General features: G+C 33.6%; 1 protein-coding gene and 3 long non-coding RNA genes across 5 annotated transcripts; all 4 read left to right on the top strand.

Moving 5' to 3' along the window:
• The first annotated feature begins 16,669 nt into the window (after positions 1 to 16,669).
• On the top strand, positions 16,670 to 17,353 carry LOC148270949 (uncharacterized). The gene is made up of 2 exons (XR_015825241.1): positions 16,670 to 16,910; positions 17,236 to 17,353. It is a non-coding gene; the product is annotated as an uncharacterized LOC148270949 (long non-coding RNA).
• A 127-nt stretch (positions 17,354 to 17,480) lies between these two features.
• Positions 17,481 to 19,257, top strand: LOC148270948 (uncharacterized). Its single transcript, XM_088242014.1, has one exon. The coding sequence runs from the start codon at positions 17,573 to 17,575 to the stop codon at positions 19,112 to 19,114; it is 1,542 nt and encodes a 513-aa protein (XP_088098140.1). The 5' UTR covers positions 17,481 to 17,572; the 3' UTR covers positions 19,115 to 19,257.
• A 691-nt stretch (positions 19,258 to 19,948) lies between these two features.
• Positions 19,949 to 39,577, top strand: LOC148270947 (uncharacterized). 2 transcript variants are annotated; one of them, XR_015825240.1, is made up of 3 exons: positions 19,949 to 29,392; positions 29,474 to 29,563; positions 29,648 to 39,577. It is a non-coding gene; the product is annotated as an uncharacterized LOC148270947 (long non-coding RNA). The 2 variants fall into 2 exon arrangements; XR_015825239.1 differs by having other exon boundaries at positions 19,949 to 29,563.
• Positions 39,578 to 47,370: 7,793 nt separating this feature from the next.
• LOC148270946 (uncharacterized) lies at positions 47,371 to 53,338 on the top strand. The gene is made up of 2 exons (XR_015825238.1): positions 47,371 to 50,176; positions 52,507 to 53,338. It is a non-coding gene; the product is annotated as an uncharacterized LOC148270946 (long non-coding RNA).
• The last annotated feature ends 5,109 nt before the right edge of the window (positions 53,339 to 58,447 follow it).

Genomic DNA, 58,447 nt, shown 5'->3' with positions numbered 1-58,447 from the left:
CTACGGTCCGTTGTATTGCTGTAATATGTAGTTAAGTGAGCGAAGTCGTGGGCAATAATCATGAAATTGTTTTTCTCCGTATGGGCGACTCTATTAGGTTATTACTCCGAGGGACTGATAGTTTTATTTTATTTTTTTATTTTTTTAATTTTATTATAAATTTATTGCAAAAAAAATGTACAATAACAGGGAATCTATATAAAACTAATTAATGTAAAATGAAAACGGAGTTTTCTCTGTTTATGATAGTATCCATCTAACATGGCTCAGCTTGTTCTAAGATGGAGATTTTTTATCCTTAGAGCATAAGTAGTCCTATACTAATAAAACAATAACATAATAAAGAAAAACTAAAACTATTTAATAATAGATGCCTAGCTAACCAAATGTAAGAAATTAAAAATCATTATTATACAAATATAAGGTAAAGGTGTGCCAAGGATACATGTTACATAAACATAAATAATATAGTAAAATATATAATAAAAAACTATATGAAGCAATGAAATATATAAAAAATAATATGTTTACTAATTATATAAAGGACTACGTGTTTTGATTTACATATATTTTTCAATAGTGCTTGAACATATTTGTAAAAGAAGAAAACATTTTATAAATGTATGTTTTAGAAGAAATACATGTATTCTCTGAAACGTCGATTTAATATATTCATTTGCATTTGAGATGTGCATAAATTTTATGCTGAAATTTTAGAGAATGGCTTTTATTGAAGTATTTATTTTTTATTTTTTTTCAAAATTAAAAAAAATATTCCCTTACACCTAGGAGTCTCAAGAAGTTTATACCTATATTATGCATGGAATCATTTTTTAGAACTAAAATAATGTTGTTTCGATAATATTTTTACATAAGCAGGTAGTAAATTTCATGAACTGTGCCTCAGAGGATAAATCACGGGAGTCCACAATTTGCCGTTTTGAAGTTAAAAATGCAGAAGTTATAGCAATTAGCTATTTTATACGTGAATAAAAAAACACAAAAGTCCATTTACGTCGCAAAAATGTTTTTTTAAGATGAAATAAAAATCTGAAGTCCAAATTATTACGCAACAAGCATCAGTAGTCCCAGATACGCTATATTAATATTTACAGCTGTTGTAAAATTATAATTATTTTAGATTGAAATTATCTCTTTTGGATCAAAAGTTATGTTGTTTTGGAAATCGCATAATCACAAAATCTAGTTTCCTGAATATTTCGTTCAATGTGACTCCCGTGGTTTAACCTTTAGGTACAAAGGGTACAAAAGTTTAAGATATTTTTGAAAAAAAACTAATAAATTACGCTGAAATTGCAACTCTGCTCACATCATCACATACAAATAAATTCATAGCAAATAATTTTTAACGTGTACATACATGCCTTGAGACCAGAAATAATTTTTAACTTCGTGATTATTGTCACAAGACAACTCGATATGACGGATAGGATTTTTTTTTTTCTCTAGCCTGGGTGTTATGTGGTATAATTCGCCACTGTTATTGGGCCTCCTGACCTGTTGTGGTGCAAAAAAAATAAAAAATAAGACTCTTTGCAGACAATGCCTAAATATTTATGTATGTAGGGAGAAAATTATAAAACATCAATGAACAAATTGAATTACGATCTAAATAATGTGGCTATGGCTTAAAACTAATAAATTAAAACTAAATATATATGAACATAGGAAACAAAAAAATAGAAGTTACGCCGTCAATTAAAGTAAATAATAAAATAAAAAAAGTTAGCAAAATTAAATATTTGGGTGTAATGATTGATTCCAAACTTACATTTCATCAAAATAATGGTAGAAGATGGTAAAAAAAAGATTGCAAAATAAAATAAATTTTGGGAAAAATTAGAAGATTTATTGATAAAGATTTATGCAAAATTATTTATGACACTATTATTGAACCACACATCAACTACTATAGCAGCATATTATTTTTATCAAACCAAGAAAATTGAAACAAACTTACCATTTTACAAAACAAAGCTTTAAATTCTTATGTATATATATTATGATTCCATTTTGAAAAAAAAACTTGTACACGAGTGTAAATTTGATGTTAAAAGTATTAACAAATAATTAGCAAACAATATTTTTAAATACGATGATGTTTGTGTTTAATATTATTATATTTTCCAAAAACCATTGAATTTTGGAAAAATATTATCAAAGCCAACATGAATATGATCACAATACCAAAGGTAAGGTAAAAATCAGACTTCCATCAACAAAAAAGGTGAAGTCGCAAAATTATATTTTATTTAAGGCTGTAAAAAAATATTCTAATATGGAAAAAAAAAAAATATCTAAATTCAAAGAAAATGTTCAAAGAAATATGTGTTTTATATAACTTGTAAATGAAATATATGTAGATTGTTGTTATTATTAGAGCACACGTAAGAATTTGTTTATGTGTGCCCTGTTTCAAGATTCTAAAAAAAATTAACAAAATTATAAAAATTAAAAATTTAATAGAAATAAAAAAGAACGCTAATGCTTTTTGAGTTCTTTTTTATTAAGATGAGAGCTGATGAAAAACGTTTTTATGATGAATTCTAAGTTAATTCATTTTTTCAAATACACAAAGAAAGAGTTGGAATATTTGTCTTTGAAGCTTGAATATTCTAACGTAAATATACAGAAATATTAAACATACATACATTCACGTATGTAGAAGTTCAATTCCATCTAATACCGTATTTTGCGCTAACATGATATGACTCTTTGTACAGCCTGATTATTTGTTTTGATTGTTAAATTTATTAAGCTAATTAATTTGAATTTCTCCTAGTAAAAAACATACGCATCTGATGATGCATAGAGCACAACGTTGTAAAAATAACATGCAAAGTATCTCGATTATGGGTTACAGCAAGATAAGGTGATTAGTCTAACGCTTGACGTCCCAGTTAAGAGACAGTGATATTGCAATGTAAAACCACCTTATAAACAAATATTTCGTATTAACCTTCCCGGGAATCGAACCCAGAACCTCAAGCATCGTAGGCGAACACGTCAACCACTAAACCACGAGTCGTACGTAACTCCGCTCAATTTCCTTGTTCAGGATTTACATCTAAGAGTAGCTATCGAGCCTAAAGCACTAGTCCAGGATTTTCGTTTAAACGACTGCGACTCGGTAAAAATAGGTAAAAAGTACATAACGTTGAACATTTATTTACACAGACAGTATAAACTCTAAAGATGGACGCTGCAACGCGATCCGAAACGTCGGCTAAGAGGACGAATAACACATGGCATAATAACCAAGAAAAACTTATACTTATGTTATACGAATGGTTAGTGGTGTTAAAGCTAAGCGCACCGTTCTCCCTGTTTTTGGCACTCACCGTCCTTTTAGGATCTTTCTCAGTCTCTCTTTCTTTCCATCACTGGTGAACATACTTTCCAGATACTTCCTAAATGTCTCTACCTGATTCGGAATATTTCCTAAAAGAATTGTTAATAATGAAAAATACTAAAAATAAGGAAATAATAACGAAACGTCCTGTATGTTGAAAAATGAGTCCATCACGCGCGACAATCCTAGGGTTATACATTTTTTTCATTAGGTAATTGAACCACGCGCAATATTATTACAAGCCCTTGTATACCCGAGTAGGGGTATTAACAAAATGGTGGAGGAATTAAAACAACGGGTGTGGCAATTTATGCAGGGTAGTAAACATGGGATGGGAATGGGATATTAGGTACACGACATACAGCACACCCCTTATCAATGTTGACCTTAAACAAGCATCAGGTTCATTTTTTACCAGAGTTCTTTAACTTTTGGCACGCGTTCCTATGGCTCACTTCAGGTAAAATTACCTAGGGTGGCTGATTTTTATTGTACTTATTTATTTCAAACAAACCATCGCATCGTTTCTCCGTGATTGTGGGCGGAGAGGGTAGGAAGCCACGTCCCTCTGTCTTTGAATACAGTCGCTTCCTCTTCACTAATACATCTCATACATGTACGATGATTATTCCAACTTCTGGCATGCGCGAAGAGCTCGAATCCTGCCTAGAAATTGCAGGAGCAGCTTTTAACGCGGTGAGTGCTTTTTGAAAATCTAGTTTATACTAGGTCAACACGAAATGAAGATTATTCAACTCTTGTATAATGCCATTACTCCTATATGGCTGCGAATCCTCGGAACATTTATTCATTCATGATGGAAACGATGGTTTGCCACAATTTAAGAACAAAAAGCACCTTTTTATAAAAAATTACATAAAACCATTCAACATTTACGTATTTTTTATTTAGGAACAATGTCAACCTTTTGACACCTGAACATACATTTAGTAAAGTTTTTGAACTTTTATCCATAAAAAAATATATGGTGATACAAAGGAGACTGGGAAAATTTTAATAAAAAGTTGTCTATGAACCAATAGAGATACGGTTTTGATATTTGTTTTGGGTAACCTCAACCAATAGAGATACGGTCCTGATATTTGTTTTACACCTAAAACAAATATCAGGACCGTCACCACAACCACATAAATATATTTTTGTCATATTCTCTGTGCAAAGTGCATCAAAATCTGACCAGTCAATTACATTGTAACTTGTCATATTTTTTGTTTGAAAAAAGTTTTGGTCTTGATAATCATAAAATTATTTGTTCCATTGTGTACTCCACTGCTGGGCAAAGTCCTTCCTACTTTAAAATTTTATTTGTCAATTTGATTATTAAGTCTATTTCTAAGTGTTTTTTTTCCTCTCCCTTCCTCACCCTCCCCTCTCGGAAAATCCCACCATCGCCGTTTTGTATTGATCTACAAGTTAAGATTTAAAAAATATACAGGTAACCGGAGGTCGAGGGCGATAAATGCAGTTCATTGCACAATCACAAAATACATAACATACATGAAAATATCATATTAAACAGTTTCTCACCCTATTTTCACAAAATAAAAATATTGTTGCAAGTAAGCAACTATAATTATTCTGTATTTTTTATTTAAAATATCTCATAATTGTCGTGTCAGATATTGATGACGTCATAACAAAAAATACTTGTGTACTTTCGAAAATATTTACCACTATTGGTTCATAGATCACTTATCGCTCAGTTTCCTTTGTGCTATCAGGGATTTGGGATACAAAAAAAGTTGTTATTTTTTCAGTACGATTTACATATTTACAAAAAAAACAACATTGTAGTAAAACAAAAAAAATATTGCAAAAAACAATTTACCTGCTATCATAATTATAATTTCAACGTGTATAAAGGAATAGTAATTTTAGACATCCAAACGGATGACAGCTTTACTCAAAACTAATCCTCAGAAGTCTTTTTTTAAACTAATTACTTCAAAATTGTCAAAACTACTAAAAAACCTCCAAATACTTACCAACAGTGATAAGTTACATAAAATACATTCTCACATACGAGACAAATGAGTTATTTTTCACCGGGAAAAATTTATACCGTCAGGGAGCAAAGGGTTAAATCAATAAAATAAAATACACAAAAAACAGTACAACTATTTTTAAACTTTTCCGTGTCTTCATCCCTTAGTTATATTTTTTTATAACCTTATAAGAAGTAATGTTGTGTTTCAGATATCCTGAAAATATTCTCTTATTGGTCAACCAAAACTGTTTTAGATCCCTGTGCTAGAAATGACTTTCAGGTCTACGACTTCAATCAATATTGTTTCTAGATACAATTTCAGAGTTCATAACAATATACCTATAATTTTGAATATTACTTTATCCTTTCTCTGTTGGTCATTTTATTTATTAATTAGACTTTTCCACAGTTTTTGGTTTTGTAATTACTTACATCATTTAGGTAAGCTTGCGTCGAGGTACGAATATTTTTTTTTTGTTTTATGATTCAATCCGACATTCATTCAAAAACCTTTAATTTGAAATCAGAAACCTTTTAAAACTATGCCTCAGTATTAAAATCAATTGTATGTACAAACATTAAAATAACACAAAAATTAAAATGTGATTTTTCTCAAGCCTGGGTGTTCTGTAATGTAATTCTCCACTGTAATTGGGCCTCCTGGCCTGTTGTAGTGCAAAAATAAATAAATAAATTAAAGGTTTTTGAGATTCTTAGATCAACCCGGCCTCAAAGACGTTTTTGCGATATATTGCGAAATGAACCTTTGATTTAAACCCGTCAAACCCAGAAAAACAGAATAAACTAGAACAGAACCGATGTGAGACAACAATACAATTATATTTGTTTTTTTTTTTGTTTTTTTTTTTTTAATTGACATAAAAACGTACCCAGTATTGACAACTTTGGAAAAATACCAGTATATTTTACAATACTTAACTTTGCTTTACTTAACTAAAAAGTTTCTACAAACCATATATCCAACGATGAAACTATGATGCCCTTTTATGGAACGCATGGCTCAAAGCAACATTTACATAGAAAACCATTGCAATTTGGTTTTAAGTTAAGTTAAGGTCAGCTGCTACAATATTATGTTACTTGTTTTCTGTTGAGTCCTATCAAGGTGCAAAAACTGCTCCATTGCCAAGACAATAAGAACATGGCTCGGGTGCTCGGTAGTAGAGTTAGCTTCGAAGCTTCCACCAGGTCTTAGACCATACAATTTTTATTTTGGTATTTTTTTTTCGAATCCAAAGCTTTCTACTCTACTCTTTGGAAGCAATCATGCAGGCACTGTAACAATACGTGATACTCGTATGGAGAAATGTCCAGTGGAAGAGTCCAAACAATTCAAAGAAGGTTTTAGTGGATCGATGTCATTCCATAATGCATAGGATATGTCCATTGTCAAAGGGCACAATTATAGCATTGTGTCCGTTACTTCAAATTGTCATGGAATCACACTAGACCGAATCGGCGTAATTGGTGAGAAACAAACCAAAAACCGGATGGACTGTCCTATCCTTTTAAATAGATGTATTTAAAAATATAAAACGTACATGGGAGGCATTGCTAGATTTAGTGAAAATGTCCATTCTCTTCATGTTGTACTTTGAGGAAGCAAGTGGTACTTTTCTTTATTGGCATTCGTGTTGGATGCTGCGTACCACAATGCCCGGATATTAGCGAGGGCTATTGGAGAACTTTATTTACTATGAATTCCGATGAAACATTGTTGGTGAAGAAATCCTTCCAGCGTACCTGGGCTGGTATTCTGACCGGAATTGCGAGCGAAGAGATCACTCTGTTAGCGTGTATTTAGTACGTAAATGCAGGTTAAAAATGCGTTTTCTACGCGCACTTTTACGTTCAGAATACCATCCATGCATCTGCTAGAATTCCAATAGAAGCTCGCCTTGATGCAGACGAACATATTAGAGAAAACTGTTTGCAAAGATGTACAAAATGTCACCAACGCACACGAATCATGTGTTAAAAGTGTAAAATTGGTTTAAACGTGCATTGCTGGTTTGAGTTTCACACTAAAAAATAATAAAAAAATATTGGATTGATTATGAAATAATTTTATTGGTTGTATTTCAATATGCTTATTTTTAAAGTGGGAAATAAATAGACTATGTCTGTTTGAAAGGCTATCTCTGTTTCGAACATTATCACTTTCGGCGTAGATTTTTTTACGTTTCTGAAGGAGCTTTCTACGCATTGTTCTCTTGCTCTTTAAACATTAAAAAAAGTTATTTAAATTTGAGATTCATATGTACGTATTTTTTTTTAAATTATTTTATAAACAAACAAATTTTTATGAAATAAAAAATTAATACTGAATAAAGTGATAAAATTATCATTAATATAATTAAACAAACTACCTATATTTACAAGTCCTATTTCAAATACTTTTATATCGTGTAAATTTTTTGTATCGTTTGATATTCTCCTGTTCCCACCTTCCAATGAGAACCTTTATCCCTACGGGAAATTGGATTCAAAAGATGTTTTCTTACGCGCGGTAAAAATTAGAACATTGAATTGTACGGTAAAATTTCTTAAAAATGTACAAATATATATATATATATATTTTTTTAAAAACGAACTACTTTGAGTTACGTCGCTGGTTTATATGAACCATCCAATAACATGAGAGCATTGAAAGATATCCGGTTTGGTCACCGTAAACGAACCAATCCGAAGAACTGTAATAGAACAACCTTTGACGTCAGAAGCTGAGTTATTTCAGAAATACAAAACTTTAAAAAATCAGCGCTGATAATTCGATATGTAAAAATAATAATAAAAAATATTGGCTTAGTTAAATATTCTATTAACAAATAAAAAAAGGCACTGAACTTCCTCATTAAATTTCAAAATTATTTATATTATTCTAATATTTAACATAAGATGTAACATGTTTTTTTTAAATAAATTTTCATTTTCGAATCAGAGTAATCGGCTCGTTCAATAAGATATCATTGCCGAATCACTGGTTCGGACATTTTGGTCGAGTTATTGAGATAAGTTTCCCAGTTAGTTAGCGCCACATTGTAGGAGTTGGCGGGGCCCGGCCGCGACCGGAGCGGCCCGTGGGGGGCGCGGCGTGAAAGGGCCCGGGCGGTACTTACATATTTTATATACCCGCCAGGACTCGCCCAAACTTATATTTTTACTCCAATAAACAAGTTTAAGCTTTTCTCTCCTTACTTCCGCGAGCAATGCCTCCCAGAGGACCCCAGGAAAGTGAAGTTTGTGAAATACGTGGAGATTTTACATTCTTTGGAAAATGTCTTGAATTCATATCAGTAGTTCAGAACATGCATTATTAATTTTAGAAACTTTATACTCAATAATTGATAATTATTTCCTGAAAATACATGCAGAAAACGCCTTCAACTACTTCAACAAGATTTCCCCATACTTCCATGTCACAGCCTATATAAAGTGTAAAGAACCACACCAGTCTGAAGACGTCGTGAGAGCGATGAAACTGGTTAATGGTCCATCAAAATATAGTGGATAAAAGTGTTAACTTGCTTTTTTTAAAATACTTAGATGCCATTAAAAATTTAAAAGTAATTTTTCAAAGTGCCTTACATCAAAATGTATGAATTTCAAAGTAAGAATGCTATTGTAATCGCAATAAATTAAAAGCTGCATAGCCAGAAAGAAAAATTGTTCACTAACTGTCACTAAATCCGATACTATAAGGCTTTCAATTTTACACTATTTCTCAAAATGTCCTCAAAACCTTATTTTAATAAGAATGTTGATGATGGCATATTACCAAAGAGTACTAAGTGATCTGATTGAATGACAAGAGTCTAAAATTGGTTTGACATGTAATGTACGACTTTTGCTCAGAGACATCTCTCCTTAATCGCACCGAGAGTGTTCAATATTTTGAAAGAGTGTATTAAGCTCTCAAGGACAAAAACTATTTTCAAAAAAGGAGTTAAGGACTGGGTTTTCCTTAGTGGGAGGGAATTGAGTGGGAAACTCCTTGATGATTTTTCGAATGTTTGAGTTTACTGTTAACCGTATTGATGTGCCATATATGTTTTTTTTATTATTTTTTATGTTTGTGATCCTATATTTGCGGTGATATACTCATGTGTCTGTGTCAACTAATTGCTCGTCCCATCTCAACACAGGACTTTTAGTTCCATGGAGTTGGGACTTATGTCTTAAATAATGTACAATAAACTTATGTATGTAAATAAATAAATAAATGTAAAAAAACGCACTTGAGGTGATAAAAATGGACAAGACACAAATAACTGTTTTTCTCTAGACGATATTTTTTGATTTAGGCCACTTTGAAAAGTGACTCTTGAATATCGTGAATTGATTTGATTTGTTTTATTTCCTACAACATAAACCAGAAGTAGCAAGTATTTTTAATTGGTAACTTATATGTAAATATAAGTTATTACATAGTAAACCAGAAAGTTAAGACATAAGTGTAGCTATTAAATTATATGTATAACCATAGTGAATATTTATATTATTTATACTATAATGTGGGTCCTACTAAAATTTCAAAATAAAAAAATATTTATATTAGAATGCAAGTCTTACTAAAATTTAAAAATAAATAAGAAGACAGTGAACTTTGTAAAAATGTTTATTTTTAACAATAACAGATAACCGGTAACTATAACATATACAAAAAAATATTACAGGGCCAGTTATTTTTATAACATAACTATCCACAAGGTGCGAGGAACAAGAATCATCAGAAAAAAAATGAAGCGAAAAACTTATTTTGTAATATTAAAGAAATTTATCAAGAACAATTTTTTTTTTAATAAAATATTTTATTGCCTAAGCAATACTAATAATTCATTCATTTCCTCGGGTTTATTTCACTGTACAATTTTAAACCCTTGCACTAAAAGTTATGATTCTTTGGTTTTTTTTCCAATATTTTATCGTTTTTATCTCTCGTTTCATATGTATGACATTATTTGTATCGTTGAAAAATTTACATTTATTAATATTTTTTACGGTATAAAAATGAAACCGCTAAAATATAAGTACAATCAAACATATATAAAAATCATTATTGAGAAGAAATGAAAAGACTGTTAAGATAAAAAAATAAATTAAATATCTCTCAAGACTTTTTGTATAATGATTTGTTTCAAACTGATTAACAGTTCACATAATATCGACGGACTTATTATGGCTTTTAAGGCTGTGCCTATGTTCAGCCATAGTAATTAACATAGGAAAAAATCATGTAAATTAAAATAAATCATTAAGTATACAATTAAAATATTAAAAATAACGATACAAAAAGGTAACGTTAAATGCATATAAAAAATAATATAATAGAAGTTATACATAGTTACAAACATAATTCAGAAAACATAAATTACATTTAATTACATTAAGATATAAGAAAAAAAAACCTAAACAATAAATCGGGTTGTGGTCCCGTTGGGGTTCAAAAGGTTCAAACCCCACTCTACCCCAACTTGGTTCCAATTTTCTAACAGTGAGTTGTTTACAACTCGTCGAAAACGGCTCCAAAAATTTTAATATTTGGGTAAATCATAAGAACGGAAATATTTCAATAAAAATATATATATTTGAAAAGGAAACTCAATGTTGTATATTTATATACTATTATTATCATTATTGTATTTTTGTATATATAAATACATACCTGTTATTGTCATACAGTTATTGTATTCTTGAAATACGCAAACATAAATTCTTTTTGTGCTCAAAAAATACTAAGAAAATTTATATTATAAAAATATGCATTGTGTAGAAAGTTGTTCAACCGAAACGTTTTAATAAAGGGTATAAAATATTTTCTCCACCAAAAATACGAATTCCAACAAAAATGTAGAAATCTTCACTTAGATTTCAGATGATATGAAAAGTAAAAAGTTTATTTTATTGCTTGTGGGACAGTCGGAAAATCGAACCGCGATTTTAAAAGTTTCTATCAAAAAAGGATGAGCAAAGAGCGGTCTCGGAAGAATAAGAAGGAAATTTCTAATCAAACTTTATTCTGTTGGCTTCATTCAATGGTTTGAGAGTCGTAGAAATATTTTTTACTCTTAATAAAATACTTCAAAAGGAACTCGAGGCGAAGGGAAATGCAGAAAGTTCTAGAGCAAAGAAGAAATTCTAACTGTTGGTAAAAGGAAATCAGGTATACGAGTACAACGGGCCCAGCTGTCAAATATAACATTCAAGCGAGAAATATATTTTAATGTACTTTACAACAATGTTTTAAAAGCTAAATTCATGAACTTGGCATCGCAAATCAAATCGAATCGAGTCGAATCAAAATGCATATTTTTCTATACAAAATGATATGAGCTTTACTTATAAACCTTGCATAAAGTTACGCCTGGACAGAGTGATAAAATAAGGATAAAAATACATCCTTATTATAGTTGTAGAATATAGATGATATTCCCATACTTATTCTTTTATTTATTTATTTGTTTGTTCTTTTACAATCTACGTATAACTTTTTTAACGTTAAATAAATTGATTATAATGTTCCCTCACAATATTTATTAATGCCTAGGCGTGAATTTGGTTGGATTAAATGGATGGATTAAACGGATAGATCAAATGGATTAGAGCGAGAACAAAGATCGCCGATGTGGTCCCCAGGGCTGCCAACCAGAAATGGAGCTGGGCTGGTTATGTAGCCAGAACCACAAACTCTAGATGGACCAAAAAGTCCTGGAATGGCGATTCAGAACGGATATAAGTGTCGGCGGGCCTCAGACAAGGTGGTCTGATGACATAAGACGAATTGCAGGAAGTGGATGGATGCGGTTGGCTCAGGAAAGGGAGATATGGAGACTAAAGGGGAAGGCATATGTTCACCACTAAAGAGACGGCTGATAATGATGAGGCGTAAATTCATACCAGGTTTATAAGTAAGGCCCTAACCATTTTTCAGTGTGAATCTAGACGTTAATCATTACAAAGTCCAGACAAACAGTTTTTACAATAATCGCTTGAACATTCGTTGCATATTTGCACCAACGTGTATAGTGGTGGTCTACGGTATTATAATTGACTTATAAGTCAGTTTGTTTTTAGATGATGAAACCCTTGTCTGAGGAAGAACTGCAGCAAATTTTTGATGATTTTGATGCCGGCGAAGACGAATATGAGGACTTTTCAGATGATGCTTGTATCTTTGACGCAGAATATGTCCAAGAAGATGTCTCGGAAGCTGACATTGAAAAACAAAACAGGGAGTGCTGCTAATTTTAATAATATTGAAACTGAAATTGTGGAAACAGAGCATAAAATTATACAAACTTCAATATCTACAGAAGTTTCTGCACGTACCACGTGCATTAAAGATAAATTGACAAACCGCATTGTTTGGAAAAAAAACAAGATTTTATGCCGGATATGAAATGTTATTTCAAGATGAATCAGACCTAACAAATGAATGATTTAACTTGTACACCCCATATGCACTCTTGAAACACTTCCTCTTGATGATTTGGTTGCTAATGTACATAAATCTCATTCATAGTTGTGCGGCCCGCAGTGATACCTCACATTGTCCTATGTGGCCCTTGACCAGAAAAGTGTGACGACCGCTGATCTAGACTCCAAAAACGACTGCAAAATATGCGAAGAGAACTACTACAAAACTGAAAAGACCGAAGACTGGATACTGTGCAAGTTGGGCTCCAATTGGTTGCATGAACGCTGAATATTCTGACATGTGCTATTTATGTGCTCGGAAGGATTTGGAGTTTTTAAAAAAAGAAAAAATCTAAGGAAAGAAACATTATCACTGACTATTTCGTATCTTGATTTTGCCCCTTATTATGTAACGGACTGACCAAATCCAAACGAAACCAATGATGAGAATGACCACCAAATTATTTCTCCAAACTTGTAATAAAGTGACAGAACGCAGTCATGAGGTGGAGGCAAGTAATGTTAAAGCAGAAGAACTATATGCTGAATCCAATCAGTCTATCAGCCTGTTAACTATCGAATCTCAAGCACGTGAAACGTATGAAAATGTTCAACCATTCACAAGCAATGAAAATCCATTTTTACCTCAAGTGGTAAGACCTTACTCTAAATCTCCACCAAGAAAAACGCTTAACGCCTTACCGCATAATGGACCCATATATGGCCCAAACTCTTAAATATGTTTAGTAATTATTTCCAAATATTTTTGGTCAAACTGCATACAATCCCATATTTGGTAATACTATATGCGTCTACTAGTGCCATCTTACGGCAAATATCTAAACTAACAACTTGGCGAGTGTTTGTCGGTGACAGTCGCGTCTTCCAAATTGTTGAGTGTTTAATTTAATAAAAACTGACGGTTCAAGTAAAATTAAAATTGTACACTAAGATAGGATATAAGTGAATACATTTAATAATAATTTAGTAAGTTTTATATGATTTATCATCACAATTACGTGTTTTATTTTTACGGCCAAATGTGACTATGTATGCGTTTAGGGTTACATCTATGTTGCCAGATATGTCCTTCTTTGCAGTCAACGTTGTATTTACATTGGCTACATTTGGCTCTGTATACACTCAAAGATAAATCACATATTATTGTTTGTTAAAAACATTAAATTTTTCCAGAAAAATGGATCCAAGCTCATTTTATGGCTCGAAACCATGTTTTGAAATTCCCGATAAGAGTGATTGTGAATACTTATCCGATGATTTTGACTACATGAATGAAAATACAAATAATTAAAATATTGTCGGGCGCCTACAAATTTACAAGATCCGCTGGATATTGATGAATCTGCCGGAAATAGGCCATCTTCAACCGAGAAGGGCAAAGGGAAAGGAAAAAATTCTAGTAAGAAGACAGGGACGGAAGATTTCATTGATTGGACAGACGAAAATATATTTTTTTTAATTTATTCTCAGACCAATTCAACTTTTTGGGATCTGAAACACCACCTGAAGAAATAAGAAACCTGGAAATACCATCCACTTTCTTTAAATATTTGTTTACGCAAGAAATGGTCAATTGGATTACATTTCAATCAAATTTATACGCATTACAAATTCGTCCCGAGAAATCAAGTGATATATAATATATCTGAGATAGAAATTATCCAGTTCATTGGGATTCTTATATACATGTCAATTGTGCATTTGCCATCAACAAGGCATTGCTGGTCTACTTCAATCAATTTTACGCCTGTCTCGAGTATTATGTTATGTAACCGATTTAAAGAAATAAAAGGTTTCTTTATTTCATAGATAATTCAGAAACAATTCCTTTAGGAGCACCCGGATACGACAAGCTTCAACGCATAAAACCTCTTTTAACTATCTTTAATTAACGGCTTCACATGGTCTCAAGAGAAGAGTAGCTTGCTGTAGATGAGCAAATAATTCCAACTAAATCTAAATCAAGCTTAAAACAGTATAACCCGAAAAAGCCTCATAAATGGGGCTAAAAAGCTTTTGTATTGAGTGAAATTAATAGTTTTAGCTATGATTTCGATCTGTATGCAGGAAAACAGTAATGTTGTTCCCGAAAATGCTTCCGACCTCGGAGTTAGTAGTAATGTTGTTCTGAAATTGATGAGAACTGTACCCCATAATTTAAATCACAAAATCTTTTTTGACAATTGGTTTACAAATTTACCTTTAATGTGTCATCTAGAAAAAAATGGAATTCTCCTTTTGGGTACAGTTAAAAAAAATTGTCTTCCAAATCCCAATCTTCCCACCGAAGCAGAAATGAAAAAAAAGGAAGAGGATATGCTGTAGAGAAAATTGCAAAGGTATCTTGGTTAGACAACAAGATTGTTGACTTATTGTCAACTTACGTGGGAAAAGAGCCAATGGGAACGACCAAAAGATTGATTAAGACAATATTTTTAAAACTATTCCTTGTCCCAAAATAGTACTGGAGTACAATAAATATATGGGAAGCGTAGATCTTTTGGATTCAATGTTAGGCTAATATCGAATAAAAATACAAAGCAAAAAATGGTACCACAGATTTTTTTTTCACGTAATGGATTTAGTAAGTGTCAAAGTTGGATACTGAGGAGAAATTTTCATACGGATGCCATTGTTAGATTTTAAATTACTAGTTGCTGAATCATTGAAAGTAGGAGCATTAGCATCTACTCCGTCGACTCGTAAACGTGGAAACTTTGCATTCCTTCGAAATAAGTTGCGCAGGATGGTGTTGACCATCTTCCTGAATGGACCAGCCTAAGAAAAAAATGCGTACAAGCAGATTGCAAAGGAAAATCGTACATTAAATGCATTCAATGTGAATCTTTTTTGTGCATAAATAAAGATAGAAACTGTTTTTTCGATTTCCATAAATTGTAAAATATATTTTTTTTAAACTTGATTACGCTGTTTTACTTTTATTGTTCTTACGCTGTTCTACTTTTATTGTTTTTTTTTTTAAACTTTATATTATTTTACAACAGTGTGACTTTTTAAAATAAAGAGCTTTTTAGATTAACTAAAAGGGTATAGTGTAGGTTACAACTGCATGAACAAATGTGGTGCAAAATGTTCTTATGTATTTATTTTTGGATTTTTCGATTGATATTTTTTGTTGACAATAATTCTTGATGGAATTCCATAATTAATTGATTTGACAGTACGAATACAAGTTATTTATGAAAATACTTGGTACACTTCCACTAAATAGTTTTATTGACCAATTAGCGCTTTCGCCCTGTTACGGGCAGCTTCAGATTGTTCTTTGGTGAAAGCAGCTAATTGTAGAGGCGCGTGAAATACTGACGCCGCGCCGCGTCACTTATAAAAAAGCTTTCCTATTATTTTATTGTGAATGTGCTTATTTTATTGGTTCTTTCAATTATTTTAAAATTTGAAAATCGTTCATTTTTTTGTGACTGAATTTTGTTTTCTTCATACTGTAATGTTTTTCGTATTTATTTAAAATAATTGAGTACACGATTATTTACAGCACACACAAGTTTTTATTTATTTAAAAAATATTTATTTTAGACACAATTATTTATGTAGACAACACAATACTTTTCTTGACTGACTGCTACTTTTACTTGTGTAGTCTTCATGTGTACTGCGGACCGTGCTACCTTTTATACAAAAAGGCACCATTCTTCTAGAACATTGTTGACGCGGCAATGTAGGCCCTTTTTAGGTGGGCAGGCAATTCGCTAGAATATTAACGCGGGAAAGATTCTCGATATCTCCAGATCTTTCTAGACCGAATTCGACAGTTCGCTCCTTTAAAAATAAACCGAATTAACTCAAAAAATAGGTAAAACGAGATTTTACAATAAAGCGAATTAAACGCGTGAAAAGAATAAGTACAGTTCAACAGGCTCCTTATTTAAAGCTATACAAGCGAGATAGAAGATCGTCCATCTCTTTTTGATTTACTCGGCCGCTTCCTTCGGGATTCACATCACGCGACGAATCAGTGTTACGCCGACAGTGTTCAAAGTGAATCCTTGTTCCCGTGGACGAATATCTATTATTTCATTTTATGATTAAAAGGTAAGGAAATAATTCATAATTATTTTAATTATAAATCGTGTTTTTGAGACTTGTTCCTCTTTATTTTTTTAAATCGTATAAATAATATTGAACTACTTAGACTTAACTCATTTTTTTTATTAAAAACTACGATAGATTTGAAACACTAATCAGACTTGTTGCATTTTATTTCTAAAAGAAGTACAATTAGTTTGAGTCATTATAGTTTACATCGGTTTATTGTTAAAAATAATAATAATAAATAGTTTGATTATCATTTCATGCAGTTTATTTTAAAAAGTGATGTGAATGTTCTTTAGCATAATTTAATTTGTTTCTGTTTTAGATAAAAATGTCATTGCGAATCCGAAAAATTATGGGCTTAGTCCAATCATCCGAAATTTCTGAAAGGGAAAAAGTCTCTAATTCAACGCCTGGAGAAACCTTATCGAATATTGATAACGACGCAGTAAGTAATTAAATACCTACGTTTTTTTTTTCATTTAAAGCGTGCTACTCACACACCTGCCGCAGGGACAATCTGGCCCGTTACACGTAGCCCTACCAGTAAGTTATTGTCCCCACCGGTAGGACTAAGTAAAATTTAATGTATTTAATTTAAGTTTAGTCCTACCGGTAGGGACAACAGTCCCTGCGGCAGGTGTGTGAGTAGCTCGCTTAACATGGGCACAATGTATAAAAATTTATTATTTTTTCAGCTGCCTAAAAGTAAAAATGTGAACCTGTGCGACAGTGGATCTTCGTTGATTATAAATAATTTAACAATAAATGAAAGTCATTCAAACGATACAGAAGTAAGGTTTTACTTATTGCAAAATCTGATATTTTTGTGTTCACTTATTGTATTATATTATTACCAATACATCATAACGAACACAAATGAGATGGGCTTCATAGAGGAGAAACGTGGCAAACATGGCAATAACAAAAAATTGGATCCTGAATTATTAGCTGAAATCAGAAAACACATTGAATATATTCCTCGAATAGAAGGACACTATGTTAGAGCTCACAGTACAAGAGAGTATATTGAAGGAGGTAAAACAATTAAAGATTTGTACAGAGACTTTACAGGATTGCAAACTAAAAATAATAAAGAGGTTGGTAACTACATTGCTTACTATAAAATTTTTACAACAGAGTTTAATTTAAGTTTTCACAAACCAAAAAAAGACCAATGCGACCAATGTGTTGCCTATGCAAACTTAAATGGTAATGAAAAAGAAAAAGAAGAAGAAAAGTATCAAATACATCTTAAAGAGAAAGAACTAAGTAGGAAGGAGAAATTGAATGACAGGAGAAATGTAAACAATGAAAATAAAGTCGTAATTTACGATTTAGAAGCGGTATTGCAATGTCCCAGAGGTGACACTTCGGCTTTTTATTATAAAAGCAAGTTGAACAGTTACAACCTGACATTGGCCGAACTCAATAATAAAGAAGGCAAACATGCATATGACAATGTTTACTGTTATTTCTGGACTGAGTCAGATGCAAAAAGAGGAGCGATTGAGATTGGGTCGTGTGTCTGGGAATATTTGAAAGGCATTAGTTCTGATGGAGAAGCTGCGAAAAACATAATATTCTACTCCGACAATTGCTGTGGACAGAACAAGAATAAGTTCATTGCAACCTTATATATGTATGCTGTGTATTATTTAAACATAAACAGTATAACTCATAAATTTTTAATTAGGGGCCACACCCAAAATGAGGCCGATAGTGTACACAGTCTTATAGAAAAAGAGGTCAAGAAAAATCTCAAGTCTGGCCCTATTTACACTCCAGACCAGTATATTGCCTTAATCAAAAACGCAAAAAAGAGTAGTCCAGCTATAAGTGTTCATGAAATGAGTTTCAACTCATTCTCAAATTTAAAAGAGTTACAAGAGGAGTGGGGGTATAATTTCAGTACCAACACAAATGGTCAAAATGTTATGTGGAATGAAATCAAACATTTAAAAATTACTAAAAGCGATCCATTTACATTCTGTTACAAAACGTCTTATTATGACAGTGAGTATAAAGAAGTGAACGTTAGAAATAAACGAAAGAAAATGATACCTCTCGAAGAAATAACGATTAAACAAGTATATTCTAAAAAACAGGAACTAAGCGCAAATAAAAAGAAGGACTTAAAAGAGTTAATAACTAAAGGATTAATCCCCTCATATTACGCAAATTTTTATAATTCCATTTTTTAATAAGATATCGTTACATACTGGTTTGTGATTGACATCCTAAATAAAATGTAATCACAATCATATAAAAAATAACGACATCTTATTAAAATTCGGATTTTTTTTACTAAATGTTTATTGATTATTTTTTAAATCTATTCTTAAGAATTATTTTTGATCTCGTTTCTGCCAATGAATATTATAATATTACTAATACGTAATACCCGACCCCGCGGCAATTTTCAAATATCCCTACTTAACGGATACCTACGTCATCATAACTGCTATCTGTATGCCAAATTTGAGCCCGATAGATCAGTCAGTCAGTCATGTTTTCCTTTTAAATAAAATTATTGTTTCATTACTGTCAATATTACAGAGAAATATTATTTACTGATTGTGATTATAACTGCTGCATTCCTAAGTGATCTCAATATTATTAAGATAATAATATAATAATATAAGAGAACAAGACTGCTATTATAAAAAAATAATAAAGGTCTTTTATAATGCTAAGCAAAGTTCATTTTTAATTATTTTTTGTTGATTTTGTATTAAGATTTCAATAAAATTATTATAAAAATAAAATGTGTTTCTTATTATATTTAATTATTAAATTTATTTGTAAAGATATTTACAAGTTAGTAGTCAGGTTATTATATTCTAAGCCCCTAACTTTTTATATAGGTACCTTAAATTACAGATCAATTCATAATTTTATCATTGATTTAACATTAAATAGAATTAAACCTAAGTTATTATAATAATTGACTTTTTTGTTAGTGTTAAACAGTAATAACTCCTAAAGTCAAATATTGTCATTTTATATTTTACTAATAAAGTACATTATATCCTAAAGTTTAATACATAATATCAGTTTTTTTAAAACAAAACTGTAATAATAAGTTTTGTGTTAAGTCGAAATTTAAAAATAATTTTTCTTTTTAATCAAAAACAGAACTAAGTCACTAATAGTATTTTTAAACTTAAATATCTTATAAAATATGCTTAACACTAGATATTTATAAATATAAATTGAAAGAATATTTTATTCACAATGCGTGAAACACCTTTACATCTCTGTAGAATGTCCATATTTAAAAATATTCTTCAAAACATAGTTGACGCCAAACTTGCAAAACTTTAACTGCAATTTCCCAACAATCATGATTTTTGAGTTATTTCAGTTTATTATTAAAGGAGCGAGTTGTTGTTTATGCTTCTAGAATTTCTGCTACAATACTTTTGCCCGAAAGGAAGAGGGTAATAAAAAATCATCAAAGTAATATCGTTTTATTTAAATTTAAAAGTTTATTTTATTTTATTTATCGGAAAAAAATTGTTTATATAATACACAATACATGTAAGGTTATAAAATTTTTATTTGAAAGAAAATGAAGTAACATTATGGCATGAAAATGTAAAATCGAGATATTTTTTTTCGAGAAATCTGCTTATTTTGTCATAAATTGCACCACTAAAATTAGGCACGAACCGGGTCATTGTATGAGCTTGTTTCCCATATCGTAAATTTATTGTTAAGTTATGGGTAACATTACAGCACCCTATATATGGCTCAAAATAGCTCTTAAGAAAACAAGCAATAAACACACGCAGTGGCAACTTATTCAATCTTCCCTTACTACTTTGTCATAATTTTCACGGTGCATCTTTTCTCTATCTCCATTTATAAAGTTGAAAATAACGTGTATTAAATGTGTTTTTTTTTATTTTTTATTTTTAATTCATCGGTTCAATCATGACTCTAATGAAACATTAAAAATATATATATACATATATTTTAAGGAAGATATTCAACAAAAACCTTTTTGTGTAAAATGTTGTTACTGGTCGATAGAGTACCGCGAAACCGTCCAATTTTACCCTGGATGGATATTTTGCCCAAAAAGTCTAATCTATGATCAACCTTTAAAAAAATATATTTCCATTTGATTTCGGTAAATTTAGTACATTAAGGACGAAAGAAGATTTATGTCACTAACTTTACTGAGTGGCTTGTCAGAACTTGTCAAAGTGCGCGTGTAATTTGTTGCGGGCCAATTACGACTCGGTGTTTTTTAATATACTGCTCGATAGCAAAGACAAAGGTAAGTTTTTCTTGTTGCATAATATAGACAAAGGATTTTAGATCATTTCCTGTTTATATTATGTGCTGTCAGTAGCTTAAATCCAGAATTATGACAATGGGCAAATAAAAAAGACATAAGTTGAGCCTCTGGGTTGTCAATTTTGCCCAAACGAAAAAATGTGTTAGGGTTGTCACTTACTTATTTTAATAATTAGTTAAAATTAAAAATAAAATTATTATGAAGTTTTTGCAAACATTAGGTATTTTAGATTTTTAAAAATATTATCATCATTGTGGATAATTTAATTTAATTCTTCTTTGCCTTTTTTAATTCATTTGACAATGTGTTTTTATATTCCTTATATTGTTTTTTAATAGATTCTGAAGCATTTCTCATTTTTCGTATGGTATACAATTTGTTTCTATATTAAATCATTTTCATTATATCTGAAGTTAACTAGCCTCAATTATTATTTTTCATTTCATTTTATTTCTTTTTTTTTTGCACCACAACAGGCCAGGAGGCCCAATTACAGTGGTGAATTACATTACAGAACAACCAGGCTTGAGGAAAATCACATTTTTTATTTTTTGTGTTCTCACCGGCAATTGAGCCCGGAACCTTCCGTGCGTGAGTCAATCATCTTGACCACTACACCACGGAGGCCACCCTCATTATCCACCCTCAAACGATATTTTTTCACTTTCGTAGCTATGGACTTAGATTCCGAAATAATTTATATTAAGTTTTTAAATTGATGTCATTCTTAGTTGTTCGTTAACTATATTCCTGAAACAGTTATTATTTCTTACAACGTAGGTATAAGTATTTGCCATTCAGAAAAATGTGTGTAACTACCTGATATTAAAAAATGTCATTTACGTAATTAGGACTAAGATTATTGGCATGTGTACTTAAATAAAACATTTATTTAAATAAACAAGATTATTTTATTTTTCTTAAGTTATCAACCAGATTTTGACAACCCTAAGGCCTATAAATTGCTTGTATGAAAACAAATAAAGTTTGGCGGGTAAATTTGTCCAATTGTTTTTAGACGAATATTTTATTAGTTAGCCGTTGAAAATATGCTCAAACGACAATTTCGCCCTTGAATTAATAGTTCAATAAAGTAGTTATTAGAAAAGAACGTCATATTAGCTACAGTTCAACAAATAATGGTAGAGGGCAAACATGGAGGAACATGCAGGTAATTTTGCCCGCCATCAAAATTTTTAATTGCTTGAAATCACATTTAAATATGACTGAATTTACCATTGTAACCCAATTCAATTATAACCAAGGTCATTCTTCGTAATTAAAAAGTAAAGCACAAGCTACATTTTTTTGGAGAAAATCAACATAATTGCAAAAAAGCGGGCAAAATTGGACGGTTTCGCGGTACTTAAGCACTCAGGCAACGAATTGCTAAAGTTATACTTAAAGTAAGTACTCAAATCAGTTAAAATATTATTTTGTGAACTTTTTTCTATATCTGATCATAAAAATATTTATTTTTCATACAATGTTTGATTAAATATGTGTGTTTAAACAAATACTCGACTATTGTACTAAAATGTGTTCTTTGTTTTTAGACATGGGCAATGACAGTTAATATTTGTCGTTTTACAGGAATGCACAATTGCACACGTCTTGTGATAAAAAATCGTTTTTTTAGCATTTTCTTACGATACTCGAATATAAGATATTTGTGGTTATTATTATTTAGTTATATTTCACGTGAAGATTAGTTTATTTCATCCTATGTTTATTTGTTTCCTATCTGAAAAAGTTTAGTTATCATATACAGCAACCACATTATATTTTTTAACAAAACGTTACCCGATACTGCCTTGGGCAAAGCTGATGGACCATTCGCTTTGCCCGAGTGAATGTACTTTTTGATTGATTATGTGCAATTGGGTATTACGTCCTTACTAAAATGTTTTCATTTTTATAGATGGTTTTTTCATACGCACGAAAAACAAACCAGCTAAGTTGGACTGAATCAACAATGGCTTAAGGTATGAAAAGAGTTACTGTAGACGAGGAATCACTCTATCGCTACTTCAAATCTGGATCAACAATTAAAAGTTAGGTCGTTTTTCTACAATTTTTTCTTTTGAACAGGAAAAAGAAGGGGTTACTTGCTGAAAATGGGGAGCATTTTCTACGGGTTAGCGCGTTGTGATTTCATAAGATTAGTGTATAATTTTGCACATGAAAATAAAATTCCACATCCCTTTAAAAATGGAAAAGCTGGAGAAGACTGGTTCCATAGTTTTCAAATAAGAAATTCGTCGATATAATTACGTTCTCCGGAACCAACATCAAAAGCCAGAGCAAGAGGATTCAATCGTCCTGAAGTAGATAGATTTCATGATATTTTGTGGGATCAGATTGATAAAAATGACATTTCAGCCACTCGTATTTACAACATGGATGAAACAGGTATTTGTTAGGCCGTTTGAAAATGTGTCACAGCGTAAATAAATTCCTATTCCTGTCTCCTTTTCTCTCGCCAACTTGAATCCTGTCCCTTTCGCACCTGTATAGTTCCAAAAACTATTTAGTTAATTATTTTGTCACCTGGGGTCAGTGTCCGCTTCGACCTCGATTGAAGTACATGTTTAATCGCTAATCGACTGTCGGTACAAAGACGCATCGCAAAACATTAAACCAATAATTCATTTCATAAACAGCAGCGAAAAACATATTTAATAATAAACGAAAACGAATTTGCGGTTTGGAGTTTTGCCGCTTAAGCTGAGAAATAAGAAAAACTACAAAAAAGTCAGTCCATTCACTCCATTTCCTTGTAATCCATTTGCGCTGACATTTACAAAATTAAATAAACCTACTGTCGAGAACTAGCTTACGCATCGCCATTTTTGGTCTGTTCGGCCGCATGTTGTAAATTTATTAATTACCCACATATTTCGATTAGCAGGTAAACCGCATTTATTTTATTTTTTTGTAATTCACATTATATTTTAATTCCAAAATGAATAAGGAAGAAGACGATAGACTGTTTCGGCGACGAATGGATCGTCTTCAGAAAAAACTCAAAGTATATTTTACACGCGCGCAAAATATATATGATTGTATTAATAATATAGATCATGATATCATTAAAAAATTCTTGGCTAACGCTTCGACCATTGATTTGATAAGAGCGGCTTTTTTATCTGCTGTAGATGAGCAAAATGAATTAATAACATCAAACTCTGATAGACCGGAACATGACTATGGTGTAGTTTTAGCATTTGAAGAATTATATGCCGAGAAAAAATATACGTTTCAAAAATTAAGTTTATGGCAAAAACAAGTTAAGAAAAATAACGCAATCAAGGATGCTCCTCACAAAAATAATATTTTACTCCGCGTTTAGAGTTATGCGCCTTTGACGGTGAACCCGGTAATTGGCCGATCTTTTATGAAAACTTTAGAACAATGATTCACGAGAATAATAATCTAACAGATCTATTAACAGATCTATTACTAATGGAGTACGATAAAATCTTTGAAGAATATTTAGATATTCCCTTAGGGGAAGATTGTTTAACACCTATTGATTGTTATGTAGTAGATTTACATAACTTTCATACATATATATATATATTAGTATAGATTTAATAGGTAAAATTAAGAAATAGTTAGACTTAAGGGAGTATTCATACTAAAATACTAAAACTATGGTCACCCTATCTATGGAATCAGGGACATGTTGGCATTGGCAGTTTTATGGTCAAGGAAATAATAACTCGCAATGAATTATAGCTGCCAGATGTTCAAATTTACAAGCGGTTACCATAGTGAGGATATGTTCCTTGTTGCATTGCGCCAACCTCGCCGATCGCCCAGAATTTCAAAGAATTATGCACACACACAAAGGAAGTGGGCGTGACCATAACTCAACATATTTTTAAATAGATCTTATTGGCTTACTTAGGGATAGAATCCTAGCGGCCATTTTGAGTATGTATTATCTAGTCTCTAATTGGACATTTAATTTTACACTAAGCAGTTACAGATCTAGCTTTTGCTATTGGCCACTCACACTGTCAAGCGTAATATTTTATTAATTCAATGCTATAAAAGCGAAAACTTTAATTTAAGAAGGATCATTCTAAGTCATTCTAAGGTTTTCTAAGGTATTCTAACATCGGTCTGTGTCCGTAATTTAATCGGGTCGTATCGCGGACCTATTCCCGCTGAATAGTTCGGATTCCATCATTTTGAAGATGGACAAAATCTTATTCATACAAAAAATTGCTAAGTGCGGAATGAATTAATTAAATATTATTTTCTCCAACAGCAATTCTTTGCCGTCGATTCCGTCGCCTAGAGACGGGAGTCAGGGATCTTAGTTATCGCTGTCTACCGGCAATAATATTTGTGAATGAGGTATGTAAATCATTACCCCAACCGCTAAACTCGAACGTCTAAATAAGAACCCGAGCGGTAAATTAATTGTATGGATAATTGCCGCCGCGCAATTGTGCAATAAATCCGTCAAAAAGTTACGAGTGGAAGAGCCAGTGCTCGGCCGTCCCCCAGACCTTGGAGACTGCATAATCGACCTGGAGCCCTACCCCAGTTCTGGCCAGGAAACTACAGTCAGCCGTGAGTCCTTTTTGTCTTCCAAACAATTTCTTATCAGGGAAATATGATTTGATAGTTTAGATTAGCTGTGGCAATTATTTAGCTCGCAGGGATTGACCTCCCCGTCATGTATTCGTACATTTTATGATAACAGATGTAATTAAGCCTAATTTTAGTTGGTTGCCTAAATATACATGCTCCACCAGAGCTTATCTTAAATTGGATTTTTATTTCTTATTTACCATCTAACTGTTATACCTCGGACACGTGAAATCAAACCTGTGGGAAAGCAAGGCAGAATATGATGAAGGGGTCGAAAGCCACGCCCGGAGATTTATCCGACGGAGCCTAAAGCCGAGGTCCACCTTTACACTGGCGCCTCAACGTTTTTTCATAGTATTCGGCCTCATTCCATGGGATTTTGGTTTCACAGGGAAAAGTTTTTTTTTAAGTATGTAAATAATTAATATAAAAAAAATATGTTGCATAAATATGTAAGCCAAACTTAGAAAAATAAAAATATAGGAGGATATGTTAGATATACATTTAAATCGGTAAATTGTGTATACGTATTAATTTTAAATTATTAAAACCCTGGTCTCATAATTAGGTACCCAATAATATTAATCAAAAAATATATGGAAATATGATTTTTTTAAATTACCCAAATGTTAAAATTTTGTTAACATTAATTACTATGGAAGCATTTTTTACTCACCCTTATAAATAATTAATGGGTTCGAGTTAATTGGGACAAGATATTTTAAAATAATTCCTTTTTTTTATGAATTTATTTACTTATTTCGACGGCTTGCGCCTTGGACAAAGTATAAAATAATATTGAAAAACAATTATAAGGAAATAAAATCAGCAGAAAATAATGAAATATTTAAAAAAAAATAAAATATATAACATAGGTATGCAGCAAATTAACAATAAATAAAGGGGTTTAAATATAACAATTATTGAAGTAACAGAGGCGATGTATCATAGCATAAACAGTAAAACAATTATAATACTTAGTACAAAGAAATGATTAAAAAGTAATGATTTTAATTATTATAAAAATAAATAAAATGAACCTAGATCCATGTTTATTTGCTAACATATGGAACCGTGGAATAGGTGAGTATTTGTCATAGTTTGAACTATGCAAATCAACAGCAAGAGAAGTATTTTGTCGTCTCGCCTCTCGCTGTCTCACATAAAAATTCGCACAATGTAAATGTTTGAAACTGTTAAGACCATTATTTAAAATGAATGTTTAAATTGAAATCCGTAAATCTTAAAAACTTGTTGGATTTTTTCCATACTTTTATATGGGTAAAATAATAATAAGACCAAACTGAGGACCCATATTCTAACTGGCTTTTTACTAGGGTCATGTAGAATATTTTTATTGTAACTACATATTTTACGATATATATTTTTTTAAACGTAAATGAAGAAAAACAACGACAATATTGTAACCCATTTATTCTACATAATATTACTCCTTGTTTCAATTATTTTATTGAATGATTATACTTAAATGTATTTAATAATGTGTGAATCGAGTGCCTTAACTTCTCGTAAATGATTTGTGCATTTAATAATTATTAACATTCTAACAAAAAACGGATAATCATCAAGTAATTAAAATAATGTTATGCTTAACCGCCGTAGTTATAAAAAATACCGATTTTAAATGTTAGTTAAAAAATGCAGTGGAAAAAATAATTGTAAATCTAGAAAATCTATCATTTACATTATTTTCAATAAATAAATGAATTGACAAGCACAATTCTGCATCTGTTTTTGTTTGAAACATACGGTCATTTTGATTCCGTCACACGGCTTACCGAATTTTATTGTATGCAGTAATACAAACTAAAATATACCTACTACATACGGGATGATAATTTAAACAAAATCAATTGCATTAAATATACATTATATATTAACCAAATAAAGGGTAGTATCTCCTTAAGTCAGCCACCCCCAAAAGTCAGCCACGTTTCACAAATCATTTTGTAATAAGTATCTCGTTGAAAAATAAATATTTTGAAAGGTACCCAGTGCTCAGCCGTCTAATTAAGCATTTGTTTTAAATTTGAGTGACGCCTGGTGTTAAAATTCGAAACTAATCCCTTCTTACATTCAGTTAGGCTTGGGTAACTCAGGATTATTCTTTGAACCATGGTTCACTTTGTGGTTCAAGTACATGAACCGTCATTTTGAACCGGCTCCAAATCTGGTTCGAGGTTTTGCGGCGAGCCGCAAGCCGGGCGCACATCCGCGGATCGGCGCGCGGTAGCGTTCGGCTCAAATCGGATTTATTCAGCATTTTTCAACGATGAGGGGCTTACCCTTTATCCGGGCCAATTTTTTGCCTTTCGGTTAGTCACTAATATGTATGCGGGGAACTCCCGGAATATAGAATCCGAATTATTGTTTATGTTTCTGTGTATATATTTTGTATGTCTTAGGTATTTTATGTATGTTTTTAAATAGGTCAGTGCGCTGAAACTATCTGAGACTCGCGTTTTGATACTTTCGCGGAATAAGTTATACCGAATTACGTTTTTTATCAAGAATTTTAAGTTAGTCATAATGGGCGGTAAGAAAAGTGATATCTGGAATCATTTTTCTGAGATAAATGACTCTAAAGTAAAATGTGTATATTGTAGCCAGTCTGTAGCCGTTTCGGGAAAATCTACAGGGAATTTACTTCGACATTTGAAAAAACATCCAGGTGTCAGTACCACACGAACAAGTAGTTTTAGTACTAACTTGTTTAGAACTAAACTGCCTAGAACTGAAGAGGTGTCTCTTGATCAACCATCGACGTCAACTACCATTCAAGTACAGCAACCGGTAATAAATCAACCTTCTGTTGCGTCGTTTTTAGTTAAACCCCTTTCCAGTAAAAAAAGTAAGGAAATTGACCAACAACTGGTGGCTATGGTTACAAAAGAGTATCATCCGTTCAGCATTGTCGAAGATCCTGAATTCAAAAAACTGATACATCTTTTATGTCCATCATATAAAATTCCTACTAGGAAGACTTTGAGTACTAGCTTAATACCCGCTCAATATAATGCACTTCGTGATGTTGTAAAAAAACGATTAGATCGTTCTCTTGCTATATGTCTTACAGTCGATGGCTGGACAAGTCGCAACAATGATAGTTTTTATGCTGTGACTGCCCATTATATAGTAGATGATTCGCATACCACAAAACTTTTGTCTGATCTGTTAGGATGTTGTCGCGTCCCGCGACAAAAATAATTATACCTATAAGATAATCAGAACCGTTATAGTTTAAAAGTAAAATTGAATATAGAAAACAAATCAATCGCGTAAATAAACGCTTTACCCGACAGCGGTCAACAGACATTCCGCGGCGGTCACGTGATACCTCCCACCACACTAGTTTTTTTGAATACAGGCCCGTAGCACTCGCCGCTGGCGAGCCGGCCAGTTGCAATCTGGTTCGCGAGCAGTGTCCACGCCGCGCTAGGCCAGTTTTCCCTCGCAAATAACTATGGGAGTTTTGGTATAATTCCCTATGCACCATGTTGAGCTGTGCCCAAAAAAACTTGTATTCTAATTAAACCAGCTTCCGGTAAGTCTTCAACAACTTTCGAATATATAAATCAACTTGTTTCGCTTATACAAATTTGTAATTTTTCATTATTGTCCACAGATCGGATACGTATGATCATTTTAAGCTAGAATCCATTATGACGGCTGTTTAGCCTTATACACCACGTAACAACTAACAAATCTCCATTTAGTAAGTACAGTATACAGCACGGAACTGTTGTTTTTTTTAACTTACTTTCTCGAGCCGTTTGTAATGAAATACATTTTTTTGTAGTATGGAGAGTCAGGTTACCCCGGAATCTCGCCCTTGAACCTGAGTTGTCGACATTTTCTTTGATTCATCCTGCAGAGGCGTGACTCAGCAGTTTTTCTCCTCAATGGCAAGTCGACACAGGACGCCATTTCTAGGATCCTTCGTAATTGCTGGTGTTCCTAGTACTTCCTTCTCAAGTAAAATAATATAGAATGGTTCGAATCTCTCAGAGGATTATGTGGGTACCTCGCGTGCATCTCTTCATAAAGGTTGGTGGAAATATACTTCGAAAATTAGTGACTCCTAATGTAATACTACAGTGAACTAATGGATACGCAGGATTATTCAAATCTTTATCCTCATTACGGGGAACCGCTGCCCAAATTATTTTCGGTTTTAGGACACTTAGAAGTAATCACATTAGGTTAATTTCGAATCCTTTTAATAATGGGCTATTTTCAATTTTAATTCTTACTAGGAGAGATCTCTGCTCCAATTATTATTAATCCTGTTTACTATAATTAAGTTCCTCATAAATAATTGTTGAACATCTTGAGAAACATATATGTCCGTTGTCTGTAAAACTATATTTTACTGATTTGTAATAAATAAACTTGAAATGAACCACTTTATTCTGTCTTTTCCCACCGTTGTTCACAACCAAGCAAGAGATTCAGTATTTTATTAGAATTTTGCAATAATACCTAATGGAAAGTAACTAAGGACCCATGTTATCCTTCAAGGAATCTTGAGATCAAAAAGAACAAGTTCTACCTGAGACTATTAGCCGCAAGGTAAGATTTAATATTAAAAAAGAGTATGACATTTGGCGCCCATGCGTGTGGCAAGTTACCAGTTACTCTGAACTAACAAATTAAAAGTAAAATCACTATTTTATCTATTCGAATTCCTTGCTTGTTGGTGATAGCGGTGAACAGAATTATAACAATTTTCTCTAGAGTTTGTTAAAAAGCAACATTGTATTTTCCATGTTTATGACCAATAGGGAAAAAGAATTTGCAAAAACATAAATCTCCGCGTCTTAATAGGTAAAATTATGAAATATAGTACTACCGGTCACAAGCGAGTCAGTCCTGATTAAAATTTTACAAATAGTATTTTTTCCAGAAGTAATTTTTTTTATTATTCCTTTTCGGATTCGGCCTACACTAATTTAACAAGTTCAACGAATGCTCGTTTTCTTCTTCCTTCCGGGTCACTCGCCAGTTGTTCTTAATTTATCCTCGCCGTTTTTTTAAAAATAAATAAATTTGTAAACAACAGCTGCAAAATGGAAATAATTCCTCGGGTGAACTCCGCAAACACTAAAACCCTGTCCAAGGCAGTTCGTATCAGAGGCTTTGAACCACGTTCTGCTATGCCATAATCTTAATAAGATTTGCCGTGCCACGACGGTCCCGAATAAAACTTGGTGTTTTGAGAAACTCAAGTTCGTGGCTGGCGTTCGAATCCCTTTTAGCCAGGAAGTAAGAACCTTCCTTAATAAAGAGGCGATGAGTCCTCCTTGTTAGTCATTTTCCCTTCCATTCGCTATTCTTTGGGCCAACACACTTGCCAACGTAAATCTGACTAACTAGAGACGTGAGAACACTTAGTGTACTCAATAATTGTAGCCATGTCAAGGTGGCCTAGAATACAGCTGTTAGAAAGTTACCCTAATAGCCCTTGACAGATGTGAACTCTTTGACCTGTAAGTACGAATCTTACGTAACCAAAGAGTGAGGTTTATTCGTTTTTCCCCTGATTTTTGCTATACCAACTTGTAATTACCATCGTCGTGTCCATAAGCTCATACCCACTTCAAACTTTTGTCGCGCGTATAGATACCGAGACCGACCACAACAGGGAAGAAACCGATTTTTGAAACTATGCTTTGATAACACCTTGATGCTATCAAGTGTGCGTGAACTGTCACGTACGCTGAAACCGGGACTAGGTTTGTAAAAATTTGTCAAGGAGTGTTTTCTGGGACGCCAGAGATGCCAGGAAACCGGGACTAGGTTTATAAAAATTTGTCGAACGGTGTCCTCTGAAACGCCAGAGATGCCAGCAAAACGGGAATAGGTTTATAAAAATTTGTCGAACGGTGTCCTCTGAAACGCCAGAGATGCCAGGAAACCGGGACTAGTTTTATAAAAAAATGTCGAACGGTGTCCTCTGAAACGCCAGAGATGCCAGCAAAACGGGAATAGTTTTATAAAAATTTGTCGAACGGTGTCCTCTGAAACGCCAGAGATGCCAGGAAACCGGGACTAGGTTTATAAAAAAATGTCGAACGGTGTCCTCTGAAACGCCAGAGAAACCAAGAAGCTGGGACTGGTAAACTGACCACCCACCCTCAATGTCCTTATTGTCTAGGTTACGGTATTTGCCACCTGGTCATCCATCTTCCATTTACTACTGTCCAGTACCGATGAACTGTCACGGGAATGTTAGTAATGTATCCCAAAGTACGAATGAAAATGTATATTCCCCTTACCCCTGTATGCGAGATCGGCCAGTGCTTGATGACGAATATTAAGTGTGTGTATGTTGTCTCCCTGTCACCCCCTCACTTTGAATGAAATAATGTTCCGTGCCAAGTACATCCTGACACCTTCCCACGGACCAATGGATTAAAAGAAAAATACCTAATGGAAATACCTACCTCACTTGTGTTAATAATGCTTGATTCACGTTATCAGCCCTCCTCTTTAGAGCTGATAAATATAGAATCCATAATTCCTCTTGTAACCCTATGATTGTTAATATATTACTATACTATGGTCTTGGAGACCATAGTAGGATAGTGGTGACGACCCTTTTGTGAGTTTGAAACTCAGGATTTCTTGGTGTAAGGTGCATCGCACGACCGGCACTTTAAAAGAAATTATAGACGGCCTCATGCGAAATGAGCCAAGTAACGCCAGTTACGTCCTTTTTTAAGCTACTTGAAATGTGCTGTGTTCTACTGAGAGGTGAACTAAGCGCAAAAATATGATCTTCTCCTTTTTACCATTGTGTACATCTTAGTAGAGAAAAGAAAAAAAAAAACCCCTGTCGAAAGGTTGGAAGGATAAGGCGATTCTCGTTTTGTAATTTTTGTGTTATTCCAATGTCTCAGTCTCATTAACGTTCTTGAGTTGTTACAGGAATTTTTTTTTTATCCCAAATGTACGGAGAGTGGTCAGGTCTTATACCTCTAACCTTGTCTTCATAATCTTGACTTCACCACAGTGTAGTAGTCAATAGGCCCTAGTGATTGTTGGAAGTTAGCCGAATTCAACTGGACTAGACAAGCCGTATTAAATGTACTTTTTAGGCGGTCCTGTAAATATTGTATATAATTACGTTAAGTGTCAACTTGTTTGAAAAATAGTATACATGCTCTGTGTACGCAAATTGCAAATTCTTCTTCCGTTGGTGTTTTTGCCTTTTCATGTTTAAACAATAGATAGGTACAACTAGGATAAGAATGTTTAGAAAATAAGTAGTTATATAACTTGTGTATACCGGTGTTGACAACCTTTGCCTTCTTTCCCTACATGTACAGGTGCGCACGAGAGTACTACATATTCCAAACACGATTCGAACCTTAACCAAATCGCTACAAAAAAATTTTTTTTTAATTTTTTTTTCCTCGTACCATAAGTGGAGTGTCGCGTCCCGCGACAAAAATAATTATACCTATAAGATAATCAGAACCGTTATAGTTTAAAAGTAAAATTGAATATAGAAAACAAATCAATCGCGTAAATAAACGCTTTACCCGACAGCGGTCAACAGACATTCCGCGGCGGTCACGTGATACCTCCCACCACACTAGTTTTTTTGAATACAGGCCCGTAGCACTCGCCGCTGGCGAGCCGGCCAGTTGCAATCTGGTTCGCGAGCAGTGTCCACGCCGCGCTAGGCCAGTTTTCCCTCGCAAATAACTATGGGAGTTTTGGTATAATTCCCTATGCACCATGTTGAGCTGTGCCCAAAAAAACTTGTATTCTAATTAAACCAGCTTCCGGTAAGTCTTCAACAACTTTCGAATATATAAATCAACTTGTTTCGCTTATACAAATTTGTAATTTTTCATTATTGTCCACAGATCGGATACGTATGATCATTTTAAGCTAGAATCCATTATGACGGCTGTTTAGCCTTATACACCACGTAACAACTAACAAATCTCCATTTAGTAAGTACAGTATACAGCACGGAACTGTTGTTTTTTTTAACTTACTTTCTCGAGCCGTTTGTAATGAAATACATTTTTTTGTAGTATGGAGAGTCAGGTTACCCCGGAATCTCGCCCTTGAACCTGAGTTGTCGACATTTTCTTTGATTCATCCTGCAGAGGCGTGACTCAGCAGTTTTTCTCCTCAATGGCAAGTCGACACAGGACGCCATTTCTAGGATCCTTCGTAATTGCTGGTGTTCCTAGTACTTCCTTCTCAAGTAAAATAATATAGAATGGTTCGAATCTCTCAGAGGATTATGTGGGTACCTCGCGTGCATCTCTTCATAAAGGTTGGTGGAAATATACTTCGAAAATTAGTGACTCCTAATGTAATACTACAGTGAACTAATGGATACGCAGGATTATTCAAATCTTTATCCTCATTACGGGGAACCGCTGCCCAAATTATTTTCGGTTTTAGGACACTTAGAAGTAATCACATTAGGTTAATTTCGAATCCTTTTAATAATGGGCTATTTTCAATTTTAATTCTTACTAGGAGAGATCTCTGCTCCAATTATTATTAATCCTGTTTACTATAATTAAGTTCCTCATAAATAATTGTTGAACATCTTGAGAAACATATATGTCCGTTGTCTGTAAAACTATATTTTACTGATTTGTAATAAATAAACTTGAAATGAACCACTTTATTCTGTCTTTTCCCACCGTTGTTCACAACCAAGCAAGAGATTCAGTATTTTATTAGAATTTTGCAATAATACCTAATGGAAAGTAACTAAGGACCCATGTTATCCTTCAAGGAATCTTGAGATCAAAAAGAACAAGTTCTACCTGAGACTATTAGCCGCAAGGTAAGATTTAATATTAAAAAAGAGTATGACATTTGGCGCCCATGCGTGTGGCAAGTTACCAGTTACTCTGAACTAACAAATTAAAAGTAAAATCACTATTTTATCTATTCGAATTCCTTGCTTGTTGGTGATAGCGGTGAACAGAATTATAACAATTTTCTCTAGAGTTTGTTAAAAAGCAACATTGTATTTTCCATGTTTATGACCAATAGGGAAAAAGAATTTGCAAAAACATAAATCTCCGCGTCTTAATAGGTAAAATTATGAAATATAGTACTACCGGTCACAAGCGAGTCAGTCCTGATTAAAATTTTACAAATAGTATTTTTTCCAGAAGTAATTTTTTTTATTATTCCTTTTCGGATTCGGCCTACACTAATTTAACAAGTTCAACGAATGCTCGTTTTCTTCTTCCTTCCGGGTCACTCGCCAGTTGTTCTTAATTTATCCTCGCCGTTTTTTTAAAAATAAATAAATTTGTAAACAACAGCTGCAAAATGGAAATAATTCCTCGGGTGAACTCCGCAAACACTAAAACCCTGTCCAAGGCAGTTCGTATCAGAGGCTTTGAACCACGTTCTGCTATGCCATAATCTTAATAAGATTTGCCGTGCCACGACGGTCCCGAATAAAACTTGGTGTTTTGAGAAACTCAAGTTCGTGGCTGGCGTTCGAATCCCTTTTAGCCAGGAAGTAAGAACCTTCCTTAATAAAGAGGCGATGAGTCCTCCTTGTTAGTCATTTTCCCTTCCATTCGCTATTCTTTGGGCCAACACACTTGCCAACGTAAATCTGACTAACTAGAGACGTGAGAACACTTAGTGTACTCAATAATTGTAGCCATGTCAAGGTGGCCTAGAATACAGCTGTTAGAAAGTTACCCTAATAGCCCTTGACAGATGTGAACTCTTTGACCTGTAAGTACGAATCTTACGTAACCAAAGAGTGAGGTTTATTCGTTTTTCCCCTGATTTTTGCTATACCAACTTGTAATTACCATCGTCGTGTCCATAAGCTCATACCCACTTCAAACTTTTGTCGCGCGTATAGATACCGAGACCGACCACAACAGGGAAGAAACCGATTTTTGAAACTATGCTTTGATAACACCTTGATGCTATCAAGTGTGCGTGAACTGTCACGTACGCTGAAACCGGGACTAGGTTTGTAAAAATTTGTCAAGGAGTGTTTTCTGGGACGCCAGAGATGCCAGGAAACCGGGACTAGGTTTATAAAAATTTGTCGAACGGTGTCCTCTGAAACGCCAGAGATGCCAGCAAAACGGGAATAGGTTTATAAAAATTTGTCGAACGGTGTCCTCTGAAACGCCAGAGATGCCAGGAAACCGGGACTAGTTTTATAAAAAAATGTCGAACGGTGTCCTCTGAAACGCCAGAGATGCCAGCAAAACGGGAATAGTTTTATAAAAATTTGTCGAACGGTGTCCTCTGAAACGCCAGAGATGCCAGGAAACCGGGACTAGGTTTATAAAAAAATGTCGAACGGTGTCCTCTGAAACGCCAGAGAAACCAAGAAGCTGGGACTGGTAAACTGACCACCCACCCTCAATGTCCTTATTGTCTAGGTTACGGTATTTGCCACCTGGTCATCCATCTTCCATTTACTACTGTCCAGTACCGATGAACTGTCACGGGAATGTTAGTAATGTATCCCAAAGTACGAATGAAAATGTATATTCCCCTTACCCCTGTATGCGAGATCGGCCAGTGCTTGATGACGAATATTAAGTGTGTGTATGTTGTCTCCCTGTCACCCCCTCACTTTGAATGAAATAATGTTCCGTGCCAAGTACATCCTGACACCTTCCCACGGACCAATGGATTAAAAGAAAAATACCTAATGGAAATACCTACCTCACTTGTGTTAATAATGCTTGATTCACGTTATCAGCCCTCCTCTTTAGAGCTGATAAATATAGAATCCATAATTCCTCTTGTAACCCTATGATTGTTAATATATTACTATACTATGGTCTTGGAGACCATAGTAGGATAGTGGTGACGACCCTTTTGTGAGTTTGAAACTCAGGATTTCTTGGTGTAAGGTGCATCGCACGACCGGCACTTTAAAAGAAATTATAGACGGCCTCATGCGAAATGAGCCAAGTAACGCCAGTTACGTCCTTTTTTAAGCTACTTGAAATGTGCTGTGTTCTACTGAGAGGTGAACTAAGCGCAAAAATATGATCTTCTCCTTTTTACCATTGTGTACATCTTAGTAGAGAAAAGAAAAAAAAAAACCCCTGTCGAAAGGTTGGAAGGATAAGGCGATTCTCGTTTTGTAATTTTTGTGTTATTCCAATGTCTCAGTCTCATTAACGTTCTTGAGTTGTTACAGGAATTTTTTTTTTATCCCAAATGTACGGAGAGTGGTCAGGTCTTATACCTCTAACCTTGTCTTCATAATCTTGACTTCACCACAGTGTAGTAGTCAATAGGCCCTAGTGATTGTTGGAAGTTAGCCGAATTCAACTGGACTAGACAAGCCGTATTAAATGTACTTTTTAGGCGGTCCTGTAAATATTGTATATAATTACGTTAAGTGTCAACTTGTTTGAAAAATAGTATACATGCTCTGTGTACGCAAATTGCAAATTCTTCTTCCGTTGGTGTTTTTGCCTTTTCATGTTTAAACAATAGATAGGTACAACTAGGATAAGAATGTTTAGAAAATAAGTAGTTATATAACTTGTGTATACCGGTGTTGACAACCTTTGCCTTCTTTCCCTACATGTACAGGTGCGCACGAGAGTACTACATATTCCAAACACGATTCGAACCTTAACCAAATCGCTACAAAAAAATTTTTTTTTAATTTTTTTTTCCTCGTACCATAAGTGGAGTGTCGCGTCCCGCGACAAAAATAATTATACCTATAAGATAATCAGAACCGTTATAGTTTAAAAGTAAAATTGAATATAGAAAACAAATCAATCGCGTAAATAAACGCTTTACCCGACAGCGGTCAACAGACATTCCGCGGCGGTCACGTGATACCTCCCACCACACTAGTTTTTTTGAATACAGGCCCGTAGCACTCGCCGCTGGCGAGCCGGCCAGTTGCAATCTGGTTCGCGAGCAGTGTCCACGCCGCGCTAGGCCAGTTTTCCCTCGCAAATAACTATGGGAGTTTTGGTATAATTCCCTATGCACCATGTTGAGCTGTGCCCAAAAAAACTTGTATTCTAATTAAACCAGCTTCCGGTAAGTCTTCAACAACTTTCGAATATATAAATCAACTTGTTTCGCTTATACAAATTTGTAATTTTTCATTATTGTCCACAGATCGGATACGTATGATCATTTTAAGCTAGAATCCATTATGACGGCTGTTTAGCCTTATACACCACGTAACAACTAACAAATCTCCATTTAGTAAGTACAGTATACAGCACGGAACTGTTGTTTTTTTTTAACTTACTTTCTCGAGCCGTTTGTAATGAAATACATTTTTTTGTAGTATGGAGAGTCAGGTTACCCCGGAATCTCGCCCTTGAACCTGAGTTGTCGACATTTTCTTTGATTCATCCTGCAGAGGCGTGACTCAGCAGTTTTTCTCCTCAATGGCAAGTCGACACAGGACGCCATTTCTAGGATCCTTCGTAATTGCTGGTGTTCCTAGTACTTCCTTCTCAAGTAAAATAATATAGAATGGTTCGAATCTCTCAGAGGATTATGTGGGTACCTCGCGTGCATCTCTTCATAAAGGTTGGTGGAAATATACTTCGAAAATTAGTGACTCCTAATGTAATACTACAGTGAACTAATGGATACGCAGGATTATTCAAATCTTTATCCTCATTACGGGGAACCGCTGCCCAAATTATTTTCGGTTCTAGGACACTTAGAAGTAATCACATTAGGTTAATTTCGAATCCTTTTAATAATGGGCTATTTTCAATTTTAATTCTTACTAGGAGAGATCTCTGCTCCAATTATTATTAATCCTGTTTACTATAATTAAGTTCCTCATAAATAATTGTTGAACATCTTGAGAAACATATATGTCCGTTGTCTGTAAAACTATATTTTACTGATTTGTAATAAATAAACTTGAAATGAACCACTTTATTCTGTCTTTTCCCACCGTTGTTCACAACCAAGCAAGAGATTCAGTATTTTATTAGAATTTTGCAATAATACCTAATGGAAAGTAACTAAGGACCCATGTTATCCTTCAAGGAACCTTGAGATCAAAAAGAACAAGTTCTACCTGAGACTATTAGCCGCAAGGTAAGATTTAATATTAAAAAAGAGTATGACAATGTGTTTCGTTCCCAGAACGAAGCACAGCTCAAAACATCCACAGTAAAATGAAAAACATGCTTACAGAATGGAATATTTCTCATAAAATAACAACTGTGGTATCAGACAATGCTGCAAATATGATAGCAACTGCGCGGTTGGGAAACTGGAGGCATTGGGGGTGTTTCGCGCACTCTCTTAATTTAGTCGTTCAAACCGGATTAAAGGAAATAGATAGCATCGTAGTTAAATTCAAATCGATTGCCACGTTTTTTCGTCGGAGTACACATGCAACTGCACAGTTGAAGGCTGCCCAAGAAAGAATGAATCTGCCAGTTTTAAAATTGATAAATGACGTTCCAACTAGATGGAATTCAACATATTTAATGATCCAAAGAATACTAGATACCAAAAATGCTATTATAGCCACACTAGCTGTTGTCAATAGTACGCTGGTTCAAGATGACGACAACTTCGTAGTCGCAAATTTAAATATAAATGATTGGTTAGTGGCAGAGCAATCCATGGAGTTTTTGGAGATATTTGAAATTGTAACGAATGTCATTAGCAGTGAAACTAAAATTACAGCCTCAACTATCATATTTTTTTATAAACAAATTTTTAAACATCTGTCGAATACAGACAGGGAACGCAATGATTTACTGCCTCAAGTGGTAAAAATGATTAAGACGTTCCAAGTTGAACTAAAGAACCGTTTTGGTGATGTAGAAGATAACGAACTTATAACCCAATGCACGATATTGGATCCAAGAATGAAAAAATTTGGATTTTCCATGAAAATAAATACGAAAAAGCGTTAGAACTACTGTACCACAAAGTAGCGACGATTAAAATTAATCATCTGGAAAATCAGGAAAGGGAATTAGCGCAATCCTCAACAGCTCCAAAAAGATCTAAAAGTGAACACAATGAAAGACGAGAAAAACTTCTGTGGAAAGATTTTGATGAAGAAGTAAAAAAAAAAACAATCTCCAACCAACGTTATGGCATCGGCAATTGTGGAGGTTGATAAATATATCGACGAGCCTTTGCTACCACGAGAAGAAGATCCACTGCTTTGGTGGCAACAGAGAAAAAATGTATATCCACGACTTTACGATTTAATGAAAAGAAGGCTTTGCATTTTATCGACATCTGTACCATGCGAGAGGATATTCTCTAAAGCTGGCCAAATTGTCACAGAAAAGAGAACACGGCTACATACGAAAAAAATATCAGAAGTGATTTTTCTAGCATACAATCTTTATAATGATGATTAAATTTTTTTAAGGTACCAAAAGGTACCAATTTTATTTGATTTTTTCATACCTTAATATGTACACTTTTTTATATTTCATTATGTACGAAAATTATATTTTTTAATTAAGTAAAGTGAGAATTTTATTGCCTCGTAACTTTCTGTCATGGCGTACCGTATAGTGCGCGAGCTGCGTATAAACGTATATACCTAGCTATCGTAGTTTTCGTAAGCGATCTTGATGATTCGCGAGATCGCGAGTCAAAACACATGTATGGTTCACCGAATCACCGCTAACGCGCTGAACCGCTGAGCCGGCTGAACCACGTTGAACCACGCAGAACGGTTGAACCACTGAGTCAGCACACGAGATATATCAACTCTACGAAATGTATTAATTTGTGAACCATGAGCCGCCTGTTAAAAATTTGTTCTGTGGTTCAGTGAACCAGTGCTTTTGAACCATCTTTTTGAGTCGGTTCAAACTTGAGTTACCCATGACTACATTCAGTTGAGGTCAAGCTCTCGATGCGAAAACAGCCATTTTGATTATTTTGATAAGTGTGTTGAGTGTTCGAAAATAAGGTTTTTTAAAGCTGCCTAAAGAATCTGCCATTCACCTAAGGTTTGTGAATTTTAAGGTTTGTGAATTTTATTTTGCAAACAAAATTACGGATTAAATTAAATTTGAACTGTGAGAGATTGTTATTAGTATTATAAATATTTTTTCGGCAGTGTACACATTTTGAAAATCATTTTACACTATATATCACGGTAAGTAATAATTTTGTTTAAAAATATATTATAATTACGATTTGGAAATGTAACTTCAAAATTTGCGCAAGTTTTTGGGTACCGAACAATTGCAGAAACTACCGATTGCATCATTCTGTGTTCGTTGTGTCTTTATTTATTCTTCAGCAAAAATCGACGAAAATATCAATATGTAACGTGAAAGAAATACGCATTTTAACGTAAAACACGAATTTTAATCGTTTTTTCGAATTTGAATGTTAATTTAATGTTTTTTTGTGATTTTACAGGGAAAAAGATATGACGATTTTTACATTGGCGATGACGGTCACAAATACCGAGGAGGCGGCGGTCAATTTTTGTCACTTGAATAATTTGACACCACAGAATAAATTATGCAGCCAGTGTAATGGTAATATGAAAAAGTACACCAACAAGAAATTGACCGCCGGATTTACATTTGCTTGTCGTAATTGTCCGGCAAACGACGGTAAAACAAGGAAGGAGAGCCCACTCGTTGGCAGTTATTTTGAGCAGTGCAGCCTGACCATTTCGACCTTGTTAAAAATGATTTTTATGTGGTCGAAAGGTTTTCCGGTGAATCTGCTCATGAGTGAATGCAACGTCGGGAGTGGTACAGCTGCCGACCACAGTAGCTACCTCCGAGAGATGTGTTCATCTTTCTACGACAACCTTCCTGCGATAGGTGGAGTAGGGAAGGTTGTCGAGATTGACGAATCCGTTTTTGCACGGAGGAAGTATAACCGTGGTCGGTTAGTTCCCGAACTGTGGATTTTCGGTGGAGTGGAGAGAAGTAAGAGTTTCTTTCACACCAAATATAAATATTATGCAACAAACCGATCTAAATATTTTCCATAAATTACAGGTGATGTTGACGGACCACAAAAATGTTCTTTTGAAATAGTTGACAATCGGAAGCGCCGAACTTTGTGGCCCATAATAATGCAGAGGATTGCCCCGGGTAAAAAAATAATTGATTTATTTGACAAAGAAATATATTTAATGTTGAAAATCAAATTAAAAATATGTATTTTACTTTCAAGGAACGCGGATCATAAGCGACGGGTGGAGCGCCTATGCTGGTTTAGATCGTTTGCCAGGGTACAACTATTCGCATGATGTGATTAATCACAGCGTGCAATACGTTGACCCTGGCGATCGATCTATCCACACAAATACCATAGAGGGGCTGTGGAGTGTAGTAAAGCATGACAATCTTCCCACTAGGGGAAGAAAGCGTAAAGAATTATACTCTCGATTGGCAGAGTTTGTTTTCAGGAGGAACTACAAAGGTTCAATTTTTAATGCGACAATTTCGCATATAGCGATCTTATATCCCGGATCTAAACAGCTGGCAGATGGTAAGAAGTTGGAGAGGGAGAGAAGAATTTCAGAAATTGTACAAGAATTGGACACGGCGCTTCAGTTCCTTATCAACAATGGTATTATACCAGTTGAAACCTATGTTGATGAGGCTACAGAAAATGAAGCTGAGTCTGGACGTCAGACAGATCCTGAAGGCGACTCTGACAACGACAGTGAATTCTTACCTTAAAATATTGTGTTTTATTTCACTACCCTTTCCATATACCCACATACAATTCCTCAAATTAAATCAAATCCATTCACTAAGATCTCTCTTAATAAGGTTTTTATGGTTTCCTTATTTTGAAGCAAATGCGGGAGGGATTCCTAAAGGCCATAGCCATTATTCCAATGCCCCCCCCCCCTAATCTTACCAACACCCACATCCCTATCCAAAAAAAATCAATATATATTAAAAACGAAACATTTTATGGTCACCTACCTACACGGCCGTTTTTTTTTTAATAAAAAAAATATTTTTAATGGATTTCAACGAACAAAATGTGATTTCTTTATTATCCTAGTGATAAAGTGAAGAATTTTTATTCTTCAATTATAAAGTCATCACTTTATCACATGTACAAAAAATATATTATAACTACGCGGCTACCTAGACTGATATATTTCAAAACATCACGCATCTCGGCTTCGCCATGAATTTCTTATAAAAGAATTTCGTCACGTGACAAAGTCGCCCCTGAGGAGCGCCTGCTAACGTCACTTAACAAAAACATCCTCGTTTTTATTACAATATTTCGGCTACGCCATGAATTGTTTAACGTCACAAAGTCGCCCCTGAGTAGCGCCTGCTAACGTCACTTAACAAAAACATCATCGTTTTTATTACAATATTTCGGCTACGCCATGAATTTCTTAACGTCACAAAGTCGCCCCTGAGTAGCGCCTGCTAACGTCACTTAGCAAAAACATCCTCGTTTTTATTACAATATTTCGGCTACGCCATGAATTTCTTATAAATAAATTTAGTTACGTCACAAAGTCATTTCCTGAGAAGCAGCTTCTGACATAAATCTACAAAAATATCGTCATTTTTATTGTGCTTTTTCTGATGCGTAGCAAATAAAAAAAATACAGGGCTCCATATTCTAACCCAACCTATTCAAATAGTTCTTAAATAAAACCTTTTGTAAAACATTTAAGTTTGTAAGTGAAAATTCTTGATGGAAGTTCATTGTAATTTTAATCCACAAATTTGGAATATCCCTACTGGATATTCCAAATTTGTGGATGAAAGTATCACTCGTGTTTTATTTATATAATAAATGAAAACCTTTTGAATAAAATAATTAAATAGGTTATAAATCGTCGATTTCATCTAATCATTGAAACGTATTTAAAAATAAATATATAATATAATATAATACATCAACAAATAGTAAAATATGAAAATACTGAAGGTGGTTTTATTATTGAATTACTCTGCACAATTTATGGTCATTATAAAGTTTTTTGTCTATTGGAAATGTTAACTAGTGTTGTAGTGGTCAAACTGACATTTGGATAACAAAGTGACCAACATATAAATATTTAATTCTATGGTGACCAATCACACTTATGTACGAATTTCAAAAGTGATAATTTTATTTAACAAACAAAATAACGGATTCTATTCAATTGGAACTATAAAAGATGGTTATGATTATTAAAAATATTTTTTCGGCACTCTACACATTTTGGAAATCATTTTAGATTAAATATCACGGTAAATAATTATTTTGTTCTGAAAATATATGATTAGGTACGTCTTTAATTACGATCTACAAATTAAACGTCAAAATTTTCGCCTTTGAAAAATTGTAATCGACCCGTGACAAAATACAAATAATAACAAAATATCGCTAATAGTAATTAAACCTAGATGTGCTAAAGATCCGAATGGCCAAATTATATTATTTATTATCATTATTAGAATCATTGACTTGACATGTATTTCAACCATAGCTACATTCACATTGCTTTATTTCTGAATAAGATGCATGCGAGTTCAACTGTTATGTTTTTCTATGGTTATGCCTAGTGATGGGAATAATCGAAATACTTAGATAATCGAAATACAAGCATTCGAGACATGCAAATAATCGAATGCAAACATCGAATTAATCGATTATTATTTTTAAGCGTGAAATGTCAGAAAACGGCCAAAAAAAAAAAAAAAAAAACCTGCTGACATTTATTTGAAGCATTGAGAGGAGGAGGGATAAACATGTACACTTGTAATAACAAAGTATATCAAAATAATAATGAGAAATTCAGCCCTACAGTAGCGCTTTATAAAACTATTTTTTTTTTAAATTAAAAAGACTGAACTTCCTTATTAATTTGGTACTTTTTACTTTGGTACGTATTTAATTTGGTACAGTTTTGTCATTTTAAAATTTCATTACTCCGCGTTATATTTCATCAAAATCTTTTTTTTCATACATTTGCAAGAAACTTCGCCTAACCTTACCGCGCATGGTAAAACTTTTTTTAAATTCAATTTCCCGTAGCACCGTACTTCCTCATTATACAATACACAATATGTTTTTATTTTAAACATTCCTCAATATAATAGCTAGGTAGCTAATGGAAACAAAATCCCCCACTTTAGACGGCTGACATCGGGGATTCCCAAAGCAATGGGAATTCCATAATACGTTACATTTTATCTGTACAATTTTACTTCTATTGTTAATTGTTATAATTCGTCTATTTGGTCTAGCTCATTCGAGTGGTTCAAGTCGGCTCGCAAAATATTTTTCCTAAATCAAAATGATGAGGTCAGGGAAAAAAAGGTCGGTCGTGTGGGAGTTTTTTAAGTTTTCTGATGATAAAAAACATTGTGTGTGTAATTTGTGTAAAACGTACATAAAGTATTTTGGTAATACAACTAATTTAAATGTGCACATAAAATGTAAACATCCTATTCAATTGAATAGGGCATTAGCAATAACGATTGAGCCGGAAAATATCAACGTCGAGGTTCAAGCCTCCACATCTCGAGCACAAGGGAATATAGATGTTCCATCTACGTCAGGAGCATCAGCATCAACGTGTGCTTCATCCGCGCCTTCACAGCCAAAACGCGTTCGACAAGTTAGGCTTATGGCACAGTACGAGTCAACGGAGTTACCACAATCGGAAATGGATGCAATAGACAAAGCCGTTGTCCAAATGATAGTAACGGACTACCAACCATTGTCTATCGTTGAAGATGTTGGTTTTCGCAATCTTCTCAAAAAGCTAAATCCACGGTATACACTTCCGAGTAGGAAAATACTTTCAACAAAAATGTTGCCTGAAATGTACGATAACATTAAACAAATATTAAAAACTATGCTGAAAGACGTTGAACATATAGCAATAACTACAGATATGTGGACATCCGACAGTACCAAGGCATATATAACGGTTACATGTAATTTTATTTATCAAGACAAATTATTTGCTCCAGCCATTGCCACGAAAGAAGTGCGGGATCAGCACAGTGGAGAAAATATTGCGTCCATTATTTCTTGCATTTTGAAAGAATGGGATATATTTAATAAAGTTTTTGTTGTCGTTTCGGATAATGCAGCAAATATGAAAAATGCTGTAACAGTTCACTTAAAAAAAAGACATCATCCCTGCGTAGCTCACACCTTAAATTTAATTGTAAAGGAAGCAATAGAGTCAGTGGTTCAAGTAACAGCTACTTTAAAAAAATGCAGGTCACTCGTTGGGTATTTTAAACATAGTGTGTTAGCATCAGAAAAATTGAGGGAAATTCAGGAACAGATGAATTTACCTCAATTAAAAATAAAGCAAGACGTGTCCACGCGGTGGAATTCTACCTTATTTATGTTAGAGCGGCTTCTTCAGGTGAAACTTCCTCTTTCAGCAGCATTGTCTTCTCTTCCACAATCATCTAATTTAGATGCCGATGATTGGTTATTAATTTCTGATATAACGCCAATATTAAAGCCACTAGACAGCATCACGTCACAATTGTCAGGAGAAAAATATCCCACGATGTCGATGATTATACCACTAATTCGAGGACTTCAACTCACACTTAGAAATAGAAGCTCTACTACGGAGAGCGGGAAACTATTGCGATTTAAATTAACTGAAATTATTTCAAGGCGAATTGGCAATTTAGAAAATGATAAAGTGGTAGCAAAATCAACATTCCTGGATCCCAGATTTAAGAAAACCGCTTTTGGATCAGAAGACAATGCCAATAATGCCCAGAGATGGGTCACAGAGGAATCGTCAACTCTGATCAATTCTTCCAGACATGCAATTGAAATAGATCCAGAGCCAGTAAGTGAGATAATGGATGTAGAATTAGATGACGTTTGGTCACACTTTGACGCAAAAAATTCCGAAAAACAATCAACTGTCACTCCCGTTTCTACGAGTACCAATATGATTAAACCGTTTATAGACTTGCCCCATCTACAGCGTTCAAATAACCCTTTACCATTTTGCCAGACCCACGCAAAATCTTTGATGGAAATATATAAATTGCAAAAAAAATATTTGTGCTTACCGGCAACATCTGTACCTTCTGAAAGAGTTTTTTCCAAAGCAGGACAACTTACAAATTTACGGCGAAATCGTTTATTGCCAAAAAATCTGGATTTCTTAATTTTTTTAAATAGTAACGATAATTTAATTGAGTAAAAATATTATGTATATGTGTATTAAAAAAAACATTTTATGAATGACAAAAAAAAACATTGTCTACTTTAAAACAATATTATAATATTACGTACAATATTTTTAAGTGATAATTTTAACAAAGGTGTCGTGTTAAAACCACATTGGAACTTGTATTTTTTTAAATCAGCATTCAAACATTTGTATCAATTTTTGGAATCAATTAAAAGTTGTAAATGTTTACCTACATCCTTATCAGGTTAGTCCCTTTATATTATAAATATTAAATATGAACCCATAGCAACAATTTATTTAACATTACATATTTGAATTTTATTGAACATGAGTGATATTTTACACTTCCGAAAAATTATTAAAATTGATTACCATTGCTTTAGAAATGTCATGTCCAAATTTATATCTCGATTGTCTTGAAATGTCAAGTCCGAAATCATATTTCGATTGTCTCGAAATGCCAAGTCCGAAATCATATTTCGATTGTCTCGAAATGTCAAGATCGAAATCATATTTCGATTGTCTCGAAATCTCAAGTCCGAAATCATATTTCGATTGTCTCGAAATGTCAAGATCGAAATCATAAATTTCGATTGTCTCGAAATGTCAAGATCGAAATCATATTTCGATTGTCTCGAAATGTCAAGATCGAAATCATATTTCGATTGTCTCGAAATGTCAAGATCGAAATCATATCTCGATTGTCTCGAAATGTCAAGATCGAATGAATTCATTCGAGATATCTCGATTATTTTTCCGATTAGTACGAGTGAACTCGATTAGTTTTAAGCATTTCGAAATGTCTCGATCTTTTTAATAATCGAATATTTCGATTATTTTAATTCGATTCTTCCCACCATTAGTTATGCCTACTGCCATCTGTCATGTATCAAAGTGCCCAGGTTTATAAGTAACGCCGGATTATTCTACTCCATATGTCAGCCACCTTATACAACGTTCATTTTTATATCGTAGAGCTCATTTTTATAATAATTGTGAAGAAAATTAGGTAAAAACAAATATTATGTACAATAATATCTAGTATTTTTTATGCAGAATGGAACCAAAGAAGCGTTTGTTACGCCAATATGATGAGAATGCAGTATCAACTGCTTTAAAGGCCATCCGAGAAGACAGACTTGGCATTCGAGAGGCAAGTCGAAAATTTGGAGTACCCAGAGGAACCCTGCAAGATCGTCTTCACGGTCGTGTGGCAGAGGGACATCAACGTATGGGGCCTGATACTGTATTGACCTCTGCAGAAGAAGAAAAACTGAAGGAATGGTGTATTAACCTAGCGAAATGTGGTTTCCCTCGTAAGAAAGAAGACGTTTTAGATAGTGTTCAAAACATTATCAAAAACTCGGTAGGGAAACATCCATTCAAAAACGGTCGGCCTGGTAAAAAGTGGTACGAAGGATTTATGAAAAGAAATCCATCCTTGGTTCATCGTGTACCAGAAGGAATCACAAAGGGGCGGGCGACGGTTACAGAAGAATATATTAGAAAGTGGTTTAGAGAACTGGAAGACTATTTAAAAAAAACTGGTAATGAGGATGTTTTACTTGACCCTGACAGAATTTTTAATGGAGACGAAACATCTTTCAGCATGTGCCCCAAATCAGGCAAAGTCATAGCTCCAAAAGGTTGGAAGAATGTATTAGAGGTACAGTTGGGATGTGAGAAGGAAACTATAACAGTTCTTTTAGTTTTTTCGGCAAGTGGAAAAACATCATATCCATTAGTGGTATTCCCTTACAAACGCCCCCACAAAGAATTAGTTAATAGCATGCCAAAGAAGTGGTGTTTAGGGTTATCGGATAGTGGATGGATGAGGAGCGACGTTTTTTTTTAATATGTGGCAAATGATTTTAACAACTGGCTCATAGAAATGAACATTCCAAAACCTATAATTTTATTTGTAGATGGACATAGGTCACATTTAACGATGGATTTGAGTGATTTTTGTTCCGTAAACGGAATTATTTTATATGCACTTCCTCCAAACACCACTCATCTAATGCAGCCCGCCGATGTTAGTGTGTTTAAACCTTTAAAATCAGAATGGAAAAAAACTGTCAGATTTTGGCATATGGAATCAGACAAAGCAAACAAGGTTCTTACGAAATCAGCGTTTTGTCCCCTTCTAAAAAAAGTTTTGGAAATTCCTAATCTTCCTGAAACTATTAAAAACGGTTTCAGGAAGTGCAGACTATTTCCATTGAATCCAGATGCCGTAGATTACACCAAATGTGTTCAAAATGCTCTAGAAAATTTTGAATCCAATCACAAACCGATTGAAATCCCTTCTGTGTCTCATTCCGAAATAAAATACAAGCACGCTAAAGAAGTTATTGCGTCCTTAGCAACAGAATTACAGGAAAAGGGCCAAAATAGTGAAATTATTTTGAATGTAATCCGAAAAGCTGCACTTGTCGATTCAAGTAAATTGACACATTTCCCTGAAAACTTTATAATACCTGAAGTGTACAATATAAACCAAGATGGAATTTTATGCTTGGAGTCACCACCGCATAATTTATATTCATCAGAGAATGGTGAACTACTGACTGAAAATAAGTCATTCGAAATTCCGCAAACCTCTTCTAACTTACCAAATTCTAAAAAGATAACTATACTTCAGGATATAATTTTGCCCAAATATGCAACAGATGAATCATTGAACAAGTCACTTGAAATGCCTCCAACATTACCCTTTATACCAGACTCCAATTCAATAATTCAGGATGCAATATTGCCCGAGATTGTTACATCATCTTTTTCTGGTCATCTTTTCTGTCCTTCTCCACTACCCAGTCCTTCTATTTCCAAACAGAAACTACCTAGTGCTATATCTTCGAACGCATGGAGGGCTTTTATGTCCAGCAAAGAAAAAGAGACAAATAAAAAAATTGAAGATGTAAAAAGTAGAAAAGAAGCCCGCCAACAAGCAAAAAAACACTTTAAATGAGAAGAAAAAGAAAAATGCAACTAAAAAAAGATCACTACCTCAAACGATCGATAAAGAAAATGAAATCGAAAATCAAACAAAAAAAACTAAAACTACTGATGAAAAAAAACATTTAAGCCCTAAAAACGATAAAGATGCTGAATGCTCCTGCAAGAGAAATTTCTCACAAGATAAATTGGAAGAAGAATGGGTACAGTGCATGATTTGTAATGGTTGGTATCACGTTGAATGTGCTGGAGCTGAAAAAGATGTATTCATTTGTGATTTTTGTTCCTTGCATCTTTAAAAAAAATATTTATAATATACTCCTTTTTTCCTTTTGCAATAAAATACACTTTTTAGTATAAAAATGAATGTTATTTACTTACAACAACCGTGTACCAAATAGAGGATATATTAAAAGCAAGTGGCTGGTTACTGGGGATGTGGTGGCTGGAGTTAAGAAACTAGGTGGCTGACCAATGGGAAATTGTGTCTTTTTAACTAAAAATATTTTTATTTTCAATCCAGCACAAGATATATTCATAACTAATTTACAATTTCATAAATCATTAATTAAGCTTTGCGTATAAAAAAAACTGAATATAACATGTATGATGATACAATTACAGATTGAATTAAGTTTTAACTTTTTCTTAAGTGGCTGAGTACTGGAGCTCTCACCCTATACCAATAAATATATCCTACTACATACGGGATGATAATTTAAAAAAAGCCAATTCCATTAAATATAGATTTTATATTAACCAAACAAGGAGGAAACTGAAAGTTTAAAAGTTATAAAAATCAAAAACATTCTTTGAGGCGTTCGGATGTAACACCAGTTACATTGTAGGTCATTTTTTTGACCACCCTAGTTGCGGCAAAAAAATATAATAACAAAAAAAAATCACAAATGTAGGGTGACCATGATTTTCATTGTTATTTTTACTTATTATTTTTTTAAGTTTTTGTCGTTTATTCAGCCACGTAACTTTTTCGTGATAAGCGAGCTTATTGCCAGGTGAAAATTGTTAAAAATCAATTAATTCAGTTAGCAATTTAATACAAAATGAAGCCACCATCAACGATAGCCAACATTGATTCGCTCAAGCCCAAAGAATTAAGGGCCGAATTAACTAAACGGAAAATTAGTTGTACGTTTTTTACAAATAAGGATCCGATAAATAAAGCTAGAAAATATAATAAATTAATTATTATTAAAATAAATAAATCAAAAAACAAAGCAAATAGTGTCGCATCACCGGTAGTCCCATTGTCAAGCAAAAAATCAAACCCGAAAAAAAAAAAATCACATCCAATATGTAGTAAAAGAAACGCCACATGTAAATCTTTCACAGTGGAATTTAAAATACAATGGAGATACAGACGTGAGAGAATTTATATCTCGTATCGATGAGCTCTCCATAGCCAGGGGCACAGGGGACCTTTTAGGCAATAAGGTTTTAGCATGGTATAGAACCTTAATACCCAAACCCACTTCATGGCACAATCTAAAAAATCTACTCGTGGCAGTGTACGAAAGGGACCAGTCACAATTTTTATTGAAAGCATCTATTTTCGCTTGCAAACAAGACACAAACGAGAGCGCGTTCGATTTTTTTTAAAAGTAAGAGCCTTGAACCTCAAACTAGCAACGCCAATTCCAGAACACGACATTTTGCAATGTTACAAACATGGTTTACTCCCGAAATACGCTAGTCTACTAGCAAGCCAGACAATTATAACCGCTTATCAACTAGAAACCCTGTGAAAAAATTTCGAAAACTTTTCTCAAACGTACGAAAATAAAATCGAAACGAATAGAATAGGGTAAACTCCATAGAAAGTCAAAAAAGGAAAGAGTTTTCACAAGCAAAAACAATACAGTGCAATATCACTGCGGAAAAGTTGGACACATGAAAAATCAATGCAGAGCCTTGAGCAATGAGAGCTTGGACAAAGTATAAAATAATATTGAAAAACAATTAAAAGGAAATAAAATCAGCAGAAAATAATGAAATATTAAAAAAAAAAAAGGGTCCAATATTTATGACATCATAATAAAAAGACTAGTGACTTTTTGATTCCATTTTTTGTATCATAAGTACTGACTGTTAAGTTAAATAAACTGTTATCAAATTCAATATTTATTTTTTTGATAAAGTTGCACATAAAAGTAGGATAAACCACATTGTTTTGAGCTGCAGTAACACGAAAAAGTAACCTTAATAGGAGTAAATTTTGATGACTAATTTAAATGCTACATTGATGATATTGTGAAGATCAGTATTCGATCATAGTATCGTTATACGACATGACTACAGCCACTTTGACTCAGCACGGCCCGAGTAATTTATTTTTAGTAATTTGATACAATTCGTAATTATTTATAGGGAGGCTGTTTGGCTAATTTAATTAATGAACCATTCATAATTTTCTCGATTTCAAAATAGTGTTGGTAAACCTACTGTTTATCACTTCAGGCGCGGGCTTTTGGAGCAACAAAAAAATCATTGAAAATCTGATTTACAAATATCTTTAAAAATCCATTTTATTTCAGATAGCAATGGGTTCCCGAAGTAAAAAAAATATTTCTATGGTTCCGATTCAAGAAAATGATTTAATGGAAAACAAAGCATTAGTTGAAACCTGGTTAGCGAACTTTCATCCGGAAGATCAGGACAATGATCATGATTCCAATTTAGAATCCTCTCGTGTTTCAATACATAATATCTCCAGTACTTCAGATGGTAGAAAAAATTATCTTTCAGCTACTGATGAGAGCACAAAATGTGGTAATGACGTGGACACAGTTTTAATACAAGAAGTAAACGTATGAGCCGACGTTCTAAAGGAAACTTTGCTGCCTCGAAAATTATAAAAGACATGATGGTTTCGCCAACAAGAGCTTCCAAGTATAGAAAAAAGGCAGTTTCTGGAGAAAAAACGAAAAAAAGCATTCACTATCAGAGGCTTTAGCTATATTTGTGGAAGGCGAGCTCACAAGGAAGCAATGTGAAATAATACACAGGGCTAACCAAAGTATTTACCCCTGTTATTCTTTACTGAAATTGGCAAAAAAGGAGTGTTATCCAATAGAAGAGTCAATCAGGGTTACTGAAACGTGTGCTGAGGTAAAATTGCAAGATCTTCTGGACCATACCTCTACACGATTACATAAGTATTTGGAAGAAATTATAGAAAGTGTTCTCAAGAAGAAAATATTAATTTAGAACTCATTAGCAAATGGGGCTGCTACTGATCGCAGCCATCACAATTTAAACAAAAATCCCAAAATGATAATGATAGCGACGCTAATACATTTCACAGTTCTCTTGTTCCGTCAAGACTTCGCACAAGTCTTGGTAATTTATTTATTTATTATATGGCACAAGTGCCTTTTACAATATAAAATATAACAATATGATGAGTAAGTTAGATATTCAAAAATTCAAGTACTAAAAAACAATATTAAAATATGGGTATAAAAAGAAAAAGAACAATAACAAGAAAAATATATATTTCCATTAGGTGGTCCTATTGCCACAGAGTTTATTAAGGCGGGTGGATAAATATTTTTTGTATGGTTACATAAGCTTTTTAACTTAGGTATGTTTAGAGGAAGAATACACTCCCCCTGATTGGAGGAGAGCTGTTGTTGAGTCCAGGTCAAAGAAGAGGTGACCCAACGGTAGCATATATAATAAGCTTACAATATCTAGCCGGAAGACTAAGATACAAACTAAATTACTCTGATTCTTGGAAGCAATTAAAACCTGCTGCGATCATTGAACATTTTACTCCACCAGCTCAATTGTACAAGAAACGGATCAAAATCGAGCCAGAAAAATGTAAGCACCTTCAAGAACTAAAAACTGTTCTTCCGAAATTCAGCTGGGATTTCTATGATAAATTTCCCCATTAATTGTGTATTTTGATTCAATGAAACAATAAGGGTATGCATTTAAAAAATATTATAAGTTGCATATAGTTTATTCAGTATATTTTATTTCTTGAGAAGTGCTAAAAGTTAGTTTTTTAAATATTATTCTTATAAGAACTCTATATTGTTGCATAATATATTATTATGACATTTACGTGCAAAATTATACAAGTGACAATTATTCTTTAGACAAATTTCATAAGTAACATTACCATAATACTGTAAGTATATTTTAAGTTTTGTTAAAATAAAAAATATTTATTATATACGTGTTTTATTATAATAAAAAAATTCACTTTATTTTCAAATGGGGAGGGTTTTTTTCACTTTCCTCTAAAATGACCTTTTTGCAGTTAGGTAATTTTGCGGTGGAAGTGACGATATAGAAGTTCCTTCTACATCAGGAGCATCAGCGTCAACGTGTGATTCATCCGTGCCTTCACAGCCAAAACGTGTTCAACAAGTGAGGCTTATGGCACAGTATGGGTCAACGGAATTATCACAATCCGAAATGGATGCAATAGACAAAGCGTTGTCCAAATCATAGTAACGGACTACCAACTATTGTCTATCGTTAAAGATGTTGGTGTTTGTAATCACCTCAAAAAGCTCAATCCACAGTATACACTTCCGGGTAGGAAAATAGTTTCAACAAGAATGTCACCCGAAACGTATGAAGCCATAAAAAAATATTTCAAATGTGCTGAAAGACGTTGAACATAATATGAAGACCTGTAATAAAATAGGGCTTAAATACCAAAAAATAAAAAATGACGTTGAGTATGAGGAAATGTTCTATATGCCTACGCAATAACACAAATTAGAAGTTATGTACCAGAATTTTTTTTTTTATATCAATCTGAAGTCATGTATATGGGATGGAGCCTAAGTACAATACCCATTAACGCATATAAGGGCCTACGTGATTAATCGCAGCGCTAAGCATTTCATACAAAATGGCTGGACGCGAGACTTGTGATCCGGATACGCATGTTACAACAAATCGGAAAAGAAGCGGTTTTAATAAGTTAAGTGAAAATAAAAGTTAAAAGCCCAAGGGAAACAATATTGTTCTACTAAAAATGTGATTGTACCAGCAATAAGTCCTCCGAATACTTTGGTAAGTCGATTTGTTTTTAAAAATCTGTTTTGACAAATTTTTGACAAGTTTCAACTAGCGTTCAGAATCTAGGGATGTGCAAACGATGTCTGAGGTGCATAGGGGTCAAAGCACGTAGCCTGGGAGGAGAAATCGAGTGAACACGATAACCGTGAGTGATATTTTCTGCCATTTTTTAAATGAAGAACCGACTGTCAAAAATGTTATGTTATGTAGGGGAATTCCAAATAATTGTCGGCGAATTTCGTTTTCGAATTGCACGGCGTCTGATATTTCAATTATTTTAGTATGGAAACATATTGGCTTAAAATACAATCTTTGAGTGAATTACTAAAATTTTAAGAATAGCGGAGTATTTTATGTTCACAACATTATTTTTTGGTATGTGTATTTTTGTACATACACAAATCTGGATTTCTCCCGAGGGGAAGTAGGTTTATATTTTTTTATCAATATTCCTACAGAGATGAGGTAGAATTTTTTTTTTCAAATTCAGGATTATCGATATTCGAGCGTTTACAGGGCTTAAGACCTGTCATTGGCTGGGTTGAGTGGCCACTTTACGTACAACATTCCCCATTCCGCTTATTAGCGAATATCGACAATGGTATCATTTTGATTCTTGTATATATCTTATTAAATGAGAAAGCTTTCACTAGCGTGTTGGAGCACCATCTATGTATTGATATTGAAGTTAAGTATTTTTAATTAGCATATTACTTTATTTTATGTATTTAAGACTCTTCCGAGTTAAATTAAGTACTAGTAATCGCCTGCAGATGATTCTGCAATTTATTTATACTTATATTTTGACCATATATCAAAATATAGAATATCGATAATCCTGAATTTGAAAAAAAAAATTCTACCTCATCTCTGTAGGAATATTGATAAAAAAAATATTTTATGTTCATTTGCATGATACTTTGCCTTATTTATTCTGAGATTTTAAAAGGATTTTTCTATATTTATAGCTGTAATAAGTGCTAAATTGACCCCGTTATACCAAATTTTACAAATTTTATTCAAACGTTTTAACTAAAATTCATGTATAATTTAGTATGTATTTTATATATAATTTAGAAGATTAATAGCTTTATAGCTTAATTTACAAGAAACATTGGGCATTTTCCTAATTACTCCTGCGAAATTATCAGATAGGTGGGTGAACATTTATTTTTTGGCAAGAAAGCGATAAAAATACGCTTTTCGAAATGTCAAAAGTGAAATACATATTCACCCAGGTAAATAATTTGTAGTGTTGCTTGTATGTTAACCTTAGAAAGTGGCATTTAGGGTTATTTTTGACAGTCCTCCGTAAAGTTGACTTTTTTTTTCAGTTTACTTGCAAGTGCCAGAATGACTGTAAAAGTCTTCTTTATGATCAAAAACTGCAGTTGCATAAATAATTTTACGAAGCTGGTGACTGGTTGAAGCAAAGTGCATATTTAATGGATTATTCCATATTTCAAACATTAAAAGACGGAGAAATGGGAAATACAAAAACCCATCAGAAAGCAAAAGGCTGTTTATTACACTGTCCCTAATGACAATGGTCAAGTAGTCAATGTCTGTCGTGCCACTTTTATTGATATATTTGGAGTAAGTATTAAGATATTCGAGTCCTACTAATAGAGAAAAAAACGCGGAGAGACTAAACTCACCGAAAAAGGGGTAATAAGAAAAAATATCGAAAATTCGATCTTGAAGACGAAAACCAAGTCATCGGGCATGTTAAATTGTTTCCACGACAAGAAAGCCACTATTCACGAGCTAAGACAAGTAATAATTAATTAAATTTAAAAATAAATAAATAAATTGGCGATATAAAAACCTATAAACTACTCCAATTAGATTACCAAAGCCGGATCACGGACGAAAAAAAAAAGATTTACTCAACATGATCGAGTATATGCCTTCTGAGGAACACAAAAATTTCGACAAAAATCTTTTCCAGTAGAGAGTTATGATAGATATCTTTTTCCATTGATTAATAATTATTATTTTTAATTTACATACCTACATTATAAATGATGTATTTTTTGTTCAAAATTATTAGTTTTACGCATCCTTGAATTAAAATCAGACATTTTAATGGATGTTGGTGATAGGCCCTATTTTAAAGAATTAAAAAATATATGCTGTATACCAAAAAAACTGAGTATATCTTTAAACCCTTGTAACTTTTTTTCACTTTTCTGGTGCTTAGGCCCAATTTTATTACAGGTCTTCATATAGTTATAACTACAGATACTTGGACATCCAACAGCCCCAAGGCATATATGACGGTTACGTGTCATTTTATTTATCAAGATAAATTATTTGCTCCAGCCATTGCTGCGTAAGGAGTATGGGATCAGCACAGTGGAAAAAATATTGTGTCCATTACTTCTTGCATTTTGAACGAATGAGATGTATTTAATAAAGTGATTGTTGTCGTTTTGGATAGTGTAGCAAATATGAAAAATTATGCTACGGTTCACATGAAAAAAAGACATCATCCCTGCGTAGTGCACACCTCAAATTGAAGTGTAAAGGAAGCAATTGAGACAGTAGTTCAAGTTACAGCTTCTTTAAATAAATGCAGGTCACTCAGGGGTATTTCAAACATAGTGTGTATGCTTCAGAAAAATTTAGGGAAATTCAGGAGCAGATGAATTTACCTCAATTAAAAATGAAGCAAAACGTGTCCACGCGGTTCAATTCTACATTATTTAGTTAGAGCCGTTTCTCAGGTGAAACTTCATCTTTCAGCATCACTGTTTTTCTTCCACAATTGCCTAATTTAGATGCCGATGATTGGTTATTGATTTCGGATATAAAGCCAATATTCAAGCTACTAGACAGCATCACGTCACAAGTTTACGGCGGAAAAATATCCTACAATGGCGATGGTTATACCGCTAATTCGAAGACTTTAACTGACATTAAAAAATAGAAGCTCAACTACAGAGAGCGGAAAACTATTGAGATTTGGATTAACTGAAACTATTTCAAGGCGTAATGGAAATTTAAAAGGTAGCAAAATCGCCATTCCTGGCCCAGAGACAATGTCATTAATGCAGTCATCCTTGAAGGCCTCTTGAAGCATCTGAAATGTCTCAGCTGCATTCTTTTCCTAGTTCAACGCAACTGATGGCGTACCTCTGTTCAACGAACGCTCCATAGCGCCGAGTTACAAGTCAAAAAAACCTCACCGGATCGCTCTCGTTTCCCGCTAGTCCGAGCATGATAAAACTCGCCATCTGACCGCTGCATTGAGGACAGACCCCCTACCACATTTCCGACAAGTTTCCGCTGCCATGGATAGTTGCTCCAATAAAATACATGCACATTACTTTCATAATGGGACCGTGTATGCCAATACACAATGGCCTCCGAGACCAAAAACACACACAATATAGATTATATTGATATTTTATTAGAGTCGTTGTAAAT

This window comes from Micrasema longulum, unplaced genomic scaffold (genome assembly GCF_059751315.1).
Source record: "Micrasema longulum isolate JH-2025_06_02 unplaced genomic scaffold, ASM5975131v1 h1tg003235l, whole genome shotgun sequence".
NCBI lineage: Eukaryota > Metazoa > Arthropoda > Insecta > Trichoptera > Brachycentridae > Micrasema > Micrasema longulum.
The sequence above is the reverse complement of the archived record's forward strand: the minus strand, read 5'-3'. Positions and strand labels throughout refer to the sequence as shown.

What these genes read in the sequence shown, in the direction of transcription:
- LOC148270948 (XM_088242014.1), top strand. Translation starts at nt 17,573, where the DNA reads ATGGGCACAATGTATAAAAATTTATTATTTTTTCAGCTGCCTAAAAGT.